Genomic DNA, 72,089 nt, shown 5'->3' with positions numbered 1-72,089 from the left:
GTGGCAGCAGCAGCAGGGGCAGGAGGCCTTGTGCGCCCGCCGGTTCAAGTTCTATCTGATCTGTTTGATGCACTAGCCGCGCTTATGGCAGAGGACAATCCGGCGGATCAGGAGGCCCATAATGCAGAAATTGCAAAGGTGAGAGAGCAGATCGTGCAAGCCAAAGCGGATCTGGCAGCAGAAAAAGACAGGATGGCCGCAGAGCGGGCCGCTTTGGACGCCCAGGCTTATAAGCTCATGCTTGACCAAAACGCATCACAGGAGGTCTTAAAGCGGAAGCACAGATCACGCCTGTCGTTAGGGTTTGATCCCCGGAATCTCTTTCACACTCCAGGAGCTGGACCCAGTAATCCGCCGCAGCACCTGGAGACAAACCGGATTGAGGCACCAGGACCAGGGGGGACGGTCCAACCTCGCCTCATGGAACCTCCTCAGCAGAACATTGTGATTCTTCCGCCGGTCCAGACGCCCCCAGGTCATTATTCTAATCCTATGGACAACCTTGTTGCAGCTGCCGCGCGATTAGAGGCTATCCCAGTTGAAGGGGACTCTCCGCAAGCGATAGAGACGCGCCGGGTTAAGGAGCTTCTCCGGACCACGCTGATTCAGCAGGAAGCATATTCATACAGCCGTGATCGGATTCACTCTACGCCCCGTCCAAGCCGGAGCTATAGCAGGCGCTTGGATGAACCGGCCATATCGAGCAATGCGCGAGGCCGTGAAGCGGCCCGTGGCAATAACCTGGCAGGTGGTGTTCGCGATGCTCAGGATGTGGTGGACCGGGCCCGGGCACGGAGGGAGGCCGAGTTAGCAGCACAGGATGATGCGGGTCAACTTACACCGGTTCGCCCTACCACCTTCGCCGGACCAGGAGTCGCATCCGCTTTGGGAGTGCCTTGTTTAATCCCCGCTTTACGCAATGTGCGCCTGCCCAAAGATTTCAAGGGTCCACGCAAGGTGCCGAATTACACCGCTGATTTATCCCCTGAAGCATGGATAGAGAGTTATGAGATGGCCATGGAGATGTTAGACGTGGATGAGACCGCATGTGCAAAATACTTCACCATGATGCTTGAAGGCACGGCTCGTACCTGGTTGAAGAGCCTACCGCCCAATTCTGTTGGCTCATGGGCCCAGTTGCGGGCCCGGTTTATCCAGAATTTCAAGGATACGTGTAAGCAGCCCAAGTCCATAGTAGACCTGGCGGCTTGTGTCCAGGGGGAAGGAGAATCAACGACCCATTGGGTGCGCCGCGTTTCGGAAATTTTGCACTCGTCCGACAGGATTAATGCTGACTCTGCGATCTTAACCCTGGAAGGCAACTGCCGGTTTGAGCCTTTAAAATTGAAATTGGGACGCATGAAGCGGTTCTGTAATGACATGGGAACCCTCATGGCCGCTCTAGTGAAGTATACTGATTCGGACAGTACCAAGGATCCCGAGACTGATGATGATGAAGCAGGGAAGGGAAGAAAGAATAGCAACTCCAAACAGCAGCAGTACAAACCGGCGGGTCATGGAAACGGAGGCAAGCGCAAGGCGGATGGCAGCATGGACTTTGTGGCCAACACTAATGCACAGGACAGGGGGCAGGGGCGCAGAGGTAAAGCGGCAAATCGTAATGGGGCTCCCAATCCTAACGCAAGCCGCTTGAGTTATTTGCTGAATCAGCCTTGCCCGAAGCACGGGACGAAGGAGGCGCCGGCTAACCATCTTTGGAAGGATTGTTATATCATGCAGGAGTTTAAAAACTCTAATGCCTTCCGGTATGATCACGGGTCAGGTGGCGGTTCAGGATCCGGTTTTCATGGGCCAGATCACGATGGAGCTTCCGGTTCAGGTCGCAATCAGGACGGTCACAATCACCAGAATAATCAGAACGGCCAGCAGCAGCAGCAGCAGCAGTCGGGTTATCAGAGCCAGCCAAAACAGTTGAACAATGGGCAATATCATGTTTCCACAACTAGCTTGGATAAACGCGACCGAAAACTCCACAAGCGAGCGGTGAATTCTGTTGAACCGGCCTTACCACGTTACTTGCGCTGGTCGGAGCAGCCTATCGTGTGGAGCAGAGAGGATCACCCGCCCCGGGTTGATAATCCGGGCCAGCTAGCATTAGTGGTAGACCCTCAGGTGGGGGTTATAAATTCACCAAGGTACTCATGGATGGAGGAAGAAGTATTAACATACTGTACTATGAGACATTCTGCCGCATGGGTTTAACAGACAAAGATCTCAGACCGTCTAATACGGTGTTCCATGGTGTGGTGCCTGGCAAATCTGCATATCCTGTTGGTAAGATAGCCCTGGACGTGGCTTTTGGGGACGAGCACGACTCTCGGTCGGAAAAACTAACATTTGAGGTGGTGAAGATCCGGAGCCCATATCATGCCTTGTTTGGCCGGCCGGCTTACGCCAAGTTCATGGCGCGGCCTTGTTATATCTACTTGCAGCTCAAGATGCTGGGTTACAAGGGGACAATAACGGTTCATGGGAGTCGTAGGGTCGCTTTGGAATGTGAGGAAGGTGATGCGGCTTATGCAGAGTCGGTCTGTGCCACGGAGGAGTTGAAGTACTATAAGGACAATGTTAATCCGGCGGATATGACTCCTTTGAAGAAGCCGACTACAGAGCATGATTCAGATCTGAAGTTCAAATTGGCAGCTGAGACCAAGCTTGTTGACTTCGTGCCCGGCGATTCATCTAAGCAGTTCACTGTCAGTGCCAATTTGGATCCCAAATAGGAAAGCGCGCTCATCGAGTTCATCCGTGAGAATCGGGACATCTTCGCATGGAAACCATCCGACATGCCAGGTGTACCGAGGGAACTCGCTGAGCACACTCTTAATGTGGATCCTAGGTATAAACCGGTGAAACAATTCCTCCGCCGGTTTAACGAAGAAAGGCGAAAGGCCATTGGAGAGGAAGTGGCCAGGCTTTTGGCAGCTGGCTTTATCATTGAGGTGTTCCATCCAGAGTGGCTTGCTAATCCGGTGCTGGTTCTTAAGAAAAATGGCACTTGGCGTATGTGTGTGGATTACACAGATCTTAACAGGGCCTGTCCAGCGGATCCTTTTGCCCTCCCCCGCATTGACCAGATCATTGATGCCACGGCGGGTTGTGAGCGTTTGAGTTTTTTGGATGCATACTCTGGATATCATCAGATCAAAATGGCAGTTAAGGACCAGGAGAAAACAGCGTTTATTACTCCCTTTGGAGCCTTCTGCTATGTATCTATGCCCTTCGGACTCAAGAGTGCCCAAGCCACCTATCAACGGTGTGTACAGAATTGCCTGCATAAACAGATCGGCCGCAATGTGCACGCCTATGTGGATGATATTGTAGTAAAGTCAAGGCAGAAGGAGACGCTGGTGGATGACTTGAAGGAAACCTTTGACAACTTGCGGGTTTACAAGATGATGCTTAATCCGGCCAAGTGTGTCTTTGGTGTTCCGACAGGCAAGTTATTGGGTTTCCTGGTGTCTAATAGAGGAATTGAGGCTAATCCGAAGAAGATTACAGCTATCACCTCCCTGGCTAAACCGAAGTGCATCAATGATGTTCAACGTTTGGCGGGCCGAATCGCCGCACTAAGCCGGTTTATCAGCCGCCTCGGAGAGAAGGCCATTCCTTTGTACCAAATGCTGAGGAAGACAGACCATTTCATTTGGAGTCCGGCTGCTGATGAAGCATTTGAGGACTTGAAGCAGCAGTTAGCCAATCCGCCTGTTCTTGCAGCTCCGGTCGACAAGGAGCCACTATTATTATACGTAGCAGCCAATGCTCGGGCAGTTAGCGTGGCTATTGTGGTGGAACGCAAGGATGCAGGCAAGGAATATCCGGTTCAGCGGCCGGTTTATTATATCAGCGAGGTGCTTATTGAATCCAAGCAAAGGTATCCGCATTGGCAGAAGCTGGTCTATGGTGTTTTCATGGCCAGTCGGAAGTTGAAGCAGTATTTTCAAGGGCACCCCATCACAGTGGTCAGTTCAGCTCCCTTGGGTGATATCATACAGAACCGGGAGGCGACTGGCCGGATTGCCAAGTGGGCTATAGAGCTTGGGCCACACGGACTGAAGTATGTGCCTCGGACGGCGGTGAAGTCTCAAGCACTTGTTGATTTCATCAATGACTGGACGGAGCTACAAGCACCAGAGGAGAAGCCGGATCACACATATTGGACTATTCATTTTGATGGATCCAGGCAACTGGAAGGCTCGGGGGCTGGAGTCGTGTTAACTTCCCCACGAGGCGATAAGTTTTGTTATGTTCTCCGCTTAATGTTCCCTTGCACTAATAATGCAGCTGAGTATGAAGCCTTGCTCCATGGTCTCCGGATGGCTAAAGAGATGAACTTAAGCCGGCTTAAGTGCTTCAGTGACTCGGATCTCGTGGTTCAACAGGTGTCTGGCACTTGGGATTCTAGGGACCCGCTCATGACTGCATATCATCGGGAAGTGGATAATATTGCGGGTTGCTTCCAGGGTTATCAAGTGGATCATGTGGACCGTCGGAAGAATGAAGTGGCGGACGCTTTAAGCCGTTTGGGCTCTCAGCGCAAACCGGTCCCGCCTAATATCTTTCTGGACGTGCTACACAACCCGTCAGTCAAGCTCCCAGGTGAAGCGGATTTGGCTATTCCTGATCCGGAGGCTCAATTGGTGGCAGCATTGCATGCTATTCCGGATTGGACAGTTCCTTATCTTATGTACATGAACCGGGGGGAGTTACCAGAGGATGAGATTCTAGCCAGGCAAATAGTCCGGCGATCCAAGTCTATGACGATTGTCAATGGTGAATTGCATCGTCGCAGTGTATCAGGGCCGTTTCAACGTTGTGTTTCTCCTGAGGAAGGCTGTGAAATCTTAAGAGAAATCCATGAAGGGGATTGTGGACACCACGCTGGTTCAAAGTCTCTGGTGGCAAAGGCGTTTCGTCACGGGTTCTACTGGTTGACAGCGCATGCTGACGCGGAGGACTTGGTTAAACGGTGTGATGGATGTCAGAAATTTTCAAGGCGTGCTCATGTGCCGGCTCAAGAATTGAGGATGGCCGTTTGTAACTTGGGGGATGGATATGGTCGGACCTTTTAAAAGATCCAAGGATAAGAAAACCCACCTTTTGGTGGCAGTTGACAAATTTACCAAGTGGGTTGAAGCGGAGCCTGTCAGCAAGTGTGATGCAGCAACAGCGGTGCAGTTCATCAAAAAGGTGATTTTCCGGTTTGGCTTTCCACACAGTATCATTACTGACAATGGTACCAATTTATCTAAGGGCGCTATGAAGGAGTTCTGTGAACGAGATCATATCCGGCTTGACGTGTCGTCAGTGGCACACCCCCAGTCCAATGGACAGGCAGAACGAGCTAATCAAGAGATCTTGCGAGGCATCAAACCCCGGCTTATGGTCCCATTGCAAAGAACACCAGGATGTTGGGTTGAAGAGCTACCATCTGTGCTATGGAGTATCAATACTACGCCAAACCGATCCACAGGATACACGCCATTTTTCATGGTCTACGGAGCAGAGGCAGTTCTCCCTAGTGATATCCGGCATGATTCGCCTCGGGTGGCAGCTTATGTCGAAGCGGACAATGAGACAGCACGGCAAGACACTTTGGACCTATTGGACGAGGAGCGTGATATAGCAGCTGCCCGTTTGGCGATTTACCAACAAGATCTTCGTCGCTATCACAGTCGCCGGGTTAGAACCAGAACTTTTCAAGAAGGAGATTTGGTGCTTCGGCTCATCCAAGACCAAACAGATATACACAAGTTATCCCCACCTTGGGAGGGACCTTTCGTGGTCAGCAAGAATCTGTACAACGGGTCGTACTATCTGATTGATATTCGAGAGCATAAAGACTCACGTACATCAGAGGAGGAGACTAACAGGCCGTGGAATATAGCTCATCTTCGGCCTTACTACACTTGAGCCATCAGCTCTATCTATGTACATATCATGACAGTGTATATATTATCTTTGATATAATAAAACCGGAGCCTCAGCTAAAGCGGGATCTCTGTCTTTCTTATCATGCGTGGTTACATGGAGTGGCTCTGTTTTTAAAGCGGACTCCGGTTTACCCCTTGACATTTGCTTTTTATACATCACTGGGGGCCTTGGTCGTGTCCGAACCAACGCGACACCTTTTGATAGGCGACAGCCACCAGATCACTTGGGGACATGGTCAAGTCTGAACCAGTCACGCCTCTTGGTCGGCCTAAGGCCACAAAATCACTTGGGGGCTTGGTCGAACCCGAACCATTGCCACGCCTCTTGATCTGGCATATATGCCACGAATCATTTGGGGACCTGGCTGACTTGAATCATTGTCACTCCTATTGGGGGCTTGGTCCTGTCCGACCATGGTAATACCATCTGATCAGCTCAGTATAGCATATTTTTGCAAACAGTTTTTATCATTGCCTTGGTTTCCATGGTATTTTCATGGCTTGTTTGTTCTTATTTTTTTTTCTTTTCCGGTTTAGCCTATGGATTTGATTCCCCTTTAATCCGGAGAAGTATGCCCGGTTTATTTTTATTTTTTCCTGTTAACATCATGGAGTGACAAGGGGGTTTATATTGACCCAGTATGGTCTATACGGGAGCTGTTTTGTCCCCCCCTATTGACGGTAATGGTTTATAAAACCTCCGCTTCAAAGCTTGGCTAAACCAGCTTCATGCCAAGACATGGCAGGAAATATGAATGGAGGTTTTTTCGAACAAAAGCTTCAGTACTTATGCACGAAGGCATATTGAAGATAGAAGTATTAACTATCCTGTTACAAGGCATCACGGTGCCCGAATAAAGATCATTTGTTATTTTGGAAAGATTCCAAGGACAGCTATACAAACCGGCTCCCGGTTTAGGCCTGCTCCTCATCATCATCCGCTTCAGCTTCTTCGTCCCTACCCATTGGCTGGAAATCAACAGTGGTCCAGTCGATTCCCATTAAAGCTTGGAAAACAGCCTCTTCATGTATCAGGGAAGACGGTTCAATATCAGGAGCGTAAGTGTGCTTACGGATTGGAGGGATCAGATTCTCCGCTTCAAGAGTTGGGGCAGGCACTCGCTTGTTCTGGTCATTGTATTGTGCTTGATAATGCGTCAAGTCTGCCTCTTCAGCTAGCTGACAAGCCAGAGGGCGCACTGCACGGTTTATTGCCCTTAAATCCTCTTCGTTGAATTCAGAGCCATCTTCCTTCAGGCTGGGATAGCCTTGAGATGCTTCCACAGGGTCGAAATCTGGCACCCATGCCTTTGCCCGGATCAAGGCGTTAATAGCTCCGGTTCGAGCAGCAGATTTCTTCAGCTCCTCCATCCGGGCCGGAAGCATCGACAACATGTTAAGAGTGTCCTGGATTAAAGAAGGTGCCGGGTTGTTATGAGAGGCTGTGGTGATGATCCGCTGGGCTCCGGTATATAATTGTTCCACTAAGGTGTAGGCAGCCTTCAGTTTCTTCCGCACATCGTTTCCCAAGTGCCCGATGCGTGTGCCTACAACAATATAGGGACGGTTTCAAACCGGATTTACGCTGCAGCAGGTTCAAATTATCACAAAAGTTAAAAGGAGCTTACCAAAGATCGCAGCGGTCATGGAGTGTATTTGCCGCTTTACGGACGTCAGTTCATCCGCCACCGGTTTAAGGGCAGCTTCAGCATTTTCCGCTCTTTTGGTTAAAGCGGCCTTCTCAGTGGCCCAATCAGCCCGCTCTTTCTTGAAGCCTTCCTTCAGCTGTTCAGCGGTGCTCAAGGCGCTGGTTAATTCTTCCTTTGCCTTGTCTGTTTCAGCTTGTTGAGTTTTCAAGGCCTCCTGCAAATCAGCAATCCGGTCCTCCTTGATTCTCACCTCAGCCTGCATACAGACAGCATTTAGCTTTAAACAAGCGGTCCAAGAAATTGAAGTATCAACCACATAACAAAGTTATACGCCTGATACTTGGGGGCTAATGAACCTTCAGTTTTCAAAAGTTACTAGATTGCAAAGTCCCAAGCTCAATACAGGTATTCAACTTGGCACTTGGGGGCTAATGGCTATTTGCTCAAATTATGTTCTAAGGGTAGTTTTCTGTTGGAGCCCCGGTCTAATTCTGCTAAGTTAAACCGGCCCTTGGGGGCTATATTAATGGATTTCAAAAGTGTTGAGGATCATATTCAAGTCCCGGTTTGACGAAGGCTACAAACCGACCCTTGGGGGCTAGGAGGATTGATGCAAAGGCAGTCAGTAAAGAAGTAAGTTACCTCAAATTTATCCCTCATCATTTTTACCAGACCAGCTTCACAGTCACGGCTAGTATAAAGCCGGTTTAGATAGCCGGAATGAAGATCTTGGGCACTCAGAGCAGCATATGTCTCCAGTTCAACATCCCATTTTTCTTTATTCAGAGCGGAAAAATCCTCTTTTATGGTATGCTTGGTTAAGGTGACAGGATTCCCGGGTTCAAAGCGGCCTACACCGGTAATCACAACATCATCATCTTTGGACTCGCCGGTTTGTGTTAGTGTGATCGGTTTGTCAGCAGGACTGTGGGATTTCTCAATCCGGACGGAGCTGACAGGCGGGTCAGCAGAGACTGAAGTATTAATAGGCCTCTCTTCGGGAATAGCATCGTCTTGTAAAGGAGGATCATTGGGAATATCCTCAGGAGCAAATGCTTCAAGATCTGGCGTTTTGTCATGTTCTGGGGCTACATCTTCTTCAGCCGCTTTATCCAGGCGGGCTTTCTTGCTCGGTTTAGGTTTGGCCCTGAAAGAAAATCAAAGAGTCAAGGAAAAGCATAAGCCATTACATAGTGTACTGGAAGCATATGTTCAGCTTAGCTTACCCAAGAACCGTTTTTAACGGTGGCAGCTGAGTGGCCGACGATTCACCAGAAGATGAATGAGAAGTAACCTGATAATCGGAGTCGGATGGGTTAAGAGGTTGACGGAAGAAACCCGCTTTAGGATGTAAATCAACAAAAAGGTCAGAGACCTCGGAGCGGCGTTTTCGAACCGGACTGTTTGGTAAACCGGTGGAGGTAACTACCTGGCCACTATGCCGGGTTGTGCGGCGAGCTTCATGTTGCTGAGTCTTCATAAGAAATTTAGGATCCAAATAAGCAAGAGGATGAGAAAATTTAACTTTCCGGTTTGCCTGTCGAAATTTTGGCAAAGGCAAGATTTCTGAATCGGAAGAGAGAATAGTTACCTCAACGAATTCCGCATTGCTGGCTTCAGCGTCGTCCTGACAAGCATCATCATCAATAAGGCGTGTAAAAAATAAGCCAAGCGAGTCAAGTTCTACCTCAAGGTCCGGGTTACCCACATCGTCATCAATAGCTGGATCAGATGAAGCGGTGGTTTTTCTCTTGTGAGCTGGCTTCTTGATAACCTTGGTCTTGGGCCGGATTGGCCGCCCTGCTTTCTCCGTTTTGTCTTGAGAAAGCTTCTTGCTCCAAAACGGATTATCGCCCTGGATCAGCAGTAATTAAATGTCAAACAGATAAAGCAGTAACCGGTTCAACAATAGAGCAATTAAAATCTTACCGCTGGCGGTTTGTTGGTGGTGCAGTAAGGAGGCAGACCGGTTTGAGCACAGAGGTGCTCCGGTTCATTCAGCATCTTTTTTACAGATTCTGTGACTTCATCATCGGGGAGTTGGATTTTAGTGTGTCGGAGTGGGTCATCGACACTATCAGTATACTTGCACATCAAACTGGAGCGCCGGCTCAGAGGCAGTATGCTCCATGATATCCAACAGCGTGCAAGATCTATTCCCGTTAAGCCGTTGGCCATAAAAGCTCGGAGCTTGGACAGTTGCGGAGCGTATTTAATTCTTTCCTTGGCGCTTAGTCTTTGTGGAAAAGGGTGCGTGTTGCTGAGCCGTTCCGGACGGAAGCCAGGCAAGGGATTTTCATTGTCAGGGGAGGTATCCTTGCAATAAAACCAAGTTGCATTCCACTCCTTGGGGTGAGTATGGAGTTTGACGTGGGGATAAGTGATCTCCTTCCTCTTCTGAATGGCCATACCGCCCAATTCAGTGTTGGGGCCATCGGTGAATTCAGTGCGACGGTTTAAATGGAAGAGGTCTCTAAACAACTCAACTGAAGGCTCCTCTTGAAAGTATACCTCAGAGAGCACTTGAAAGTGGCATAGATTGGTAACAGAGTTGGGGCCAATATCCTGTGGACGGACCTGAAAATTGGCTACACATCCCGGTAAAATTTAGAGCCGGGCGGTTTGAAGCCCCGGGCCAAGTGATCTGCGAAGACCACAACCTCTCCTTCCTGGGGGGTGGGAGGACATTCATTTCCAGGAACCCTCCAGTGGATCGTATCTTTACTGTCTAAAGCGCCGATCAAGACTAGATCGTCCAACTGTGATTCCGTGACGCGAGAAGGAACCCAATTGCACTCATACACTTGTTTGGCCATGGCGAGATCTACAAGAAATAGGTGATCCGGTTCAAGAACACGCTGGGTAGAAGAAGGTGTTGATCTAAACTACGATAAACCGGAGGCAGTACCTATAAACCGGTCTTCCACAATGCGGCATCATGTGGATTCTGGCGGTTCAACCAGGGGACTAATGGTATATACCGGTTTAGTAACTTTTTTCTATGATAAGTTAAACCGCCTGACCTAAGCATCGGAAGAAATTGAAGCTATGGATAACTAGGTATGCAGAAACAAGTTTCACATGATCTTATCACAGCCGCGGATCTACCGCGAGCTCACAAAAACAGAAAATATTCCGAAGAGTAAGGCAGAAACAGAAGTGAACCATTGAGCGGGTATGTGCGAGAGATATATGGACTTAGATGAGAAACTACAGGTGGATGCTTAAAGACTACTACTAAACGCAGCAGGGATTCACAGATTCATTCAAGGTCAGAAAACAGGTATGAGCATGCGACGAACACAGCATGAACATGGAACCCTAAGAACAGATCTAGGTCAAGAAGAGGAGAAAGCTTACCGGGAACGGAGAAGATGCGGAAAGATGCCGCAATGCTCTGGTACGTTCAGGTTGATGCAGCGGCCCAAGACGAGGCAGAGGTCGACGGCGGTGGCGGAGCTCCAAGGCTGGCGACGCGAGGAAGACGAAGAAGAAGGGATGAAGGGAAAGGGAAAGAAATGACCCTTCGGTCTTATTTATAAGGCAACAGAGCTAGGTCAAGCGCGCGGATCCAGGAGCTATTGTTAAAAGAGGGCGTTATAAATGATAAAATTTCATGATGACGTCATGCCGGCTTACAGCAACCAGAAATGATGACGACACGGCGGTTTACCAATTACCCGAAGATGTCCAAGACACCAGATTTTGTGAGGGATTGACATGAACCAGTTCAAATCAATCTGGGGCCTAATGTTGGGGATATTACCACTAGGCGTGAACCGGCCTGCTTGGGTCGGGATAACTTCATTAGTGGTATGAACAGATGAAGGCCCAAGGCCTGTAGCCGGTTTAGAACCTGTAGCCGTAAACCGGCCTGATGTGTAACTTGTATTGTAATTTAGGAACAGAGAGATACCAACCGGGATACGAGTATGGACCGGTTGGGACTCTATGGACCGACGGGCGTCACCCGTGTATATAAGGGGACGACCCGGCGGCGGTTCAGAGGGAGAACGACAACTCGAGTCTAGGCGAAGCTTGTTTGCTCCCTAACCATCGAAACCACATCAATTCCATCGCAACTAGACGTAGGCTTTTACCTTCATTGAAGGGGCCGAACTAGTATAAAACCCTTGTGTCTTTGTGTCCGCTTTAACCCCTTCAAGTAAACTCGTAGCGATGGCTCCACGACTAAGTCCTTTCGCTAGGACATCTGCCGTGACAAATCCACGACAACCGGGACAGCAGAGACTCGACGTGGTAATAGCGGCGAGGCATGCTTATGCATTGGGCATGGAGACGGGCCAGGGCTCTGGTGGTCATACATGTGGTGAGACAACTACGAATTTGACTTGGGATGACTACAAGAAATGGTGAAATTCCTTCAAGTTTCAGACAGACGGTCAAGAAAAGAGCGGTGATGTTGAGTTCAGTGGAACTTAATTTCGCTTGAGCTTTGACTATGGTCAAGAAAATAAGGGACTACAAGTTGCAGGTGGACTCATATGGAGTCTTTGGAGTAACAACGGTGCTCATGGGAAAATGTCAAGTCCAATGTACATGAAAGTTTGACACATAGACGAATTCAAGATGGTGAAGAATATTCGCCAAGGTGGAGTTTGTTAGAGTTGTTTCAAATATTGTGTACAAGGTAGGTTACAATTGGACTCTGAGTAGTATTGTGTTTAGATAGGATATGGAGTCGTGTCCTAGTAAGACACTTGTATCCTAGGCCTCTCATATATAGCGGGGGTAGACGCACGATGTAACCTATGCCAACATAATGGCCCAGGAACGCAGGGGAAGCCGGCGGCATGTGCCGACGTCCAGGGCGACCGGGTGCGGTATTGTAGCGGTGTCATGGGGAGGAGCGCCCATAGTTAGGCTCCGGGGATGTAGCCATATCGGTGAACCTCGTTAACAAATCTCGGTGCCGTGCTTGTGTGATTGCTTGGTCCTCGGTAGATCAACGGTATGCCTCGAATTTATTCTAACATAGGGAGAGAGAGAGAGACTTCATGTGCTGCTGCTGTGTAGTGTTCTATGCTATCCTCTGTGTTCTACATGGGGCAACTTTGTACAGGGGTGATTCATAAAATGGCATTGATATTTGGAGCAATTTTGCTTGTTTTGCTTTGTACTCATGCCGCTATGCTTTGTGTGTTGCTGCCTGTTGTACAGAGAGAAGAGATTAATTGGTAGCTACTCCCTCCTTCCCATAATAGCATGAGACGAAGGGAGTAGAATTTAATTGTTGTTTGTGCAGTTTTCAAGGACTAAAATTGATGGGCATGAGGTGTTTTTTTTTACCGTTGCAGCGCATAAGCATATTTCATATGTTATTCTAATGTAACCAGTCTGCTATTCCCTTCCTACCCGCAAAAAAAAGTCTACTACTCCCATCAGCGCGCAATGGTCAAAGTTTAAAGAACAAAAAAGAACACCGTAAAAAATTACTAGTAGGAGTACGTACGTACTACATTTAGTTGCAGAGGATGCATGAAGCACTCCAACTAATCAAAAGAAGAAGAATCATAAGAAGAAGAAAAGGTGTCCGGTCCGCCTCTAAACATTACGAACTATGGCGTCGTAGTTTTAGTTGATGCAACAGGATATGGGACGCAAAACAAGTGCAACGAACACCGTTGGAGGTGATCCGATCCGCCTCTAGCGAGCTTAGCTAGTAGAGGTTGATGGAGGAGACGGCGATGTAAAGCTCATCGTCCTCCATGGCCAGCGCGCCTTGCATTGCCGGCCACCACTCCGGCATGTTGCTGCTGCTGCTGCTGGCAGCGGCGTCCACGGCACCCACGACAACGTTGGCTTCGCTCATCATCGAGGACACCTCCGCCGCCGTGAACTCCGGCTGATCTGCGACTGCATCATCGTCGACGTTGCGGGCGAAGCGGCCCTTCACCCTCGGCCGGCTGTCCGCGAGCGTCTTCCGGCAAGCGTACTGAAGAAGATGCATGGTCAAAACACGTGAAGATGCAAAATCGAGCAAGTATGGTGCGAGCGAGGAAGGAGACGTACTGTGATCTTCTTTTGGAAGTTGCGCTGGTTGCGCTTGCTCCTGTACTTCTCGATGCGCTCCCGCCGCTCGTCCGTGCTGTACCTCCCAGCCGCTGCTGCTGCCGGCGGCGGCGCCCCGAGGTCTCCCGTGCTCAGCACATGGCGGAACGGCGGCGCCTGACCCTGCTGCTGCTGGGAGTAGTTGTAGTAGCAGTGCTGCTCTGCTTGCAACAGATCACCGTAGCTCGACGCCGACGGTTGGGAGGGGAGGAAGCCATTGCTTCCCTGACAAGTATAGGAAGAAGAAGAAAAAGAGGAGTGATGATGATACATCACCTAGTGCGCACGCGTGTGTATGTGTGTGCGTAGGAGCGAGTGATGAATGATTGACGTGTGTGTCAGCGGCCATGTATTTATACGCGCCGGCCAAGCAAGTCAACTCTCGCCTCAAATCGGATTCACGATGACACGAGACATCAACTCGAGATTTCCCATGACGGCAGGGAAGCCGTCCATGGTAAAAGCTAGCATTACATTGCTGATGGCACTAACAAGGTCATCTGAGCCACATGCTCAATCAAACAGTAGCCAGAGAAACTGCAGAATGCCAACCCAAAGTCCATTCTACATGACTCCAACCATAAAGGGAAGTCATAGCACAAATCTATCTCGCTGGTGCCATCTTCCTAGCTAGTACTTGCAGACGCACTGTTAAAACTCTACCATCATTCGCAGCACGACCAAACCTCGCAAATGAGTGTCATCCACCATTGCCACAAACTACAACAGAAAAACAAGCTGGCAAGCATATATGATTTCTCCGTGTTATGAACAGGGCACGGAGGATGAGAATCTCAATCGATCATGAATGCACAGCACAAATGGAAAATATTTATGTAGTGATAATAGTAAAATAAGCTGGCAACCACAGCTGCATAGGAATGGGTGTTAAGACAATTCAAGGAGACATGAGCAAGTTGGGAAATCTCCCACTTTTCCACCGGAATCCTTAAACCATGCCCCAGCACTCCAGGAGATGTGCCTTTTCTCAGCACCTCTACAGGCACTATGCTCAACTTGCAACTGACTACACATCAACAACAGGTCCTACCACTTTGTTCCATGAAGCAGGGTCAGGAGTATCGGTAAGTATGTATTTTGGCTGATTCCAAGCTAATCATTTCTTAGTTGCGACAATGGGGAGCATGAACACAAGGGCAAAGAGATGAAACTAATCATCACATTTAAATTAAAAAGGGGAAAACAAAGATGCACAGGAACTTCCCACGAATGGTGATTAGAAGCTAAAAATGCAAGTCCGAAAGACAGCACCTGATGTGACTTCGTCCACTACTATGATTACCTTCAAAAGTGACGTCTCATAAGATTTCGGTTGGGAAGAATGATATCACCTTTGAACATTGCAGCCTATTAGATAGAGCCCCACAAGAATCTGTGTTGGTTCAAGCCTCTATTGGACACAAAATATGCTGCTATGGACCCAGGACCCTGTTTTCAGTTGGCAAAATTTGTCGTAAGGTCACTCGAACGTCCTCAACCAATCATACGGCTCCATTTCTCCTAAAGAAAGAGGTTCTAATGAAAATGAATTTTTACCGTACGTAGCCCACTCAGGAATTGTGTATCATGTTGACATAGCCTGACAACGCGAGCTTGCCAACCTTCAAGTGGGCTTAGCCAACCGACAAGATAAAGTCAAAGGGCACCAGGCCATAGCATTGCATATAGATTCATCTGCCTTCGACGTACGCAGCAAAATGTTACGATTGTGTGCTCCCAACAGTTGCCATGATTTCCTTGCAACCTGCAAAGATTTCAACAAGAGTAGCATCACAACCACAATCATTGACATCTCAGTGCATCGAGAGAAACATCAAGAGGATCACAGGCGGGGCAAGCCTTCACCGAGGCAGTGATGCAGTGCCTGTCAATGGACAAGATAATGAGAATAAGTGGGACGATTAGGATAATGCACAGTGCACATAGATTTTACTTTTCATCAAGTAGGTCGCCTACAAAAAAATAGTCACACCACTACAGCATGAGTGGAGATGCAATAATTGTTTAGTTGATGTGCATAATGAATTTACAGAAATGTACAGCAGATTAGATAGATATGGAATTATACCAAGAATTACTACCTCCGTTCCGAATTATAAGATGTTTTGGATATTTCAATATGGACTACATACGGACTGAAATGAGTGAACAAACACACTTAAAACGCGTCTATATACATTCGATTCAGAAAAAAGTTAGAACGTCTTATAATTTGGAACAGAGGAAGTAGCATTTAAGTGTAAAAAAGGTTTGCAATATGTGTAAATTCGATCCTATGGGACATCTAAGGTACATGATTATTCATCTGTACATGAAGTCAGGTACATTCATCAAGTCACTTCAAATGTCATTAGATTTGCCAGAATGAGACCACATTGATGAAGACTGATAAGACTTCTCTATCTAGTGGCGTGCATGATTTGGAGAAATGATTCTGGTCCTGCCCCCACACCTTCCTTGGGTGCATCTGTGGGCGTGAGGCCTTTTATTGTTGTCATGGTATCTGCAACCTTTTCCACATCAATTCCACTGGAATTACTACTCTAAATTCACACGTCTTTTTCCTTTTGTACTTTGATTTTGAAAAAACATGCTATTCAGTGTTGTCCACAAAATTACAACTATAAATACAGAGTAGAAAGGAGAGAAAAATATGAGATCATTACACATCCGAGTGAATCTATTTCCAAAAAGGCATTTAAGAAGATCGAAGCTGGTTGATCTTAGTATCTTAAATTCATCATCATACTTTGAGCAGCATGGAAGCACGTCTATCTGATATTTTGGACGTCATGCACTCAAGGCTATATATTCGCATCTGAGCCATTTGGACACTATATTTTTTCCATGTGTGATAGCAACATGAAAAAGAGTTGATATACCCTCCAGAAAAATTAAGAAAATTTTCTTAGTTTGCAAAAATCATAATCTGACTATAGGACAATAACCCAAAAGCCTATCGCCACACATCTTCCCTAGAAGTTGCCAACATAGGTTTTACTGCTCTGGTATCCTTATTAGGAGGAAAGCAAGACAACAAAGCCCAGATTCTGGAAATTAGCATATTGGAAGCCATTGGTGATTTACATGCAGGTACATCTATTTCTGTTTCAAAAAGGAAGAACCTGCTCCAATTGAGGCATAATGTGGAATGTTTTGAAGGAAAGGGCTTTTATTTATGCATACACCGAAGTTACTTTGCCGACAATAGGCCATTGCACATGTAGAGCATCATGTCATACAGTTCTATTTAGCAATAGTATCTCTATCAATATAATATACACGAAATCAAGTGACAGCTCTCATCTCATGAGGTTGACAGCACTGGTATATATCATCCTGAAATAACACCTGATACAGGACTCATCATAAACACAGGTTAGCATTATTCGGCACACTTCAAATCGAAAGATACGATAGAAAGATTTGATGAGACCCTTACTTTGCACCTTTCTTCTTGTAAGGCAAAGATTCAAAAAGCACAAAAAAGGAAGATAAGCTGGACTATGCAGAGTTTTTGTCTTTGCTTTTCTGCAAAACCAACAAGACATCAGACTTTGGAAGGTAGGCATAAAATATCATTTTCTGTTGTTATATTTATAATAAACCAAATTTCCATATTTTAAAAGTGTTCCCATTTTTCAGAAAATTACTTATCATAATCTTAATCCAAAGGCATAAAGGAGCATAATGTGTCCCTTCAATTGTCATTTTCTTCTAGAAAGAAGATAATACGGTACATATTGTATCATCTGGGTAATACTTTTTTGACATCGGCACAAGCATGAAAAGGAATTGATGGACCACTATATCGAGCTCAAGGGGTTCTGAAACAGAAAGTACAAATAAAAAAAGAATCGCAGAAAATAGTAATCTGCAAATGTAGTCATGTCGCAAATTCATAACTCGCCTGAGATATCTCAACCTTGCCACCAGCGCAAGAATAACTTCGAGCCGACATTATAATCTGTGCAACATTTTCATGCATAATGTGTTCTGTTTTTGTTTACTAACTTGTTGCAGTACAACGCCCTTTCGTAAATCACTACTCAACAGAAGTGTGAGATTTAATGGTGTGTCATCATCTCTGTAACCTACAGGCACCCATTATGTAGTATCTCGGCAAGATAAAGAATAACATTTTTGGTAAAAAGAAGCATCGTTACCTCAGAGTTTGGGTCTAACATTATCCCTCATAATCTGTGCAATATCGTGTTCTGTTTTGTGTTCGCTAACTTGTTGCTGCAGCAGTGCAGCATCCTTATAAATCACTACTCAACAGACAACAGGTGTGAGATTTAAATATTTAATGGGGTGTCATCATCTCTACAGAGCACTCCAACGATTCTGTAGTACCTCGGCAAGCCTCTGCACCAACTGGACTGTATCAGGCTTGTCTACACCCTTATCCTCGAGGCAAGGATCAGAAACAGAAGGAATTTCATGATCCAGCGACACCTGATCCGCCTTCACAAGAGGTGGAGCCAATGTCATATTTAGTACCCCCGCAAAAAAAATGTCATATTTAGTATAAGACTTAGCATTATCTAGGATGTCAGTAATCTTGATAGGATACTTGTCCTCAGTAGTCAGGACTAGTGTAAGAAATCTCCATACTCTGGGGATGGGAGGACGAGAAGAACATGCTAACTTAAGACCAGAAGATAAATGAGCATGATTCACCTCTCTTAACTTGTACAGACCCTTCTTTAGTTTCAGCTGGGATTTCTTTATCATCGGTGGACTGCTTTGTCTGACCAGCCGAGAGAGGCACAACAGAACCACAAGCCTTTTCATTTAACACTTTCGTGAGACTAAATATGGCTATGGGTAAGCCTGCTAGTTCATTTTTTGGAAGCAGGTCCTGGATTTGTCTCCAAAAGTTCCAGATCTGCTTCAAGATCCAGTCACCAGATCTACACCTTGTTTCATTCAGTTATAGACTTGGTAATAGTCTGTTGGTTCCAATTTGAACAAATGTTTCTTTCTCAGAGCCTTGGAAATCAGTGATCTGAGCAGATGGCACAATAGTGATCATGGATTCATCGTGGAAGCTGCGAGAAGAACAATGATATTCCTAGAACATCTGGTTGAATATGATGCTGGGACCTCTCCGGATAATAACTGTCATGCAGTTTACAGACATGGCAGCTTTGGCTCCCTCTTTAGAAAGGCGAAGCAAATATACACATAAATGGATGGCATCATATGGGACCCTCCAGTTTCATTACCATTGCCAGCAGCACTTGCAATGGTCAGATTATTTTCTTCAGCACAATCCACCAATAGCTAAAATCAGAATAGAACTATATTAGCAAATAGACTAGTGAATACCAGTTCGACACAAGGGGGTTGAAGTCTGAAACTGTATGTTATGGTATCAAATGTCTCTGCGAATCAGTGGCGTTGTGGACACTCGGGGTCAGAGCAATTTGGTAGATAGATTAAACAGAACACAAGTGACAGGCTTATGTTTATTAGACACAAGAACAAGACTGCAATAGTGCATTCTGTAACTGGGTCATTTTGAATTGCATTGACTCGGGAGTGCTTAATAAGATACTTATTACCTGTATGCAATGTTGAGCAAGTTTGTGAGAGAAGTCGATAAACATGATATCAAGGTTTGTGGCGACATGGCAGAGGTGGTCGAGTGCAACCTTGATGAGAGGCACGCGGCGACGATGTGGTGGGTATGGCGGAGGGGGCGGCGCGAACGCGGCGGCGGCGGCGGCGGCTGTGGGGTCCTGGTAAAGGGTGATGCTACTGGCGGAAGGGTTCTGAGACGGGGGGTCCATTGCGGCGGTGGCGGATGAGGCGGGCGGGAGGGGAGGAGACAGGAGAGGGCCCGCAGAAAGACAGGGAATTCTTTCGTTTTTGAGAAGGGAAATTTTGTTTTTGCCACTCTAGTTTTTATCAATTTTGCTTGTGTCATTGTAAGATTTGACATCTTACTTTTATCACTCTTGGCTTTTGATAATACATCACAAATGTCATTCCATGGCAAAAACCATAATTTTTCATTTCAATTTTGCCACTCTTAGCTTTTAAGAGCATCTCCACCCGCGCCCCCAACACGGCCTCCCCAAGCGATTTTTTCGCGTCGGCGCCGAAAAACGGCCCAGTCGCGCCCTCAGGAGCCCGTTTTTCGCCGGCTTGGGCCGAAATCAGTGCCGGCGGACCCAGGCCGAACCCGACGCGCTGGGGGGCGCCCGGGGGCGCCGGGGCGAATGTTTTGGCGCGAAAAAGCCGCGGGCCCGCCGAGTCAGCGAGACGGCCGTTGCGTCGCCCTCATCGCCTCGGCTCCCGCGGGAATCAATGCCAAGGCTGCCGCGCTGCCGCGCCGGCCAGCCTCCATTGATGCCTCACGGGCGGCACAGTGAAGACGCCGCCGACGCGCGTCCCGCCCGCTCCCGCCACGCGTCCTCCCGCATGTCGCCGCCCCGCTTCGGCTATAAAAGGCGCCCACTGCCCGCCGGTGAGCGCCACCAGCCTTCCCCTCTCCCTCTCGCAAAAGCCTTCTCCCCGCCGGCGAGCTCCCCCCCTTCCCACTCCCCTTCTCTCGCGGCTGGAGTACTCGACGCAGTCCTCCTTCTCTCGCCGCTGCGGCAATTCCTGGATGTCGCGGCGAATGGAGCCGGGGTCATCCTCGTCGTCGGGATCCGGCTTGCCGGCCCTCCGCCCCGCCAAGCCCGAGCCCGAGGGACACTGCTCGAGCGTCGCGCTCGTAGCGGTGCCCTCATCATCAATGAGCCCTCACCACCTGCGACGGCACCGGCGAGGCCCTCCCTACACCTGGTCTGGCCGAAGCCCGAGCCGGGCTTGCTCCCCGTGAAGCCGGAGCACGTCGACATGGTGGCCCCCGACGACGAGTCCGCCCTCAAATGGGCGAAGGCGGACTACGTCCGCGAGCAGGTGGGCCGCCAGCACCGGCGTACCTGGAGACCCAGGCTCGTCGCCGCGCCGAGGAGGGCGGCGTTATCGTCATCGACAACGACGACGAGGGCGAGGCCGGGCCGTCAAGCGCCCCACCACGTGTCGGCGACCCCGACCAGGGCTGCAGCAGGGACGCCACAGGCGAGGCGCGCAACGACGGCGGCGACTACACTCGCTTCTACATGCTTCTCGGCATGTAGACGACGGCAGCGGCTAGGCTTTTGAGTTTGTTTTTTAGTTAGGCGTAGTTCTTGCATGTTTTTACGTTTTTATACAAATTTCGACGAAGTATGGCCGAGTTCCTGCAAAAGTCGCTGAGTTTGCAAAAGAAAAAAACGAACTTCGCCGAACCCGCGGCGACCGTGGGCCTGTGACTGGGAGCGAACCGAACCCCAGGAGCCAATCTAGCGTCGGTTCGCCCCCAAGTCGCTCTTTTTCCGCGCCCTGGGGGGCCGAACGGCTGGAGTGCTCTAAAAATGTATCACAATTGCCACTCTAAATTTTTGCTTTTGCTAGGGAATGGCAAAAGTGATATATTGTCAAAAGCTAAGAGTGCCAAAAATAAAATATTAAATTCTAAAGTGGCATAAGCAAAGTAGGCAAAAACTAGAGTGGCAAAAACATAATTTTCCCTTTTGGTAACTAATAAGACGAGTTAAAATAAAGTAGCGGATGCGCTATCCCGCCGCCGGCCCGTGTATTTGCGGGCAGGATAGCTTTCTACGAGCCAGTATGGGTACGGCAAATTTGCATCGGTTCGTAAAAATTATACGGGCGGCCTGTAAGCCGCTCCTTCGGCCGCTGTATGTACGGGGAGGGGGCGTTTTAGGGTTCCCATCTCGGATCCATTATGCCGCCTTTGACGCAATCCTCTTCCCCTCTGTGGCAATCCTCTTTCCCTCCAGTGAGCTCATTCAGATGTTTCCTCCTTCGAGCGTAGATCATGTCGGAAGAAGGTTGCAGGCAGGGGGCACTGCAGTGCGGAGCCGGCATGATGCGGAGGCCGGCGGCTCCAGCCGTCCGTCATGAAGGCGCGGCGCTCAGCCAAGGTTTTAAATAGCGGCCGCTACACCCGCTATTGCGGTAGCGCACACCTAGTGCTATCTTTTGTTGCGTTGCATTGTGATATAGTAGCCTTGTCAGGATTCATCCGCTGTTATGGATGTTAGAGTGATATTGTGTGCTATATAATGCTATTGTGAGGCGGTCATGGCGCTCTGGCCATAAAATATATATAGCCATAAAATATATGGTATTCAGACCACCAGGCACCAACGCTTGCATATGTGTGAGTCATGCATACTGTTGAAGCTCCTATACGCAGCCTCTTTCTCCTTGGTTCTGCTGCTAGCCTGAATTACTGTATTTCCTCTATTAAAAAATATAAGTGTTTAGATCAGTGATCTAAACACTCTTATATTTCTTTAAAAAGGGAGTACACGCTGAAAACTAACTGAAACCTTGAATATCCAATTTTGAATCAGGGCTCATCTGCACGGGTGAATATTAAATTCAAGACAAATACTAGAAAAAAATCAAAAATATTTGGGGTTTTTATTTGCATGGAAGATGTTTGAGTGTGTGAGATGTGTGCAAAATTTTGTAGCATTTTGAGATCTGAGTAGCTCTCATCACAAAAGACAAAATCAGGTCCAAACAATGAACAAACAGTAAACTTTTCACGGGCCTCAAGTTTGTCTTTTTTTGCTGAGAGCTACTTAGACATCTAAATGCTCTGAAATTTGGCAACAACATCACGCACTCATTCATCATTCTCCACAAAAAAGTTTAGAACTTTTTGAATTTATTTCGTATTTTTAACTATTTGGTTGTTCACTTTGGGGCTCAGCCTTGGAGCCAAAACGTCTCGTCCTAAAACTGTTGCTACACGTGAAGTCTTATCTCCACAAGTTAATTAGTTTGCCTTCTTTGATTCATAGGAATTTTACAGGAATTCTAAAGGATAGAAGCTTTGTAGAAAAAATTTCTTTGGAGCCTTTTGGTTTATAGGAATGGATTCATATTCCTATGTAGAATAGGAATCGATCCTTCAAATTTCAAAGGAAAAAAACATTAGCCTAGACTCAGTGGAAAAAATTCTTATCCTATGCACCAAATGACATCACTTTCCATATATAGAAATTGAGATGAATGTCATCTCACTTCCTATGATTTTCTTATTCCTATATTATTATTCCTATCATATGAACCAAAGGAGGTCTAAACATGGTGCCACCGCTTGGAGTTCTTTAAATAAAACACATAGGAACAAGGTCTCATCACACGTGCCCTCTCCAAGCATCCAAAGTAAGAGACACATCAAGATCCGCAACCAATAAAGGAAAAGATAAATAGCAGAGGTCTTCCCAAGTTTCTAAGAGAGATGAAGCCTTGAGAGATAGTCCTCTCTAAACCCTAGGAGCGATGGGGGTCTTGATGATCTGATGAGCGACCTTTATGCATTCAATCCACCATCGCTTAAATTGAATAATTCAGAATTTTCGGGAGAATAACTCTGATATCGCCACTAATAACTAATGAGTGCAAGTTATTGTGAAATCCATTGTTTATTGTGTTTATGTAGTAAATGGGCTCAAATATGGATGAATATCATCACACAGACACAGGAGGAAGCAAGAAGTGTGGAGAAAGAGAGGAGAGGCGTGACAATGCATCAAAGCGCAAGACGACACAAGGTACAAGTGTGCCCGCTCGTACCCGCACTCGTACTACCTGTCGCGGGCTCCAATACATCTACCTGATCAACATCTATAAAGGGGTCGACACCAGAATCACATAGAGAGAGCACCATTCATGAAACAGACAACCAAAACCCATCTTCCAACCTACCCACCATTTCCGATCTCATCTCCGTAGCCACCACCACCTTCATCACCGCAACCATTCTCTCCAAGTTAATCATACTTGTAATTGGTGTATCGCATCCAGGAAGTATTGTAACACATATTATCAATCAATCATTTGTCTTTGTGTCATCTTCAATGAGTTTGTCTTGTGATCCGAATGCCATATGTGAGTAATTCGGTAAGGCAATGGGTTGAGGCAAGGTTTTGCAACCCTATGTATTTGTGCACGGGATTGCTGGTATGACTTTGTGTATTTTTGACGTTATTTATATGTGTTTGATTGCAAAGGAGATGTCTCTTGTCTTCTTCTCGTTCTAAGGGCCCGTGGGTACTCAGGATCGCGTAGATCGATCCAGGAGAAGTAAGGAGCGACGAGGCCATGGAATGCTATCCCGAAGAGTAATGGGAGAGGGTTAGTATGGTACGGAAAACAATTCCTTGGGGATAAATGAGGTGTAGTCATTAAATGGCAACAGATCTTATCTGAATATTTATTATTAATAACCGTGGTAACGTCGTGTGACAGTAAGGGTCATCGGTTAGACATCTGACTCTTGATGTAGGTCGAACACCAGTCAAGATGTACCATGGGCACATCCCCCACTTCATAGCGTAGCAAGCACATCATATCGGTTGTCTTCCAGAGCTATGTTTATTACCAAGGTAAGATCCCAAGCACAAATATAAGGCTGAGAGTAAGACCTAATACCCATTCTTATTTTCATATAAGTGTTTGCACCCAAAAGGGCTGTTAAAGGTCCGGTTTAAAACTGGAATTTTTAATTCGATAACAATAACTTGTTTCATCCTCTGTCGTAATGCACATCCTCTCGTGGTTCGATAACCCAGAGTCACTCCTTGGGGAAACAGTACATGAACCTTCCATAATCAAATAGAGAATCGTTCTCCTCGTGAGGTCATGAACCTCCAGGAGACGATAAGACAAACATAACTCTCTCAAGGTCTAAGTAATTGTTTTGCCGACCCTAAAACTAAAACTAATGAAGGGGGACAATTTTTTTTAAGAAACGGGGGACACATATATAGTCTAGGTGCAAAGGGGGTATGGGCCAGATGGGCTACATGGGTTTGATGGTGGCGAGTAGTGTACTACATGCCCGCCACTTGTCACAGTCATAGAGTTTTGGTGGGTTTTCTCACATGAAGATGGGAGGTTGAATTTGTGTTTTTTCGTATACTTGTATTTTCAAAATGATTTATCTCTTAAACTGTGTGTTCAAATCATGAGCCTTTTTCATTGTTGTTTTTCTTGCGTTGAATCTTCAAAATTAGATCCTATGTTGAGAGGTTTCACTGAATTTTTTAAAGCAAATTTGTGCATCCAGCATGACATAAACTATGCTCCCAAGTGTTTTGCATCAATAGACGCGCTACGCACATGGGCTCCGCCCGACTAGGCTTGCCCAATGCAGCCACGAGCACCAAGTAGGAATGAACTATACCGAGTCAGCTATTGTAGAGATCAGGTTATGCGAACCAGACACTTTAGCGACCGATTCATTATAGCGAACTGTTTTTTGATCTTTTTTTTCAAACATTTTATGAAAACACAAACATTTTTTGAAATTTCTTATTATTTTTGGTAAATGCAAACACATTTTGAAGTTCCATTTTTTCGGAAATTGGGAACTTTTTTCTAAAACATGAACAAATTTTGAAAATTCCCAAACATGTAAACATGTTTTTTTATCCTAAACATTTGTTTGAAAACATGAACATAGTTTGAAAATACAAATATTTTAAAAATTTGTAACTATTCTTTGCAAACACACACATTTTTTGAAATTTGGAACTTACCTAAAATTCAAACAAGTTTGAGTTTTTTTCAACATTTTTGGAAAACAAGAAGATTTTTTGAAATTGTGAATATTTTTTATAAAATCACAATCATTTTCTGAAATCATGATATTTTGGAAAAATTAAAATTAAAATAAAATAAACATAAAAAACCAGTAAAGAAAACACATAGAAAAATAATTTGTTATGGAACCTTCTCAAAGGTTCCCAAAACCGGTAGAAAATCATACACTATGCTACGTTAAGTAGTCCGGTCCACCAGAGCGCTCGTCTCCCTCACCTTTGAGAAGGGGAGCTCCTAGTCTGCGCTGTTAGCACTGATTAAGGATGTTGGCGCTCGCAGGGACGCGTAGCAGGCCGGCCCATTTGTTCTGTTTTCTTTCTGGTAGAAACTGCAAAAAAGAGGCGCAGTGGGAGAAAACAGAATCGAACACGGGACCACGCCCTTCATCATTTACTTCCTTTTATTTATTTTGACCAGATCGCGATGCCCCCGGTGTGGGAAGCTTCCCAAACAGTTTTTTCTTCCTTTTTCTCTTTTTCTGTAACGGTTTTCTTCACCATTTTACTTTCCTTTTTGTTCTAAATGCGTGTAGTTTCCCAAAAAAAGACACTTTTCTAAAAAAAATCACAAACATTTTTCAAATTTTAAAACAAATCATTGGTGTTTTCTAAAAAGTTTGTCAAATCTGAAAAAAAGTTCATGGAATTTGAGAAAACTTTATCATAATTGGAAAAAGTTCATCGAATCTGAGAAAAGTTCATCGAATTTTAGAAAAGTTCATCATAATTATAAAAAGTTCATCATAATTATAAAAAATTCATCGGATTTGAAAAAAGTTCATCAATTTTGAAAAAGGTTCAACGGATTTGAAAAAAACTTCATAATTGTTTTTAAAATATTTCATCAAATTTGAGAAAAGTTCATGGAATTTGAAAAAGTTCAACAAATATGAAAATAATCATCAATTTTTTAAAAAAAATCAACACTTTTGTAAAAAGTTCATCAATTTTGAAATAGGTTCATCGAAATTGAAAACAAAAGTTCATCAATTTAGAAAAAAAGATAATGAATTTTTATAAAATAATCATCAAATTTGAAAATAGTTCACATTATTTGAAAAATGTTCATCGAAATTGAAAAATGTTAATAGATTTAGAAAAATTCATCGAATTTCAGAAAAGTTCACGGAGTTTGAAAAAAATTCATTGAATTTGAAGAAAAAATTTAACAAATTTGAAACAAGAATCATCAAACGACGAAGAAGAAGAAGAAGAAAAGAAAATAGAAACAAATAGAAAAAATAGGAAAAAGGAAAAGGAAGAAAGAAAAAAGAAAACGGAAATAAGTAAAGAGGGAAAAGATGTATGTTGACAGATTAGGTAACGTGGTGTGATGCCTAACGCAGCGTGCCTCGATGTGGAGATCGCTTGTTCGATCCCTCGTGGTGTTTCTTTTTTTGCTTTGTAAAAAGCAGAGATGGGCCGGCCCAGCAGGGGGCGCTGCAGGCGCCCGTTTGCAAAATACACATTAACGGGCGCCTGCAGCGCCAAATAGGATTTGCCTTTGAGAAGGACTAGCAGGAATGGTCCACAAATGTTCTGGCCAAGCCCGCTAACGCATTGCCGCGCGACTGGTAACTGGGCCGGCCCTTAAACGCGTAGATGTGCAGCGATTTATTTTTATATAAATCGATGAAATCACTAATTAATGAGTACTTATTGCAAAGATCACTCCCATCTTCTCAGGTTGCGACAAGTGGCGCGCTGCATGTGCACCATTTGTCGCAACCTGTGAGTTTTTCCTTTTTTCGTAGATTCATTTATTCAAAATGTTTTATCTCTTAAACCATGCGTCCAAATCTCAAACCGTTTTCGTCATTAGATTCCTCGTGTCGAGATCTTCAAAACTAGATCCCATGTCGGTAAGTTTTGATGAACTTTTTTTTATGAAAAAACCAAACCGGGAGCACGTGTTTTTCCCTTTCCGAAAGAGGCACGCCTGTGCCTCTCGCGAAATCACAACCGTGCCTCTCGCGGACGGGAAAAAAGAAGAGAAAATGTGGTTTTTCGTTTCTGAGGAGGCACGGCCGTGCCTCTTGCGAAAGCGCCTCTAGCGGAAGTAAAACCGTGCCTCTCTCGGAAGGAAAAAAACAGGAAACACGTTTTGTTTCCGTTTCCAAGAGGCACGGTCGTGCCTCTCGCGAAAGCACAATCGTTCCTCTCGCGGAAGCAAAACCGTACCTCTCGCGAAAGAAAAAAATTCTAAAAAATGCGTTCTTTTCGTTTTTGAGAGGTACGGCCATGCCTCTCGTGAAAACACAATCGTGTCTCTCGCGGAAGCAAAACCGTGCCTCTCGCGAAAACATAATCGTGCCTCTCGCGGAAGCAAAACCATGCCTCTCGCGAAAACACAATCGTGCCTCTTGCGGAAGCAAAATCGTGCCTCTTGCGAAAGGAAAAAACAAACAAAAAACATGTTTTTTTCGTTTCCGAAAGGCACGGCCGTGACTCTCGCTAAAGCAAAACCATGACTCTCACGAAAAAAAACAGATTTTTTCGCGCAAAAAGTATTTTTTTTTTGTCCAAAAGATAAGGAAGACCGATGAAAAACCGAAACGTAAAAAAAACAAAAAAGAACGTTCAAAAAGCCAAAAATGCGTGCGGAAAAAGAAACAAAATTCGGAGGGAGCGACTAGATCGCGACACGTGGAGGGCCGCTGAGAGCGCGCCAAATAGCGCTGATTGTTGTGAGGCTCCCGAAGGAACGCTCGTCAACTAGTATAGAAAATAAAAAATCAAACCTCTCTCTTTTCTAAAAATAAAAAATAAAAAAATCGAACCTCTCTCCCTCAAAAAAAAGAAGAAGCGATCGGATGGGGAGCAGGGGAGGGCACGCCGCGCCACCTTGTGCGTGCGCCGCCGGTGGGGAGGTTGGGTCTCGCGGGCGGCTCTCGATTGTTCGCAGGGCCGATGACACATGAACCGGAACAGAATAAGACAAGCCATGCTAGGTAGTATCCGGAGTATATATGTAGGATCGATCAAGATTCCTCCATAATCGAGAAAATTGAATATTTGCCACTTTCAATACGTGGCTTCTCAAAATTGCCACTTTCAAGATGGGCTTCGCAAAATTGTCACTTTGCTCATTGGCTCCTTGATTACCATACCACTTCCCTCCTTTTTGTGATTTTCCTTTTTCCTTTTCCATTCATAAGCAGGGGAAAAGACCAAACTGCCCCTGATTATATACACGTAAGTAGTATCCACGTTCTAATTAATACTAATTGATACGAGACCAGCGCACCGGCCGCCAAGAATATCGTTTGTGTTGCCCCTGATTCTTCTCGACGGCAGAGTGCCGCAGATGGCTTAGACCTCGCGTGCCGCCGATCTTCTCGACATCCCGTGCCGCCGATCTCGTCAACGCCGTGTGCCGCTGTTCTCGTCGCCGCGTTCATGGATTCTGGGCGGTATCGTATTGAGCCTTACTCTGTTCTGTTCAAAAATCTGTAGCGATTGATCTCTCCTTGCATGGCTCGTTAACAAAGCACTGCATCATGTGAGTATGGAATCTGCGGAAACTACAATCGTGATTCCTAAACTGCTCCCTGCTAGGTGAAACGATAGCCTACATCCACAGTTTACATCTAATTCTGATAGCCTATATCTAAATCAAGAAAGGGTGGGAAAGGTCGTTGTTATCTGGCATCTAATTCTGGGAGCAGTACTAGATATAGTAAGAATGCAAAAAAGAAAGTGATGTGTATTCAGTAAAGTAGAAAGAGCAGAGTCGTCACAACCACTAGTTCAACAGAGCCGAACCTTGAAAGACTTATTTCTTCCTGAAATCATAATGAGAGGTAAAAGTTATCCTAATTGTAAAGGCAGTAGAATTTTGAAATAGTAGAATTTTCGAATCATCATGCATCAATGAATAAGGGAAATAGTAAACAATCTGGAGGAATTTATGTTCAGCTACATATATGCTTTGTAAAAATATGATCGTGACTTTTGACATGTTTATAACCGCTAACCCAAACTTGTGTTCATGTTTTCTTAATTGTTTCAAGTAGGCATGACCCAGAGGTCGCGTTGGGGAGCAGTACTGAGGATCCATCGTTACAGGTTGAGGCAACGTCAATTTCAGAAGTCGATTGGGATAACTTGCAAATAGTGGAGACACATGATGAAGAAGGTAGAATTGAACTACTGAGTGAGGATCAGTTATGTGAAATTTTGGGCTTGCAGGATGAAGAAGAGAAAAAAGGTAAGAGTGAACCAAAGGGTCGTAAAATGGTTGAGCAGGGCAGTGACAATGATGGTGCTGCCATTCCTGTTAGTGATGTCATACCAAATGAGGTAGTGATTACATATGATAAGGACCACCCAAAAATGGACCTTGGCACAATGTACCCATCAATGAAGGAATTTAGGTTAGCAGTGAGGCAATTTTTCATCAATGAGGAGTTTGATATAGGCACAGAGAAGTCGGATAAAAAGAGATTTAGAGGGTTCTGCAAGTCAAGTGAGGATTGTCCTTGGAGGATTGTTGGCAGCCTACAGGATGATAAATGTACTGTAAAGGTGAAATATGGCTAACTATATAACCTCCATTCATTATTTAATTTTTATATCTCTGTGTATGTCTATTTACTATACTAGAGGATGACCCGCGCATTGCTGCGGAACCATTGTGACGACTATGTTGTCAGATAAAAATTCAGAAGAACAAAATAAGATACTCTCATTGTATCATATACTCTAGCAAGTGTTCACAAAAGATTAGATGATGTCGGACATATCATCAAAAAATATTGCTGCTAAGAATACAATACATATGTAAGAATGAACTAAAAAAATACATATGCAAGAATGAACTCCACGGCCAAGGACTGGAATGCCACAATACCTATCAGACCTGTATATGAACCACTGAATGTTGCTCTCTGAAAATCCCTGAAGGTTACATTTTCAATGGCAAAAGTGAAGCACTGAAAGCTAGTAAAGGACTAAATCTGTGAAGGAGGACAAAATTGAGAGCCGTAGACTATGACCACCAACGCCAAGCCAGGAATTTCAATCTCCTTTAACAATTAACAATACATAAAACACCCAACTCTCACAAATGATTTTTTCATCCATCACTGAAGTGAATTCCCTTCGATCTCACATAAAAGCTAAGCTCCACCATAACTCAGGAAGTCAGAAAATAGGGTGCATCTACACAATAAATAATCACCTGAATGACATCATCAGGATCCATTAAAGAACTGAAATTGCGTTAATGCATAACAGTGCGCAGAAGGAAACCACTGGATACTCACCCGGATGTGGGCATGATTACATGCGCTAGCTGCAGTAAATTGCTGCTCCGAATCAGGTGAGCAAAGATGGCGGCAGGGCTTATCTCGTGTGGAATGATCGAGATACCACCAGATAACTCTGTAGCAAGCGGATGGGGCTGATTTCTATGTGCATAACTCTGGTACCTCCACCCTGTATAGAATAGAAGAATAAGGGAAAAAGTAGTTGACTCACATATACTGTATATGCCAACCTAAAGTCATCCAAGCCTTTCTTTAATCTTAAGTAGTGATCATGACTGGCATATGTAAAAAGAGTAGTAAGTTGTGGTCCTGACTCCTGAGTATTAGATGATTTGTTCGAGCCAATAGATTGCATGGAATGGTAGGAATGATATGCCATTGCTGTCCTATACGTACTGAAACAAATATAGGCACATATCATGTGTTAATCCAATTCAAACAATAAATTTCAGAGATGGGAAACTTGTTTTAACGCGAGCAAGAAGAGACCTATGCAGGATGAAACACAAATAGCCCTCAATACCTGCAGCAGATTTTGGAGCAGCCTGCGGCAAATCTGACAAAAAATAGATAAAACGTTAGATTGATGAAGTAGGGAAGGCCGAAGAACGATCTGAACTCACCACGCGTCGGGAAGTTGCGGTGGATGATGGCAGTCGAGCCTGGTATTTAAAGGCGAGCCAACAGTTCAATTGTCGTCATCAATTTTTTTTCTGGATTTGTGCCATTGTGCGTTGCCGCCGTTCGTTTCTTTTACCTCTGCAAGTAGCAGTGCTTGATTTACATGACCATACATAACAAACGACAAAGCAGGCCTTTACCTTCTTGTAGCTTCTGCTGTTGCAGTGGGATGAAAAACACGGGCATGCCATTGAGCGATCTTCTTCCACCCCTCGTGGTACAGGAACAACTCGTTACTGTCATTGGGAGCAGGAATGGGACGTAGGTCGGCTACATGTCGGTCCATGTGGTACCCGTTAGGAGCCAGCCGCACCAGCTTTTTGAGGGGCGCCAGCCCGCGAGCGTGATCCAGGCGGAGAAGAAGAGCACGCCCCCCAGCCTGCAGTTTCGCCAAATCCACCCAAGGGAGACGACAGGGGATCATTCGAATAAAATGCCACCGATCGTCACCACGAACTTAGTGCAGAGAACGCAATCGCCCCAGCCTGCAGTTGTTGCCGATCCACCCATGGGTGGTGTGTGTTCTGTGTGTGTGTGTGTGTGTTTGGGGGGGGGGGGGGGGGGACGAACTTGGCATGGAGCCGAAGAGAACGCGAGATTTGAGCAGAGACAGGGAGGAGGCGAGGTGGGAGATGAGGATAAGATGGTGCGTCTCGGCTCTTTCTTTTTTTGAGTGCGTCTCGGCTCTTAGTAGTACACTATCTCATCAGTTTTAGAAGACGAAGAGGGACGGATGTGCACTATAGAGCCTATCAGAATATGAATTGATCCCACTCAGATTATACCTAACGATTCTGGATTTTTTTGCTGAGGTGGAGGCTGCATGTGTTGAGAGAACGCTGATGTGGCATCGCGATGATGTGGACAGTGTGCATGTTGAGAGAATTGGTAATACTGGGGATCAACTTCTTAAGAATGTAAGATAACTTTCCTTCATTTTTAAATTCTATATGTGCAGGTCACAGTTTTAGTTGATCAACATGATTGTGTTTCAAGCAGCAGAGTGAAGACCATAACGCCATCGCAAGACTGGGTAGCTAACAAGGCTGTGAGTATCCTTAGGAGTTCACCTAATATGGGTGCTAAAGAATTACAGAAAAAGTTGCAAGAACAATCCAAAGTCACGATTCTATATGACACGGTCTGGAGGGGGAAAGAAAAAGCTCTTGCAGAGGTTTATGGTAAATGGGAAGAGAGTTTTGAGATGTTATATAAATGGAAGGCTGAGGTACCTGAAGAGGTCACCTGGAAGTGTTGTGGAGATTGAAGTACTGGAAATAGATGGTAATGTGTATTTTCATCGGTTTTTTTGTGCACTTAAAACATGCATTGATGGCTTTTTGGAAGGATGTAGGCCACATCTGAGTATAGATTCTACTGCATTGAATGGAAGGTGGAATGGCCATTTAGCCTCAGCTACGGCAGTTGATGGTCACAATTGGATGTATCCACTTGCTTTTGGGTTCATTGCATCTGAGACAGAAGACAATTGGACATGGTTTATGAATCAACTTAAGATGGCCATAGGAGATCCTCCACTGCTTGCAGTGTGCACAGATGCTTGCAAAGGCTTGGAGAATGCGGTGAAGAATGTGTTTCCCAATGCTGAACAAAGGGAATGTTTTTACCATCTTATGAAGAATTATTCAAAAAGGTTCCATGGCTTTGGAAGGATGTACCCTGCAGCAAGGGCTTATAGGGAAGATGTGTTCACTGAACATATGGCAGCAATCATTAAACAATCAGATGAGGTATGGAAATGGTTGAGTCAGTACCACACTCTGAAGTGGATGAGGTGTGTTTTCAATCCAGATATCAAGTGTGACTATATCACTAATAATGTAGCAGAGGTTTTTAACAACTGGATCTGAGACATTAAGGATTTACCTGTTGCTGAACTAGCTGATAAGATTAGAGAGATGATCATGCTTTTGTGGAGGAAGAGGAGAAGGATTGGAGAAAGGCTACCACCTGGACGTATACTACCGGCAATTATGGTTCAGTTGAGAGCAAATACTATAGGTTTGGGGCACTTAAAAGTAGTGGAATCTGCTAATTGGAGTGCAGAGGTGTGGGATAATAGCAAGAACTGTGAAAGGCATGTCGTGAAGCTAAATCAACAGACGTGTACTTGTCTTGAATGGCAGCATACTGGTAAGCCATGTCGACATGTCTTGGCCTTTGTGACATCCCAAAAGAGAGTAAACCTTGAACAATTTGTGCATGAGTACTACTCGGTGGACAGATTCAAGGCTGCTTATGGGAGAGAGATTGAGCCAATGACAGATAAATCACAATGGCCACGTGTGGAGCTACCATTTGTGGTGGGGGCACCACTTGCGAAAAGAAATAAAGGAAGACAAAGGAAATTGAGGATCAAAGGATGTCTTGAAGGTGGCCACAAGAAAAAAGGTGCCAATGATGCTCCCAAGGATGATAGCACTGCTCCCACCAATTCTAAGGGAAAGAAAATGATTAGAGGGCCAGTGACTTGCAAGAAATGTGGCGAAAAGGGTCATAGGCAAGCTAGTTACAAGTGTCCACTCAATGGAAGCAAAAAAAGGCAAGTGTTTTTCTTTCAGTCAAAGCTTAAATTATCACATCATGCCAAAAATAATTTTTTTTTTGTTGAATTGCAGGAAGAGGAAGCCTAGAAAGAACAGTACAAAAGCTAGGCCAGCTGAACCTAGCACCCCACAAAGACCTACTAGAGAACAAATATTGCAGGACAGTCCAAGCATGGTCACTAGAAGGTAAGCTGCAAATGTTCAGCAATGTCCAAATGGGGAACAAAAATACTTTATCTAAATGTGATAATATATATGTGTGCAGCCTCCTTGCTATCTTGTTGGGAGAGGGTAGTTCTTCACAAACCACTAGAACTACCCCAGAGAGGATGCCAACAGCAGCTCCACCAAAGAAGATGACCCCAAGTAGAATGCCAACAGCAGCTCCACCGAAGAAGATGACTCCAAAGAGGAAGCTACCAGTTGGATGAATGATCTGTTTGAGATGGCATTATGTCAGATGTGAACAAGTACTTTCAATATGCTTGTTATGAAGAAGTGAACTCACTAGTAGTTCTACTCAGTGTGTTGCTTATGTGAAATATTAACTCACAATTTCAATGAGCTTGGAACTCAAAATTTAAGTGAGTCGTGAGATGCAACAAATTATGCCCAGTTTATGTCTCATTATTATTCTTCTCATGTCGACGTACTGTGTGGATATATAGCAGATTATGCTTAGTTTTTGTCGTTTAAAGTATGGTTGTTCCATAATTGTGGTCTGGTCAATACACTCATATTGTAGAAATTTGTGGTCTGCTGTGTGGATATAAATATCCAACATTTAGCTAGAGTACATCCTTCAAACAAAATGAGAGAATGTCAGGTACAGTCATATAACCAGCAGCACATTTGGGAACGTCTTGCATTCTGACTCAAATTCAGGACAGTTGAGAACATCTTGCATTCCGATGAAAATTTAGGTAGGAAAATGGATACCGAAGCAACCCAGGGAACTGAAAAATAGTACTATATCATACATCTGGTGATATAGCGTCATAGTTTTAAATGCCATAAAACAATCTTGTATGAATCCTAACAGAACAATCTCGTAAGATCTAATTTCAGCAATCATCCCATCTTCTCTTATTGCTTGCTCTCTCAACTTCAACACTGAAGAAGACAACATATGGGGAGCAGCAGCTGCCCTCTGCTCTGCTCTTATGCGAATTCTCTGCCGCAGGACCGTGGCGGCGATGCTCGCCGACGCGCTGGGCTGCGGCTTCGTCGAGGCGGACGACCACCACTCCCACACCAACAAAGGCACTACCTGCAGTGCCATGTCTGAAGCTTCTTCACCTGAGAGCAAACTCTGAACTTCTGTGTCCCTTCCCTGCCCATGTCGAACAAAACAGAGAAGATGAGCAGGGGCGTCCCGCTCACGGACGAGGACCGCCTCCCGTGGCCGGAGTCGCTGCGCGACGCCATCAGAGAGCGGCTGGACCGCAGCGAGGACGTCGCCGTCAGCTGCTCGGCGCTGCGGCTCAAGTATCAGCCGAGCGGCGAGACCGGGACGAGCGGCGAGACCGGGACGAGCGGCGCGAGTGCCGTGCAGGCGGCCGGACTGAGCGGCTATGGCGCACGGGCATAAGAGCGACCGGCGATAGCGGTCGGGCCGAGCGAGCGACGACGGCGACCGGGCAGGCGGCGTCAGCAGGTGCTTGTGTGGTTCGTTCTCTCCTCTGCTCGAACGAGAATACCAGATGCAGATAATCAGATCTCAGTACGTAGTATATTGTATACATAGAATCAGGGGGCAGTTTGGTCTTTTCCCATGCTTATAAATAAAAAAGAAAAAGGAAAATCACTAAAAGGAGGGAAGTGATATGGTAATCAAGGAGCCAAAGAACAAAGTGGCAATTTTGCGAATCCCCATCCACTTGAAACTAGTCCACGGTTCTTTCTCCCAATGATATAATAAATATCATCATCATCATCATTATATCATTAATAACTTATCATCATAATACATCATTGTCATATAACACCTCCTCATGATAATTGTTTTCATCAATGAGACATCACATACAAGTTGGTCACTAGACAAAATCACAACTACTCATCATCATCAACTCTCATAAACATATTGTACCTCATAGGAGAAAGTGGCAATTTTGAGAAGCCACGTATTGAAAGTGGCAAATATTCAATTTTCTCTCCATAATCACGGAAAACAAACCAGGTTCTTAATCTGCTGGTGCCTATACGTCTCCTCGCCGCCGGCCGGCCTGCATGCGTACATACATATTCTTCTCCCATCTTCTGGAGAATCTGTACCTTGCTACCAACGCATCAAGTAACATGTTCGGGTTCGTCTTTCTGAACCTGCACTGAATAATTCAATATGCTGGATTTTTGTCTGAATCAACAACACAAAGTCAAACAAATGGGGACACATTTGTGTGTATCTGGATGTTCACTGTTCAAAGAACAGACTTCCCTGCTAATTCTTGCACATATTTTGTTTTCTCCTTTTGCGAAACGCGACAGTAGGGCGTGATAACAACTGAGCAACGACCAACAGTTTTGGACTGTGCGCTGCACATCACAGCTCCAGCTCCAGGTCTTATCTTATATACATCGCATTTAATTCAAGTCAGAGCAAATGGGCCGATCATGATGTATATATGCCACACGTTCATTGACATGGACTCGTCAGTTGATCAGCAACATGTGTTTAAAACGCAATTCTCTGGCATTTTTCCTGACCAAACAATGACAGATAGAACGAAAACAACCGATTATCTTGTGCCACACACGGGGTACAACTAGTTTTCTTCCCATTATTTAACCACAAAAAAACTCAGACCTAATCTAGGATGGCCTAACTGAGGTAGGTAGTTCAAACTAAACTTAGCCTTGTTGGTTAAAATTGATCACTCCTAGACCATACATGCCGCAACTTCATGCATGGATATAAAGAACACCATCCATGAACAAAATGAGAACTGTCCACAGATCTGGACGTATATATAACGACCGCTCTTTTTTTTAAATCACTTCTTAATGTCTGAGTTTTGCACATATACATTAGCCATGAAGTCATCGTTTTCTATCAAGAGCAATGGCCAATGGTGATATCAAATATCAAGAGGTTAGTTGGTTTCATACAGAAACGAAGCCGCTAAATACATTATATATTCGTTCCTACCTTATGCTGAATCTTTTGTTTTGAAGGTGCATCCGGCATTGAGTTCTTTATTTATGTTTGATGTGATACTTTAATTTTGTATTAGCATGTTACTGAATGATCTGTTGGAAAAATTGGTTGCAGGAATATATTTCAAATGCACGAGGATTGAACCTCTTTACATGCCAATGGAGCCCTTCAAACTACGAACCAAAAGCTCTCATCTTCTTATGTCATGGTAAATTCATTTAGTTGAAATATATTGCATTCAAATTTAAAATACCATGATATTTACCAAAAGAACAGAACTCTGCAGTATTTTGCGTCATATAGTTTAACTGTACACGTGATGTTCTTGCTATATTTGTAGGATATGCCATGGAATGCAGCATTTCAATGAGAGGTAAATAGCATGACCATTTGGCCTTTATGTGCTTGTACTTAGCTAAAATATCAAACAAAATGGCCTCTGTGCTGATTCATAAATAATGGTACACAATTTTTTTTCAAATGTGATCATATACCCATGCATCAATCCCATTTTCATTTAGATTAATGCTAAAGAAGAACAACCAGATAAGTATTATAGAGTAGGGACAATAAATTAACGTCTTTTGTTCTCAGGCACCGGCACACGGCTGGCAAAGGCTGGATTTGCGGTGCACGGAGTGGACTATGAAGGCCATGGAAAGTCTTCAGGACTTCAAGGCTATATTAGCAATCTAAATGATGTCGTGGTCGAGATCAAGGCAGCAGGTGCCGAAGATACACAGGGCAGCACGGAGCTCGCTAGTGCAGCTCATGTGGTGGTCAGTGTGGAAGGAGCGGAACTCGCGGATTTTTGACCACAAGAGCTCGACGGAAGAACAGGTGCTGGATCGAATCAAGAATGATCTCATTGATTGGACGTTGGCAGGCAAGCATAAGGTGGCCCTAATGATCCACAGACCTAGGGAACCAGATTAATTTTTGTGCTGTTGGTAGGCTAGTAATGGGGTTCAGACTGTAATTCGGTGGCTGGATACTAGCTTTGTATCCTGGGTAACTTGCTAGTTGCTATACCCCTGTAAAACTCTTTTCTAATTTCAATGAAATGCTGCATCATGCAGTCTTTTCGTCAAAAAAAATGATGTCGTGGCTGATTGCTTTACATACTTTGCAAGTGTTTGTGGTATGTTTTGTATATTACTAGTCTCATATATTCTATTACTTGCGTCATATAACTTGTAAAATCCACTCCAAATCTCCATAGTTATGTATTGTCTTCATTAGTAGTCATTCTGTTCATAAATAATCAGTAAGCATATGTTTATATAATGACCGGCATTTTTCATGATTATTGGCAGATATAGGTGATTTGTAGATGTCTAGAAAACTTTAAATCTTTTAAAAATGATAGTTAAAATCTTAAATGAAGTCATGTTCCCCTCATTATAGAGAAAGAGGAGCACATGAGAAAACGGAAGTTCTTGCTCGGTGAGTCCATGGGAGGAGCTATCGCATTGATGCTTCACAGGAAGGAACCTACCTTTTGGGATGGGGCCATTTTAGTCGCCCCCATGTGCAAGGTTAAGTGCCCAAGATTAGCTAATCTTGTCTTTGCTGCTAGTGTCATTTTGTTATTGTCCAGAATTTTTTGAGATCTACAATCTGCGCCCCCATGTGTTACCATGAATTGTTATATGTGGGTAAGTTCAACAATGCATGGTGGGACTTAATTATTGATGTGGTAACATGATGCAGATCGTAGAAGAAATGAAGCCTAGTCCCATGGTGATTACAATCTTAAGCAAGCTCAGCAATGTAATCCCTACATGGAGGATTATTCCTAATGAAGACATCATTGATAGGGCAATTAAAAGACAAGAATGGCGTGAAGAGGTAGAATGCTCAAGATCTAAATCATGCTACATTACTTTTTCTATCACTGAATCGTCTGCATCATTATAAAACAAATTATACATGTAATCAGGTCAGAAACAATCCTTATTGCTATAAAGGAAGGCCTAGACTAAAGACTGGTTACGAAATTTTTATGGCAAGCTTGGATATTGAAAGCAACCTTGAAAAGGTACGAGTAAGCTGCAGTATATTTATACATTGAACTGGTAATCCTTAAGTGTTTCCATAAATTGCTTGTAGTTCATCTAAATTGCTCACATTTTACAACAAGGTAACCCTGCCATTCATTATAGTCCACGGTGGTGCTGATGCTGTGACTGACCCAGCAGTAAGCGAGGCACTATATACACTAGCTGAGAGTAAAGACAAGATGTTGAAGCTCTACCCAGGGATGTGTCATGTTTTGACTTCCGGTGAACCAGAGAACAACATTGACATTGTGTTTTCAGATATCATTCAGTGGCTTGATGCGAGGGCATTGGTTCAAAAAGAATCATAACTAATATTACAGAGCCTAAAAATGTTAATATACTCCATGCCAAGGCAGTGGGTATAAGGTGACCCAGGGTGTGTGTATGTATATATTTGCTACAATGAGTCAAGATCTAGAATGTACTTACTTACATTAAATTGTAAAACTAATAGCTTAGTGCAAGTTCTTTTAGGGCAGAGCATGGTAGTTTTTTTGGAAGCATTGGATAGCAAGCTTCAATTTTTCTTGTTGTATCTTTTTTAGCAAATTTCGTGTTTAAATTCATGTTGTACATGTAAATAACAATTCATGTTCTACATGTAAATAACAATTCACAAAAGTTTACTCATATTGGGGGCTGTCTCTTCAACAGATTGTTCACGGTAAGAGATTCATGTGTTTCACTATGGAGAAGTACGCAAACATCATAAGTTTGTCATGTGAGGCCGCACTAGTAGAAAAACAGGCATTAAAGTCCCCCCCCCCTCGTGGCGAAGCGTCGGCGGGACCAACCCGGTCCCTGGCCCCCTCTTTCAAGTTTTTTTGCCAAATAGACTATCACCATATCTTTTCTATGTCATACACTCATCTGGCCCCTCTAAACTTTGCTTTACGCTCTGCCACTGCTCCCACCTAAGCAGTTGTGACCAGAGGAACAAAGTCGTATGTAATGTTGAACAATAGAGGTAGTTCCACATGAGTATCTGATTGCAGTTCAGAAACCATACGCAATACTTATTTATTGCACGCGGTTATGAAACGACACCACCTTTGAGAATACACGGTGGCAGTTGCAATTTTGAAACCGCCTCCAATACTTGAGAATACACGGTGGTGGTCGCAATTTGGAAACTGCCTCCAATACTTTGGTAACCAATCTGGCAGACTCTGATTTTGCTGGGAAATTGTCCATTCACTTGAGTGGGTAGTGTTGTCGCTCTTGACCATGCCGAGTGGGATGGCGGTTGTTGCTTGTCATCGATCTAAGGTGGAGGGTTGTCGCTGGTAATCGTTTTGAGGGGGAGGCTACTATTGTCGCTATCATTGATTTAAGATAGAGGGTTGTTGCCGGACACCATTTAGATGGGATGGATGCCACCGATCATCGATTTGGGGTGGATGGCTGTTGTCAGGCACCATTATGAGGGATGGCTGCTGCCAGTCATCGATTTGAAGTGGTGGGTTGTCGTCAGGCGCCATTTTTAGGGGGGGGGGCTTCTGTTATCCCTTTGTAATTGAATCGAAGGCACACACTCCCTCTGTTTTGATGTACTTTGCATGTTCCTTAAGTGAAGTTGATGTTATGCATGTGTAGATGAATTCAATGGTATTGATATTTGATATTGTATATGCTAATAAATATGACTACAACGTTGGGCAAAGTTTACAAAGAATTGTTGTAAAACAAAGTTAATGAAGAGTAAAATAAAAATATGTGCTACTATGTTAATTATATAATTATGATGCACATATACTTTCTTGTAATAGTAGGTTATTAATGTGGTGCTTTTGTTATGTTGCAGGCATGGATCGAGCTTGGATATACACCGAGAACCGTTTGAGAAATGAGTTCAAGGATGGGTTGTTAGGTTTTTTGGAAACAGCCGATCAAGATAGATTGAGAAGGGAAGGGAAAGGGACATTTTACCTATGTTTCGTGTCTGAAAATTGCAAAAATATTAAAAGCACTACAGAGATCCAGACACATTTGATCAAGAGGGGATTCATGTTGGGATATGCATGTTGGAGTAAACATGGTGAACATATAAATGCACATGGTGGTGACAGAGGGGAAAATGTGTTGAACATTACACATGATATTGACGTGATTAGTGGAATTGATGAGCTGATGCAGGACTCCCATCATACAGAAGATGTGTAACGACCAACTTGATAAGGTTTAGGCCTCCATGCTTAACACACCAGCCCCAGGACAGTTACCAGGATACACGGTATCGATAATACCAAACAGAAATGCATTATTCTAGTACATCGCAAGGATCCAAAATAATATTGTCCAACTCTAGCCCAAGGCTAGTCCAAATAAGTAGCATTACAACGGGAACACAAATTTAGGACAGTATAACCGATCCTAAAGCGAGCTCTCTCACGCCCTCAGTCATTTTGACCGTTGGATTACAGATTCAGATTGTTTATGGCCGTCAGATCATGTTTCAGCGCCAGTTTACTGCGACTGGGCCGCCTGTCCTAATGGCAGCTATTCTGGAAATTTTTTTGGAGGCCTGTCGTTGACTGGGCTTCAATGGCCCATTATATCATCTGTAGCCGAGGAGGCGACGCTAGCGGAACTGGTGGTCGAGGGGGTCGAGCGGATGCCAGCCGTCGTGAGGGATCTAGCGCTCAAGGGAGTTGATAAGACGGGTGCGACCGTGCGAGGCCACCGGCGGTCCAGGGGATCCAGCCAAGGCGAGGCGCCGGAGGGGATCCGGTGCTAGAGCGGCTGCATCCAGGTCAGTTCGCTCATCCTCCCCCTTCTCTATCAGGCCCTGAGAATCCCTAACCGAGCTGGCGGCAGCGGAAACGAGCCGGCGATGCCTCCGCTGAGGTTGCGGCGATGAAAACCGTGCTAGGTTTCCAGGTAGTCCTGGGCGGGGCGAGCGTGCGGCAAGGGCCACTGGTCTTTGGGACACATCTCCACATGCATAGCTCTGGCGGCAACGGCGCCGGTGACGGATGACGTCTCATCCTGCTCCTAGCCGACGACGGTGGATCAACGCCTATTTTAATTCAATCTTCCACACTTTTTCTTAGTACAGGGAACTCTTTGTGGGCAACCTGTTCTTCTCCATGGTGCTCCAGCAACTGCACAAGGAGGTCGGGCCTCTATTGGTGCTCTGCAGAATTCAGATTGGAGGTGATGGAGGGCACTGTACAAGAGAGGACATGTGTATGGGCAACAACAGTACATCAGGTCCCCCTATATTTCTTTCCGTTTCCGTTTCATGTACGAATCCTTCTTCCACCAAAAAAATTCTTTGTCCTGACATCCTTCCAATCTAATTTGTACATACAGCTAATGTTGTTGGCGGTGGTCAACTGATTTGAGCATATTTGTAGACTGGCAGGCGCGCGCCTGTACTGCCTGAGTCACCACTGGAGAGAGGATCTGAGAGGAGACGGGCAGATGCTCCAGACGATTCTGTACATTGAGCAGCTTCCTCTTCATCTATACCCAATATCTCTATTTCGAAATGTTCACATACTTGGTTCTCTCCCATGTGACATGTGACTAAAACTAAAATTAATATGTGCAACTGACAATGGGGCATCTCACGAGAATGGAAATTAATAGTCGTCATAGTAGCATGGATGCCATAGGGTTATTTTTCATCCCCATTCAAGTATTAGTTATTCCAAGCTTCTTAGCTCTATAATTTGGTAATCCTACTAACATCACTTAATTGAAATATTTTTGGTTTTTCTTATGCTCCGCTTGCAGGTAACAATGTACCTGAAAAGTCAAATATGCAACCTTTCACTCAAAGCCCTTAAAAATAAACTGGCAAGAATTTGGTATATATATTTTGTAATTAAATTTCTGTCTTATACTGCAACTTATATTATCAACATTTTTTCATGAGTTAAATTTCCTTTACTTGAAAACGAGCCACCTTTTCTAACACAGTAAAGCTATGTTTAGAAGTTTTCACTAATTAACTTTTGAAGGGATCTGAAACTAGGTTACCCACTATCACAAATAATGAATGCATCTGTACAATATTCAGTTGGGTACCTTCTTTTAGTTTGACTTTCATAATTTTGACAATTTTTTTAATTGAACTATGGATTGTTATTGTTGTTCCATGTATTTGTTATGCACTATTGTCCCACCTTATGTTACTTGCCAATATTGCAAAACATATGTTTTGGTGGAGCTATCTCAGTGACCTTGGTATGATTTTACCTTGTATAGTACAATTTGGATAGAAATATCATATGTAATCAGTAAGTTTGAATTTAAGTTTTCTGTTTATATTTCATTTGTTTCCTCAAAGGTTGAATTCACAAGATAATCCTATTTTCCAAGAGACCTTTTCATCGCCTCCAGACATGTGTTTCTCTGTAAGTACTAAACTGGTTTGGAAATTTTTATTTGTGGTCTGTCTAGGATGTCAAATCATTTTCTGTATGATAGTATTATCTGATCATGGGAAAATGACACACTTTTTCATTACCAGATATGTTATCTTACCATTAACTGTACTAAATCTGATGGTCTTAATTGGTGATTAGATTACTCCATGGCCTGCTAGCTTTTGGGGAGAAAATTATAACTGATCAGATTTAAAAAAATTCTAACCATTTCCATGGGAACAAGGGATTACGTATGTCGTTGCTTTACCTGGTACCATTTGTTTGTAGCCACAGCCCACAACTAGAAAAAAAAGTATCTTCATATTTTATGAGGTTTCTTGACTGTTGCAAATATTGGCATTCAGTCAATGTTCTAGGCTACTTGCATACAAGGTCTTTCTTCTTCTAAAAGTTGTTTTTTGCTAGGAAACAGCCTACTGTCACATATAATATTTTGACATGCCCTCACTAACCTAATTCGTTACCTTTTGATACCGCAACAAATTTGAAAAGATGTAAAGTAAGTGTGATTGACAACTCCTACGAGCTTTCTAATTCGACTCGTGTCTACCTCAGTATAAAGTTGTATGTCAGCGCTCTTTCCAATTTATTCCCATTTTCAAGAGAATGGGTAAAGTAGCTCCCTTGTGTACAATGTATTTCTTTGGCCGTACTGTTATCGCTTGTATGTCGTCAGTTTATTATGGACCAACTATTAAAAATATTGTATTTTTTAGTGAATGCATATGTCGAGTATACATATTGTACTACCATTATTTTTTATATAATTATACTTAAGAAGTTTAAAAATATATTTATATTACCCTTTTATCAAAATGAATGAGTGTGCGAACAGATTCTATGATTCAACTTACATCTGCAGATATATGGTTCAGCGTGTTATTTTACGTTGTTTATCCTAGAAGTACTACTCTACCGTGTTTTGTGGAATCATATATACTATTAAAATTTTTACCATTCTATTGATAAAATGGACGGGCGCAGCAACGCGCGCCATCAATGATCTAGTAAACTCTAAAGAACCCCACCTACGCCATAAGCGAACCAGGTCGAGGGGAGATTTGTGACCCTAAGTAAACATCACCCCTCTTACTAGTCCCCTGCAACATAATGCTTTGCGGCCACAATGGTCAATACATTGATTATACTGGTAAGTATTACAATGAAGATTATAATAGACCTACGTCGCCTACGTGCAATTTGGGGTAAGCGGAGGTTTGTGTTTTGTTTTGCACAAAGCAAAGTAGTTTTATCCTAACTTGTGATAGGTGGATCTACTCTAATATATTGTGTACACTGGCTCAACAGTAACTCTAGCCCATTGGATCAATCCGAATGGAAGTCCTTTACCATTGCTTGCTTCCAACAGAGATCATATTCCCTTGTTCAACACAACAAATTGTAGTTAGGAAAATTATGGTGATGAGATCTTCCCAACAGTTCCTGGCCAAGTTTCTCAAAGTTGTCCATAACCAAGTACGCGGCTAATCATGATAAAATTTTACACTCTCGAGAGATTTGTTTACTTTGCCTGCATGACCTACTTGATACCACTTGCTAAACTCGAGGTGTTAAGTACCTAGGAATACCAAGATGAAGCCTTTGGGAAGTAGTTTCCTGAGCCCACCTTGTATGACCCACACAACATATCACACCTACATCTGCTGTTCATACGAGGTCAGGTCCTTGCAACTTATTTAGTTAAGCCAGAGCCCATAATGACACAAAAATAGACATGAAAACAATCCCTTGGAACCCGTACAATCTCTTTGAACATGGATGGTGGACCCCGCAAACTTACACTCGCTTATCCAATCAACCAATCCATGATGGGGAACGTCACAACCAGATCTATCCATGGAGATGCATAGCTACGAGAGGGGGAGAGCATATACATACCCTTGTAGATCGCTAGGCGGAAGCGTTTATCACGTGGTTGATGTAGTCCTACTCTTTGCGATCCGATCACAATCCAACCGATCTAGTGCCGAACGAACGACACCTCCGATTTTAGCACATGTGTGGCTCGATGACATCTCCTCCTTCTAAATCCAGCAAGCGGGAGAGGATAAGTAGATGGGATCACAACCAACACGACGGCATCGTGGTGGTGGTGGAGTGTTGGAAATATGCCCTAGAGGCAATAATAAAAGCATTATTATTATATTTCCTTGTTCATGATAATTGTCTTTTATTCATGCTATAATTGTATTATCCGGAAATCGTAATACACGTGTGAATACATAGACCACAATACGTCCCTAGTAAGCCTCTAGTTGACTAGCTCGTTGATCAACAGATAGTCATGGTTTCCTGACTATGGACATTTGGATGTCGTTGATAACGGGATCACATCATTAGGAGAATGATGTGATGGACAAGACCCAATCCTAAGCATAGCACAAGATCGTGTAGTTCGTTTTGCTAGAGCTTTTCGAATGTCAAGTATCTCTTCCTTAGACCATGAGATCGTGTAACTACCGGATACCGTAGGAGTGCTTTGGGTGTACCAAACGTCACAACGTAACTGGGTGACTATAAAGGTGCACTACAGGTATCTCCGAAAGTGTCTGTTGGGTTGACACGGATCGAGACTGGGATTTGTCACTCCATATGACGGAGAGGTATCTCTGGGCCCACTCGGTAATGCATCATCATAATGAGCTCAAAGTGACCAAGTGTTTGGTCACGGGATCATGCATTACGGTACGAGTAAAGTGACTTGCCGGTAACGAGACTGAACGAGGTATTGGGATACCGACGATCGAGTCTCGGGCATGTAACGTACCGATTGACAAAGGGAATTGCATACGGGGTTGATTGAATCCTCGACATCGTGGTTCATCCGATGACATCATCGAGGAGCATGTGGAGCCAACATGAGTATCCAGATCCCGCTGTTGGTTATTGACCGGAGAGCCGTCTCGATCATGTCTACGTGTCTCCCGAACCTGTAGGGTCTACACACTTAAGGTTCGGTGACGCTAGGGTTATAAGGAAGACTTGTATGTGATTACCGAATGTTGTTCGGAGTCCCGGATGAGATCCCGGACGTCACGAGGAGTTCCGGAAGGGTGCGGAGGTAAAGATTTATATATGGGAAGTTGTCATGCGGACACCGGAAAGTTTCGGGGGCATATCGGTATTGTACCGGGGCCACCGGAGGGGTTTCGGGGGTCCACCGGGAGGGGCCACCCCTCTTGGTCGGCCACATGGGCCGCATGGGGCAGGGAACCAGCCCCTGGAGGGCTGGGCGCCCCCCCTTTGGCCCATGCGCCTAGGGTTGGGGGGGGGGGGAACCCTAAAGGGGGCGCACCCCCTTTGCTTGGGGGGCAAGCCCCCTCCCTGGCCGCCCCCCCCTCTAGATCTCATCTAGAGGGGGCTGGCCCCCTTCCCCCTTCCCTATAAATAGAGGGGTGAGGGGAGGGCTGAATACCTGATCCAAGGCGCAGCCCCTCCCCTCCCCTACACCTCTCCTCCTCCGTTGAGCGCTTGGCGAAGCCCTGTCGGAGTACCGCCTCTCCACCATCATCACGCCGTCGTGCTGCTGCTGGAGCCTTCTTCCTCAACCTCTCCTTCCCCCTTGCTGGATCAAGAAGGAGGAGACGTCGTCCGTACCGTACGTGTGTTAAACGCGGAGGTGCTGTCCGTTCAGCACTTGGTCATCGGTGATTTGAATCATGGCGAGTACGACTCCATCATCACCATTCCCTTGAACGCTTCCGCACGCGATCTACAAGTGGTATGTAGATGCAATCCCTCTCCCATGACTCGTTGCTTAGATGAACTCATAGATGGATCTTGGTGAAACCGTAGGAAAAATTTTAATTTTCTGCAACGTTCCCCAACAGTGGCATCATGAGCTAGGTCTATGCGTAGTTCTCTATTGCACGAGTAGAACACAATTTTGTTGTGGGCGTAGATCTTGTCAACTTGCTTGCCGCTACTAGTATTTTCTTGCTTCAGCGGTATTGTGGGATGAAGCGGCCCGGACCGACCTTACACGTACGCTTACGTGAGACAGGTTCCACCGACTGACATGCACTAGTTGCATAAGGTGGCTAGCGGGTGTCTGTCTCTCCTACTTTAGTTGGAGCGGATTAGATGAAAAGGGTCCTTATGAAGGGTAAATAGAAGTTGACAAAATCACGTTGTGGTTATTCGTAGGTAAGAAAACGTTCTTGCTAGAACCCAATTGCAGCCACGTAAAAGATGCAACAACAATTAGAGGACGTCTAACTTGTTTTTGCAGCAATTGTCATGTGATGTGACATGGCCAGAAGTTGTGATGAATGATGAATGATATATTGTGATGTATGAGATCATGTTCTTGTAATAGGAATCACGACTTGCATGTCGATGAGTATGACAAACGGCAGGAGCCATAGGAGTTGTCTTTATTTTTTGTATGACCTGCGTGTCATTGAAGAACGCCATGTAAATTACTTTACTTTATTGCTAAACGCGTTAGCCATAGAAGTAGAAGTAGTCGTTGGCGTGACAACTTCATGAAGACACGATGATGGAGATCATGATGATGGAGATCATGGTGTCATGCCGGTGACGAAGATGATCATGGAGCCCCGAAGATGGAGATCAGAGGAGCTATATGATATTGGCCATATCATGTCACTATTATATAATTGCATGTGATGTTTATTATGTTTATGCATCTTGTTTACTTAGAACGACGGTAGTAAATAAGATGATCCCTTATAATAATTTCAAGAAAGTGTTCCCCCTAACTGTGCACCGTTGCTAAAGTTCGTCGTTTCGAAGCACCACGTGATGATCAGGTGTGATAGATCCTTACGTTCACATACAACGGGTGTAAGACAGATTTACACATGCAGAACACTTAGGGTTAACTTGACGAGCCTAGCATGTACAAACATGGCCTCGGAACACAGAGACCGAAAGGTCGAACACGAGTCGTATGGAAGATACGATCAACATGGAGATGTTCACCGATGATGACTAGTCCGTCTCACGTGATGATCGGACACAGCCTAGTCGACTCGGATCGTGTAACACTTAGATGACTAGAGGGCTGTCTAATCTGAGTGGGAGTTCATTAAATAATTTGATTAGATGAACTTAATTATCATGAACTTAGTCTAAAACTTTTGCAAAATATGTCTTGTAGATCAAATGGCCAACGCTCATGTCAACATGAACTTCAACGCATTCCTAGAGAAAACCAAGCTGAAAGATGATTGCAGCAACTATTCGGACTGGGTCCGGAACCTGAGGATCATCCTCATAGCAGCCAAGAAAGATTATGTCCTAGATGCACCACTAGGTGAAGCACCCATCCCAGAGAACCAAGACGTTATGAACACTTGGCAATCACGCGCTGATGATTACTCCCTCGTTCAGTGCGGCATGCTTTACAGCTTAGAACCGGGGCTCCAAAAGCGTTTTGAGAAGCACGGAGCATATGAGATGTTTGAGGAGCTGAAAATGGTTTTCCAAGCTCATGCCCGGGTCGAGAGATATGAAGTCTCCGACAAGTTCTATAGTTGTAAGATGGAGGAAAACAGTTCTGTCAGTGAGCACATACTCAAAATGTCTGGGTTGCACAACCACCTGTCCCAGTTGGAGATCAATCTCCCGGAAGAGGCGGTCATTGACAGAATCCTTCAGTCGCTCCCACCGAGCTACAAGAGCTTTGTGTTGAACTACAATATGCAGGGGATGGTGAAGACCATTCCTGAAGTATTCTCAATGCTGAAGTCAGCAGAGGTTGAAATCAAGAAAGAACATCAAGTGTTGATGGTTAATAAGACCACTAAGTTCAAGAAGGGAAAGGGTGAGAAGAGCTTCAAGAAGGACGGCAAAGATGTTGCCGCGCCCAGTAAGCCAGTTGCCGGGAAGAAGTCAAAGAATGGACCCAAGCCTGAGACTGAGTGCTTTTATTGTAAGGGGAAGGGTCACTGGAAGCGGAACTGCCCCAAATACTTAGCAGACAAGAAGGCCGGCAACACTAAAGGTATATTTGATATACATGTAATTGATGTGTACCTTACCAGTACTCGTAGTAACTCCTGGGTATTTGATACCGGTGCCGTTGCTCACATTTGTAACTCACAGCAGGAGCTGCGGAATAAGCGGAGACTGGCGAAGGACGAGGTGACGATGCGCGTCGGGAATGGTTCCAAGGTCGATGTGATCTCCATCGGCACGCTACCTCTACATTTACCTACAGGATTAGTTTTAAACCTCAATAATTGTTATTTAGTGCCAAGTTTGAGCATGAACATTGTATCTGGATCTCGTTTGATACGAGATGGCTACTCATTTAAATCTAAGAATAATGGTTATTCTATTTATATGAGAGATATGTTTTATGGTCATGCCCCGGTGGTCAATGGTTTATTCTTAATGAATCTCGAACGTAATGTTACACATATTCATAGCGTGAATACCAAAAGATGTAAAGTTGATAACGATAGTCCCACATACTTGTGGCACTGCCGCCTTGGTCACATTGGTGTCAAGCGCATGAAGAAGCTCCATGCTGATGGACTTTTAGAGTCTCTCGATTATGAATCATTTGACACATGCGAACCATGCCTCATGGGCAAAATGACCAAGACTCTGTTCTACGGAACAATGGAGCGAGCAACCAACTTGTTGGAAATCATACATACTGATGTGTGTGGTCCAATGAGCGTTGAGGCTCGCGGAGGATATTGTTATGTTCTCACTCTCACTGATGACTTTAGTAGATATGGGTATGTCTACTTGATGAAACACAAGTCTGAGACCTTTGAAAAGTTCAAGGAATTTCAGAGTGAAGTAGAGAATCAACGTGACCGAAAGATAAAGTTCTTACGATCGGATCGTGGAGGAGAATATTTAAGTCACGAATTTGGTACACACTTAAGAAAATGTGGAATCGTTTCACAGCTCACGCCGCCTGGAACACCTCAGCGTAACGGTGTGTCCGAACGTCGTAATCGCACTCTATTGGATATGGTGCGATCTATGATGTCTCTTACCGATTTACCGCTATCATTTTGGGGATACGCTCTAGAGACAACTACATTCACTTTAAATAGGGCACCGTCTAAATCCGTTGAGACGACACCGTATGAATTATGGTTTGGGAAGAAACCTAAGCTGTCGTTTCTAAAAGTTTGGGGATGCGATGCTTATGTCAAGAAACTTCAACCTGAAAAGCTCGAACCCAAGTCGGAAAAATGCGTCTTCATAGGATACCCTAAGGAAACCATTGGGTATACCTTCTACTTAAGATCCGAGGGCAAGATCTTTGTTGCCAAGAACGGATCCTTTCTGGAAAAAGAGTTTCTCTCGAAAGGAGTAAGTGGGAGGAAAGTAGAACTCGATGAAGTACTACCTCTTGAACCGGAAAGTAGTGCAGCGCAGGAAAACGTTCCTGTGATGCCTACACGGACCGGAGAGGAAATTAATGATGATGATCAAGGTACTTCTGATCAAGTTACTACTAAACTTCGTAGGTCCACAAGGACACGTTCCACACCAGAGTGGTATGGCAACCCTGTCCTGGAAATCATGTTGTTAGACAACGGTGAACCTTCGAACTATGAAGAAGCGATGGCGGGCCCAAATTCCAACAAATGGCTAGAAGCCATGAAATCCGAGATAGAATCCATGTATGAAAACAAAGTATGGACTTTGACTGACTTGCCCGATGATCGGCGAGCGATAGAAAACAAATGGATCTTTAAGAAGAAGACGGACGCGGATGGTAATGTCACCATCTATAAATCTCGACTTGTCGCTACGGGTTATCGGCAAGTTCAAGGGATTGACTATGATGAGACTTTCTCTCCCGTAGCGAAGCTTAAGTCCGTCCGAATCATGTTAGCAATTGCCGCATACTATGATTATGAGATATGGCAGATGGACGTCAAAACGGCATTCCTTAACGGGCATCTTAAGGAAGAACTGTATATGATGCAGCCGGAGGGTTTTGTCGATCCTAAGAATGCTAACAAAGTATGCAAGCTCCAGCGATCCATTTATGGGCTGGTGCAAGCATCTCGGAGTTGGAACATTCACTTTGATGAGATGATCAAAGCGTTTGGGTTTATGCAGACTTATGGAGAAGCCTGCGTTTACAAGAAAGTGAGTGGGAGCTCTGTAGCATTTCTCATATTATATGTAGATGACATACTTTTGATGGGAAATGATATAGAATTCTTGGACAACATAAAGGCCTACTTGAATAAGTGTTTTTCAATGAAGGACCTTGGAGAAGCTGCTTACATATTAGGCATCAAGATCTATAGGGATAGATCGAGACGCCTCATATGTCTTTCACAAAGCACATACCTTGATAAGATTTTGAAGAAGTTCAAAATGGAACAGTCCAAGAAAGGGTTCTTGGCTGTACTACAAGGTGTGAGATTGAGCTCGGCTCAATGCCCGACCACGGCAAAAGATAAAGAAGAGATGAGCGTCATCCCCTATGCCTCAGCCATAGGATCTATTATGTATGCGATGCTGTGTACCAGACCTGATGTAAACCTTGCCATAAGTTTGGTAGGAAGGTACCAAAGTAATCCCGGCAAGGAACACTGGACAGCGGTCAAGAATATCCTGAAGTACCTGAAAAGGACAAAGGACATGTTTCTCGTTTATGGAGGTGACAAAGAGCTCATCGTAAAGGGTTACGTCGACGCTAGCTTTGACACAGATCTGGATGACTCTAAGTCACAAAACGGATACGTGTATATGTTGAATGGTGGAGCAGTAAGCTGGTGCAGCTGCAAGCAGAGCGTCATGGCGGGATCTACATGTGAAGCAGAGTACATGGTAGCCTCGGAGGCAGCGCATGAAGCAATTTGGGTGAAGGAGTTCATCACCGACCTAGGAGTCATACCCAATGCGTCGGGGCCGATCAAACTCTTCTGTGACAACACTGGAGCTATTTCCCTTGCCAAGGAGCCCAGGTTTCACAAGAAGACCAGGCACATCAAGCGTCGCTTCAACTCCATCCGTGAAAATGTTCAAGATGGAGACATAGATATTTGCAAATTACATACGGATCTGAATGTCGCAGATCCGTTGACTAAACCTCTCTCGCGAGCAAAACATGATCAACACCAGAACTCTATGGGTGTTCGATTCATCACAATGTAACTAGATTATTGACTCTACTGCAAGTGGGAGGCTGTTGGAAATATGCCCTAGAGGCAATAATAAAAGCATTATTATTATATTTCCTTGTTCATGATAATTGTCTTTTATTCATGCTATAATTGTATTATCCGGAAATCGTAATACACGTGTGAATACATAGACCACAATACGTCCCTAGTAAGCCTCTAGTTGACTAGCTCGTTGATCAACAGATAGTCATGGTTTCCTGACTATGGACATGTGGATGTCGTTGATAACGGGATCACATCATTAGGAGAATGATGTGATGGACAAGACCCAATCCTAAGCATAGCACAAGATCGTGTAGTTCGTTTTGCTAGAGCTTTTCGAATGTCAAGTATCTCTTCCTTAGACCATGAGATCGTGTAACTCCCGGATACCGTAGGAGTGCTTTGGGTGTACCAAACGTCACAACGTAACTGGGTGACTATAAAGGTGCACTACAGGTATCTCCGAAAGTGTCTGTTGGGTTGACATGGATCGAGACTGGGATTTGTCACTCCGTATGACGGAGAGGTATCTCTGGGCCCACTCGGTAATGCATCATCATAATGAGCTCAAAGTGACCAAGTGTTTGGTCACGGGATCATGCATTACGGTATGAGTAAAGTGACTTGCCGGTAACGAGACTGAACGAGGTATTTGGATACCGACGATCGAGTCTCGGGCATGTAACGTACCGATTGACAAAGGGAATTGCATACGGGGTTGATTGAATCCTCGACATCGTGGTTCATCCGATGACATCATCGAGGAGCATGTGGGAGCCAACATGGGTATCCAGATCCCGCTGTTGGTTATTGACTGGAGAGCCATCTCGGTCATGTCTACGTGTCTCCCGAACCCGTAGGGTCTACACACTTAAGGTTCGGTGACGCTAGGGTTATAAGGAAGACTTGTATGTGATAACCGAATGTTGTTCGGAGTCCCGGATGAGATCCCGGACGTCACGAGGAGTTCTGGAAGGGTCTGGAGGTAAAGATTTATATATGGGAAGTTGTCATGCGGACACCGGAAAGTTTCGGGGGCATATCGGTATTGTACCGGGGCCACCGGAGGGGTTCCGGGGGTCCACCGGGAGGGGACACCCCTCTTGGTGGGACACATGGGCCGCATGGGGCAGGGAACCAGCCCCTGGAGGGCTGGGCGCCCCCCTTGGGCCCATGCGCCTAGGGTTGGGGGGGGGGGAACCCTAAAGGGGGCGCACCCCCTTTGCTTGGGGGGCAAGCCCCCTCCCTGGCCGCCCCCCCCCTCTAGATCTCATCTAGAGGGGGCCGGCCCCCTTCCCCCTTCCCCTATAAATAGAGGGGTGAGGGGAGGGCTGAATACCTAATCCAAGGCGCAGCCCCTCCCCTCCCCCACACCTCTCCTCCTCCGTTGAGCGCTTGGCGAAGCCCTGTCGGAGTACTGCCTCACCACCATCATCACGCCGTCGTGCTGCTGCTGGAGCCTTCTTCCTCAACCTCTCCTTCCCCCTTGCTGGATCAAGGAGGAGACGTCGTCCGTATCGTACGTGTGTTGAATGCGGAGGTGCTGTCCGTTCAGCACTTGGTCATCTGTGATTTGAATCACGGCGAGTACGACTCCATCATCACCGTTCCCTTGAACGCTTCCGCACGCGATCTACAAGTGGTATGTGGATGCAATCCCTCTCCCATGACTCGTTGCTTAAATGAACTCATAGATGGATCTTGGTGAGACCGTAGGAAATTTTTTAATTTTCTGCAACGTTCCCCAACATGGAGCACCTACAGCGCTTCGCTAAGCGTCGCCGAGACGAGGCAGTGGAACTACGGAGTAACGGGAGAGAGAGGGGTGCCAAGGGCATGGTTTGTCCTCTTGGGGTGCCCCCTACCCTCTATATAGGTGGAGGGGCGTGGGAAACAGCCCCTCCAAGCCCTAGGGCGCAACTAAGGGGCAGAGGACTTGGACTCCAAGTCCAATCCTATTCCTACTAGGACTCGTTCCTTTTTTTGGCTTCCCTAGCCACATGGGCTTTTGAGGACTTGGTGTGCCTAGCCCAATAAGGCCAGGGTACCTCCCCGCAGACCATGCTAGCCCTTGGGTCGTGGTGGACCCACTTGCGGACTTCTGGACCCCTCCGGAACCTTCCCGGTACAATACCCAAAAAAGTGCACCTTTTTCCGGAACCCAAAATATGACTTCCCATGTATAAATATTTACCTCTCAACCATTCCGAGACTCCTCATGACGTCCGAGATCTCATCCGGGATTCCGAACAACATTAGGTTACCACTCAAAAAATATCCCAATATTAATCTAGCGTCAATGAACGTTAAGCGTGCGACCCTGTGGGTTTGGGAATTATGTAGCCATGACCGAGACATCTCTCCAGTCAATAACCAATAGTGGGACCTAGATGCCCATATTGATTCCTACATATTCCATGAAGATATTTTATCGGTTGAACCTTTATGACAACATATGTAATTCCCTTTGTCTGTCGGTATGTTACTTGCCCGAGATTCGATTGTCGGTATCTCTATACCTAGTTCATTCTCATTACCGGCAAGTCTCTTTACTCATTTCGTAATACATTAGCTTGCAACTAACTCCTTAGTTACTTTTCTTGCAAGCTTCTTGTGATGTGTATTACCAAGAGGGCCCAGAGATACCTCTCCGCTATGGAGTGACAAATCCCAATCTCGATTCACACCAACTCAACAGACACCTTCGGAGATACCTGTAGAGCATCTTTATGATCACCCAGTTACGTTGTGATGTTTGATAGCACACATGGTATTCCTTCGGTATCCGGGAGTTGCATGATCTCATGGTTAAAGAAACATGTATTTGGCATTAAGAAAGCAGTAGCGATAAACTGAACGATCATATGCTAAGCTAACAGATGGGTCTTGTCCATCACATCATTCCCCTAATGATGTGATCCTATTATCAAATGACAACTCATGTCTATGGTTAGGAAACCTTAACCATCTTTTGATCAACGAGCTAGTCTAGTAGAGGCTCACTAGGGACACGGTATTTGTTTATGTATCCACACATGTATTTAAGTTTCTGGTTAATACAATTCTAGCATGAATTATAAACCTTTATCATGATTAAGGAAATATAATAATAACCATTTTATTATTGCCTCTAGGGCATATTTCCACCAGTCTCCCACTTGCATTAGAGTCAATAATCTAGTTCACATCGCCATGTGATTAACACCCATAGTTCACATTGCCATGTGACTAACACCCAAAGAGATTATTAGAGTCAATAATCTAGTTCATATAGCCATGTGATTAACACCCAAAGAGTACTAAGGTGTGACCATGTTTTTCTTGTGAGAGAGGTTTAGTTAACGTGTCTGCCACATTCAACATTCAGATCTGTATGTATTTTGCAAATTTCTATGTCTACAATGCTCTACATGGAGCTACTCTAGCTAATTGCTCCCACTTTCAATACGTATCCAGATTGAGATTCAGAGTAATCCGAATCAGTGTTAAATCTTGCATCGACGTAACCCTTTATGATGAACTCTTTATCACCTCCATAACCGAGAAACATTTCCATAGTCCTCTTAGGTAACTAAGGATAATTTTGACCGATGTCCAGTGATCCACTCCTGGATCACTATTGTACCCCCTTGCCAAAATCATCGCAAGACACGCAAGAGGTCTGGTACACAGCATGGAATACTTTATAGAACCTATGGCTGAGGCATAGGGAATGACTTTCATTCTCTCTCTATCTTTTGTCTTGGTCGGACAAAGAGTCTGACTCAATTTCACACCTTGCAACACAGGAAAGAACCCTTTCTTTGACTCATCCATTTTGAACTTCTTCATAACTTTGTTAAGGTATGTGCTTTGTGGAAGTCCTATTAAGTGTCTCGATCTATCCCTATAGATCTTGATGCCCAATATATAAGTAGCTTCACCGAGGTCTTTCATTGAAAAATTCTTATGCAAGTACCCTTTTATGCTATCCAGAAATTCTATATCATTTACAATCAACAATATGTCATGCACATATAATATCAGAAATGCTACAGAGCTCCCACTCAGTTTCTTGTAAATACATGCTTCACCATAATTTTGTATAAAACCATATGCTTTGATCACCTCATCAAAGCGTATATTCCAACTCTGAGATGTTAGCACCAGTCCATAGATGGATCGCTGGAGCTTGCACACTTTGTTAGCACCCTTAGGATCGACAAAACCTTCTGGTTGCATCATATACAACTCATCTTTAATAAATCCATTAAGGAATGTAGTTTTGATGTCCATTTGCCAGATTTCATAATCATAAAATGTGGCAATTGCTAACATGATTCGGACAGACTTAAGCATCGCTTCGGGTGAGAAAGTATCATCCTAGTCAACCCCTTGAACTTGTCGAAAACCTTTCGCGACAAGTCGAGCTTTGTGGACAGTGATATTACCATCAGCGCCCGTCTTCCTCTTGAAGATCCATTTATTTTCAATGGCCTGCCGATCATCGGGCAAGTCCACCAAAGTCCACACTTTGTTCTCATACATGGATCCTATCTCAGACTTCATGGCCTCAAGCCATTTATCGGAATCTGGGCTCATCATAGCTTCTTCATAGTACGTAGGTTCGTCGTGGTCTAATAACATGACTTCCAGGATAGGATTATCATACCACTCTGGTGTGGAACGTGTTCTGGTCGACCTACGAAGTTCAGTAGTAACTTGAACTAATATTTCATGATCATCATCATTAGCTTCCTCTCTAGTTGGTGTAGGCATCACATAAACATTTTCCCCTGGTGTGCTACTTTCTAATTCGAGAGAAGGTACACCTACCTCATCAAGTTCTACTTTCCTCCCAGTCACTTCTTTCGAGATAAAGTCCTTCTCTATAAAGGACCCATTCTTGGCAACAAAAATCTTGCCTTCGGGTATGCGGTAGAAGGTATACTCAATGGTCTCTTTAGGGTATCCTATGAAGACACACTTCTCCGCTTTGGGTTAGAGCTTATCAGGCTGAAGTTGTTTAACATAAGCATCGCATCCCCATACTTTAAGAAATGGCAACTTAGGTTTCTTGCCAAACCATAATTCATACGGTGTCGTTTCAACGGATTTAGATGGTGCCCTATTTAACGTGAATGTGGTTGTCTCTAACGCATAACCCCAAAATGATAAAGGCAAACTGGTAAGAGATATCAGAAAATGCACCATATATAATAAAGTATGGTTACGACGTTCGGACACACCATTACGCTGTGGTGTTTCAGGTGGCGTGAGTTGTGAAACAATTCCACATTGTTTTAAATGAAGGCCAAACTCGTAACTCAAGTATTCACCTCCACGATCAGATCCTAGAAACTTTATTTTCTTTTTACGATGATTCTCTACTTCACTATGAAATTCTTTGAACTTTTCAAATGTTTCAGATTTGTGTTTCATCAAGTAGATATACCCATATCTACTCAAATCATCTGTAAAGGTTAGAAAATAATGATACCCACCGCGTGCCTCAACACTCATCAGACCGCATACATCGGTATGTATTATTTCCAGTAAGTCATTATCTCGCTCCATTGTTCCGGAGAACGGAGTTTTAGTCATCTTTCCCATGAGGCATGGTTTGCAAGTATCAAACGATTCATAATCAAGTGATTCCAAACATCCATCCGCATGGAGTTTCTTCATGCGCTTTACACCAATATGACCTAAACGGCAGTGCCACAAGTATGTTGCACTATCATTATCAACTTTGCATCTTTTGGTATCAATATTATGAATATATGTATCACTATGATCGAGATTCTATAAACCATTCACATTGGGTGTATGACCATAGAAGGTTTGATTCATGTAAACAGAACAACAATTATTCTCTGACTTAAATGAATAATTGTATTGCAATAAACATGATCTAATCTTGTTCATACTCAACGCAAACATCAAATAAATTTATTCAGGCTCAACACTAATCCCGAAGGTAGAGGGAGTGTGCGATGGTGGTCATATCAATATTGGAAACACTTCCAACTCACATTGTCACCTCGCCCTTAACCAGTCTCCGTTTATTCTGCAACTCCTGTTTTTAGTTACTAATATTAGCAACTAAACCGGTATCAAATACCCAGGGGCTACTACGAGGCTAGTAAGGTACACATCAATAACATGTATATCAAATATACCTTTGTTTACTTTGCCATCCTTCTTATCCGCCAAGTATTTAGGGCAGTTCCACTTCTAGTGACCATTTCCTTCGTAGTAGAAGCACTCACTTTCAAGCTTGGGTCCAGCTTTGGGCTTCTTCATGGGAGCGGCAACTTGGTTGCCATTATTCTTGAAGTTCCATTTCTTTCGCTTGCCCTCTTTCTTGAAACTAGTGGTCTTGTTAACCATCAACACTTGATGCTCCTTTTATTTCTACCTCCACCGATTTCAGCATCCTGAAGAGCTTTGGGAATCGTTTTCTTCATCCCTTGCATATTTATGGTTCATCATGAAGCTCTAGTAGCTTGGTGATAGTGACTGGAGAAATCTGTCAACCACTATCTTATCTAGAAGATTAACTCCCACTTGATTCAACCAATTGTAGTACCCACATATTTTGAGCACGTGCTCACTAGCTGAGCTATTCTCCTCCATCTTTTAGGCAAAGTACTTGTCAGAGGTCTCATACCTCTCAACATGGGCATGAGCCTGAAATACCAATTTCATCTCTTGGAACATCTTATATGTTCCATGGCGTTCAAAACATCTTTGGAGCCCCAATTCTAAGCTGTAAAGCATGGCGCACAAAACTATCAAGTAGTCATCAAATCAAGCTTGCCAAACATTCATAACATCTGCATCAGCTCCTACAGCTAGTCTATCACCTAGCGTGCATTAAGGATATAATTCTTATGTCAGGACCGGATTTTCGGGATATTAATTTCCAGAAAATGGCCCTTGTGCTCACCAGCGCCATGATTACTGTTAGCTAATGAGGCACCAACTTGATACAGAAACTCCAAGCAAAATACAAAATATACAGTACAAGACCATTCTGTCCTATGAGTACAACAAATGGTTTCTAGTGGTTGATGGCGGAAGCGGTTTGTGGATCATCAGCGTTTATGGGACTCCATTTCCCACAGGAACAGGTGACCTGGATAACTCCTATCTTTGCGAGGCTGCTATCACCGTTGCTTTGGTTCCGAGGCTGTCATCGCAACGCTCCTCTCCATGCAAGAAATCTGGCCAAGACAATAGCCAGGGACAAGCCAGTGAGTACTTTGAATGTACTCGCAAACATTATGAACACGGGTATAATATAAATGATAATCATGCACTGAAATATTCTATGATCACAATGTCAGCCATAAAATAAAATCCCTGATGCATGCAAGCAGGTTATTTATATGCAACATGAATATGCAATAATGGAGTAGAAATAAAATGCACCGATCGGGTGTCTGGAGCGACGCCTCGAAAGGATCATGATATGAAGCATGCCTCAGTCGGGCATCTAAGCGACACCACATAAAGGGCTTATAAGGTAAATAAATAGCAAACATGCCACAGTCGGGCGTCTGTGCGACACCACATAAAGGGCTTATAAAGTAAATAAATAACAAGTATGCCACAGTCGGGCGTCTCAGCGACACCACATAAAGGGCTTATAAGAAAAACAATCATAGTGAATATCCAGGAGGTAGAACCGTCCCAGGGATACTCAATACTTCAAATAATATAAAGAGTTAGTCCATAATAATAATCATCATGATCATCATAGGGCACAAGTCATGATCCATGTTCTGGTTTAGCAGTTTCTCCTCCGAAGACCGACACTAAGACCGACACTTGACCCATCCCAGACTGTAGTCCTTAACCATGGACACGGCTATTCGAATAGATATTATCTCTACAGAGGGTGTATTCTTTACCCACGAGTAACAGATTCCTTTAGTCCATCGGGACTAATTCCGTCTACGGTCTTTTAATTGCAAACACACCTCACACCAGCTTAACTTACCGGTGTCTGGAATCACCCATGACACCTGTCAAGAAAAACTCTAAGTAGGGAGGCTACAACCTCGAATAGCATGGGATCAAATTTATATTGCACGCTCTAAGGGGTGCCCCCCTCTCGGTCCCAACCGGAAACACCCATGCCCCCGGACCAAGTGGCATGCCTACCGGATGCATTCGGTATCTTCCACCATGGCCTCTCTGTATGGTGTGTGCTAGGAAGAGGTTGAAAACTTACTGAACCGTACCCTACATGCGGCAGGGACAAGTGGTAGTACGAAACAAGTATGGGGGTTACTGGAACAAGACTCAATCTATAGTCGACTCAGGAGGTTTAAAAATCCCCTGCGTGATATGTATAACAAAAATATTTTAACCAACAGAATCACCACTCATTATACCTTACTGTGCCATACCGGACATGACCGTCCCGACGAAGACTGGAGACAAGCTCACGCCTACCCAAGGCAGAGGCTTTCCCGGATTTCTTTCCGGCATGCATGCAAAGCATACAAGGACGATTACCATCACAAGTATATCCACTTCCAACAGCAAGGAAATCTCCAATATCCATTCATGCAAATAACCGTATCTCCACATAAAATAACGAGTTCTCCGTATAAAGGTGGTGTTATAATCGTGTCGACCAACACACAAAAATATTATGCCAGGGTGCAGAATGCTTGCCTTCAAGAGTATGCAAGTGGGGTGTGCCTTTTGAAAGTTGACTTCTTCTTCAAAAACCTAATTTTGAAATTATTCAAATTAACACATAGTTTCAAAACAGTACAAAAAAGTTGTTTGAATTTTTTTCAAATAAATCTGAAAACAAACTAGACAATATTTGAGAGAGGTAGGAAAAAGAATCAACTCATTTGGAGTTTTATTTAGAAAGATATAGCCAGTCAAATTTCTGGTTTTAAATAAAACAGAAAAAGAAAAGAAAACGTTTTGAATAGATACACGTCGAACACGTACTTTGCATTTACGTCTTCACTTATCCAGTGTGGACCGGCCCGTGGTCACTGACAGTGGGTCCAGGGGGCCCACTGGTCAGGTTTGACCGGTCTCCCCCGCCTTCCCTCTCCTTTGGCCGAACGGAGGCGGAGCTCCGGCGATCTTCGCCGGCAAACGATGGCTCTTCGGGGGCATCCGAGGGCAGGGATGGATCCGCCAGTCCAGGGCGGTCCTCCCGGTGGACGTTAGGTAGGTGGGGATGAAGGGAGTCGCCGGCGGCGTGCTTCACAGCGGAGATGGCTTCAGGCACGATTGGGGATTTGGGCTATGGTGGCTTCCGATCATGGCTGAGGGTTTGGGCGGCTCCGCACGATCCAGGGGAGTAGGGTGGTGGCGTCGGCTGGGCAGGGGGGCCCTGGTTGCGACGAACGGGACTGGGACGTGGCGGCGGCGGAACCGGCCGGAGTCGGGGAAGACGGCTTCCCCCCGACGATTGCTGGCTATGGGGGTGCTATGGGGGTGGCCTGAGGTTGCCTGAGTGGCTGGACAAGCTCGGGGGCCCCTACTTATAGTGCGGCTAGGTCGGTTCGCGGCGGCCGTGGATAGGATCGTCGGCGACCGCCGTTCTGTAGTGGACAGGGCGATGTGGCGGCAACGGGCGCTAGCTGACGAGCTAGTGGATGAGCTCGGGCTGTTCCACGAGCGAGCTGGCGCGTTGGCGTGGCTCGGTCGGCGCCAACCAGGGCAGAGGTTGTCGGGGCAGCGGTGACGGCTTACGGTGGCGACGCTATAGGGCGCCAGGAGGGGGCCAGGCGGCCCTGTAGCAAGGGAGGAGTCGGGTGCGTCGGCTGTGAGAGGGGAGGGGCCAGAACGGGCGCGGGGGAGGTGGCAGCGGGACGCGGCGACTCGTGCGCACGCACGTGCAATACGCGCGCTCTGGCCGCGCCCAGAGCATGCACGCCAACTGCTCGGCAAAATGCCAGCGTGTTCTAGAGGGTTTGGATGAGGCTGGGGACTAACAGGCCTAGTTTAGGGTTTGCAAGAAGATTAGTGGACATGGTGGTGCGGTCAGGGGGTCAAGTCCCCAGTGCAAACTACAAACCATGCCAAAACTGGCTATGCATACCAAGTGCTCGACAGAATGCCAAGGGCATCAAGGCAACTCTTGGGGTGCCCAAACTCTCCAGACTAGTGTCTCTTTAGGTGTAGGTGATGGTGGCAAGGTCATTTGGGCAAAACCAGAAACTTGCTAGTGCAAGTTTTGCAAATCTTCTGTTCTGGACAGAAGGTAAATGGCATCATTGCATGGACCAAACATACTCCAATGGGTTCACTCTCCTGGTCTTAAGGGTTTTGCAGGGTGGTCCATAAGCAGGAAAAGGAATCATGGGTAAAGGAGCAAGTAAAAATATGGTTGCAGTACAAATCATCAAGTTGGACCAGAATGAAAATGAGGTTGATTCACTAAATTTTTTCAAAGGACATAACTGGGTTTTTGCATAAAGATGAATAATATACTCCTACTAACCTCCCCTAATTTTGGTGGAAGTTTTAAATAAGTATTTAAATAGGTTGCAGTGCAAAAGTGAAATTTGACCAGATTTAAAAACTTGTGGTAAAACTCAAAATCTCCAAATGACCAAAGGATATTTTTTGCATAAAAATGATTTGGTGACATCATATGTCATCCACAAATTTTGGTGGGATTTTTAAATGAGTTTATCAAGAGGTTGCAGTGCAAATGGGACCCTAAAACTTATGAAAAACCAATTTAGAGAAATAAAGCTCAGGGAAAAATAATTATATAAATAATCCCATTGATAAAATAATTGTTTTATTTGAGAGGGTAAACAAGTCCAATAATAATTGAATAGTTTTTTACTTGGGGTGAAAACTCCACAACCTAGAAGAAAAGAGAGGTTCTGAGACCAAAAATAAATCCAGAAAAATAAAAAATTAATCTCCTGGCAAATTTTTTAATAAACAAAACATGGTTAAATTTTTCGGGTGTTACATCTTCTATGCAGCAATGAGGATAATCCTCAGATCACGGACCCAGTCCGCAGTATTGCTACCATCATCTTTCAACTTAGTTTTCTCTAGGGACGTATCAAAAAACGGGGAAGCTACATCACGAGCTATTGAACTACAACATAATTTGCAAAGACATTTTGACTATGTTCTTGACAAATCTTAGTTCAATTAATCAAATTACTAATGAACTCCCACTTAAATCAGCATCCCTCATGTTGTCTAAGTGATACATGATCCAAATCAACTAACCCATGTTCGATCATCACGTGAGATGGGGTAGTCATCAATGGTGAACATCTCTATGTTGATCATATCTACTATATGACTCACGCTCGACCTTTCGGTCTCCAGTGTTCCGAGACCATATCTGTACATGCTAGGCTCGTCAAGTTTAACCCAAGTATCCCGCGCGTGTAAATCTGGCTTACACCCATTGTATGTGAATGTAGAGTCTATCACACCCGATCATCACGAGGTGCTTCGAAACGATGAACTTTAGCGATGGCGCATACTTGGGGAGAACACTTCTATCTTAAATTCAGTGAAGAGATAATCTTATAATGCTACTGTCGTTCTAAGATAAATAAGATGCATAAAGGATAAACATCGCATGCAACCAAAATATGTGAGATGATATGGCCATCATCATCTTGTGCTTTTGATCTCCATCTCCAAAGCATCATCATGATCTCCATTGTCACCGGCTCGACACCTTTATCTCCATTGTTGCGTCGGGGTCGTCTCGCCAATTATTGCTTCTACAACTATTGCTAACGCACAGCGATAAAGTAAAGCAGTTACATGGCGCTTGCATTTCATACAACAATTAAGAGACAACCCTAAGGCTCCTGCCAGTTGTCGATATTACAAAGCATGATAATCTCATGAAACAATGTATATCACATCACGTCTTGACCATATCACATCACATCATACCCTGCGAAAACAAGTTAGACGTCCTGTACTTTGTTGTTGCAAGTTTTACGTGGCTGCTACAAGCAACTAGCAAGAATCGTTCTTACGTATGCAAAACTACAACAGTGACTTATCAAGTTTGGTGTTCTAACCTTTTTCAAGGACCAACCATAGTCAAGTTCGATTCAACTAAAGTAGGAGAAACAAACACCCATCAGCCACGTTTATGCAAAACAAGTTGCATGTCAGTCGGTGGAACCGGTCCCATGTACATGGACAAGTAAGAATGGTCCAGGCCGCTTCATCTCACAATGCTGCCGAATCAAAATAAGGCGTTGGTGGTAAGCAGTATGACCATCACCGCCAACAACTCCTTTGTGTCCTACTCGTGCATATCATCTACGCATAGACCTGGCTCATGATGCCACTAATGGGGAACCTTACATGGAAAACAAAAAAAAATTATACGCACACACAAGATCTATGCATGGAGATGCATAGCTACGAGATGGGGAGAGAATCTACATACCCTTGTAGATCGCTAAGCGGAAGCGTTTATCATGTAGTTGATGTAGTCGTACTCTTCGTGATCCGATCACGATCCAACTGATCTAATGCCGAACGGAATTCATCTCCGAGTTTAGCACACGTGCGGCTCAATGACGTCTCCTCCTTCTTGATCCAGAAAGCGGGAGAGGAGAAGTAGATGGGATCACAACCAACACGATGACGTGGTGGTGATTGTGGTGGTGGAGCACCGACAACGCTTCACTAAGCGTCGCCGAGACGAGGCGGTGGAACTACGGAGTAATGAGAGAGAGAGGGGTGCCAAGGGCTTGGTGTGTCCTCTCGGGGCGCCCCTCCCCTCTTTATATAGGTTGAGGGGTGTGGGAAATAGAACCTCCAAGCCCTAGGGTGCAGCTAAGGGGGAGATGACTTGGACTCCAAGTCCAATCCTATTCCTACTAGGACTCCTTCCCTTTTTGACTTCCCTGGACACATGGGCTTTTGAGGACTTGGTGCGCCTAGACAAATAAGGCCAGGGTGCCTCCATGCAGCCCATGGTAGCCCTTGGGTCGTGGTGTACCCACTTGTGGATTTCTAGACCCCTCCGAAACCTTCTGGAAGCTTCCCGATACAATACCAAAAAAACTGCACCTTTTTCCGGAACCCAAAATAAGACTTCCCATATATAAATCTTTACCTCTTGACCATTCCGAGACTCGTGATGTACGGGTTCTCAACCGGGACTCCAAACAACATTTGGTTACCACTCATGAAATATCCCAATACTACTCTAGCATCAACGAACGTTAAGCTTGCGACTCTGCGGGTTCGGGAATTATGTAGTCATGACCGAGACACCTCTCCGGTCAATAACCAATAGTGGGACCTAGATGCCCATATTGATTCCTACATATTCCATGAAGATCTCTTATCGGTTGAACCTTTATGTCAACATATGTAATTCCCTCTGTCTGTCGGTATGTTACTTGCCCAAGATTCGATCGTCGGTATCTCTATACCTAGTTCAATCTCGTTACTGGCAAGTCTCTTTACTCGTTCTGTAATATATCATCTTAGAACTAACTCTTTAGTTACTTTTCTTGCAAGCTTCTTGTGATGTGTATTACCGAGAGGGCCCAGAGATACCTCTCCATCATACGGAGTGACAAATCCCGATCTCAGTTCACGCCAACTCAACATACACCTTCAGAGATACCTGTAGAGCATTTTTATGATCACCTAGTTACGTTGTGTTGTTTGATAGCACACAAGGTATTCCTAAGGTATCCGAGAGTTGCATTATCTCATGGTCGAAGAAACATGTATTTGGCATTAAGAAAGCAATAGCAATAAATTGAGCAATCATATGATAAGCTAACATATGGGTCTTGTCCATCACATCACTCCCCTAATTATGTGATCCCGTTATCAAATGACAACTCATGTCTATGGTTAGGAAACCTTAACCATCTTTTGATCAACGAGCTAGTCTAGTAGAGGCTCACTAGGGACACAGTATTTTTTTATGTATCCACACATCTATTTAAGTTTCCGGTTAATAGAATTCTAGCATGAATAATAAACATTTATCATGATTAAGGAAATATAATAATAACCATTTTATTATTGCCTCTAGGGCATATCTCCATCAATCCGCCCAGATGACTCTACTTAACCTTTCATTAAATGTCCATTGGTCAAATATCCACTTTCGTAACTGATTTGCCCCTCCCCGTGTATAATCATAGCATGGCTAAGCAATGTAACTACATATTGGCGAGACGGAACAGGGTAAGGAACATATGGCTTTCCTACTAGGTTTCATATCATATCATATTAGTATTATAGCGCTAAACTCACACTCTATGATGGCATATTACATTCATCATAAAAATAGTGTGATATGATCAAAATGTTCCACATGCCTTGGTTGTTGCTGTCAAAGGAACACTCCTCACAATGGCATGCATTGCACTCCTCGCAATCTATACATTAAAAGGATATACTATGAATAACAACATAAGAACCAATGACTCATGCAAAGGAAAAAAATTATTGAATGGCAATAAGAACCATATAAGAACTTATAGTGATATAGTATTAGCTAAGGGTCAATGCATGATTTACTATGCAAAAGGAATAATTGCATTTGGGTGTGTGGTCTTGTGTAATAAGGTCAAACAAGTTCATATTCAAACTTGAGTGGCCTTAATTGAATTCAGTAGGTTTGAATGGGTTGAGCTCATGATTTGAATCAATATCAAAATAATTCATGTTGGATTTCAATGGGTTTGGAAGTTATGATTTGTTGTAAGTTTGAATTCCAATTTGAAATAATTCAAATGTTAATGGTTAGGGTTCGCCTCAAATAATTTAAATAGGTTGCGATAATTATTTTAATCAATTTGCAAAAAGATTTGGACTCATGGTTTGAATTCTAGGTTAAAATAAGTTTTGAATTCAAATTGAAGCCAATTAGAATTTGTAAACTCCAAATTTGGGTGGTGAGGTCCTACTAGTCATTTGTGAACCTATCCTAGAACACAAAGCAAAAAAGAATTGAAGAATTAGAATTCATATTCCAAAAAGTTATAGTCAATTAAAATAACAATCCTAATTTGTTCCAAAACCTATGATGCAGTAGAAGAAAATGGCCATCGGGGTAGCATTTTCCGAAAGTCTGTTGTGTGAGTGAAAACTGAGCCAAAATGGCTGCCATGGTAGTAGTTTCTGTTGTGCAACTAAAGTTTGGCCAAATTCAATTTCAAATTATTAGAGTTTGAAAATTAAAAGCCTTATTGGAAAGTTAACAACGTAAGGATCAATTTTCAAGAAGTTTCAGTCCAACTGGACTTATGGTTTGCATTTTAGGCCCAACAAAGGTTAAAATTCAAATTTGAGTTGTGCAAAATTAAAATTACTTGGTTTTGTTCCATAGAGCATTACATGGGGGGTCAATATGCAAAAAGTATCACCTCATTTGGGCTTATTGATAAGAAGTAATGATGGTTCTAAGGTTTAGTGGCTTTCTGCAAAAGTGCCTAGTTAACAAAGTTTTAATTTTTAATCAAAAACATTTCAGATAAGGCGATCAATCTAGGTCATTGTATTAAGTGACTACGGACTCTAGTTAAATGGTATCGATTTGTGTAATTAAAACATAGCCAATACAGTTCCTCAAGGTTTCTAGTTGGATTTGGAAGAGTCGCCATGGATTCCTTGGAGGGGTTTCCTCGCATCCATGACAAGCTGGCGAATCTCTTAGTTGTGGATCACATTTTTTAGGGTAGAAGATTTCATTCCAGTCACATCCTTATTCAGTTTCCTCCGTTGTTGTCACCTTATTTACTAACATTGTTTTTTATGGGAAAATCAAAAAGTGTCGGATCAAGACTTGTATGCACTTGTTGATGATGGTCTGACCTTCTTTTTTCTTGCCTTGCTGGGATGTGTCTACTGATGAGCTCATCAATCCAACCATGGTGTCATGACCAGATTGGGTTAGTTAATGTTTTCTCCTTAGTGGCATTAGAAATGATAGTTTGGGTAATTGGCTTTAGTGAATTGCTTTGGTAGTTGAAACACATCCTAACAATCGGCCCTGGGCAATACACCACCGAAGGTGGTGCCTGAATGTGAACTATTTGTGAACTAATGAGACTGGCAACCCACTATGTTGTGAGATTGACGCCCTACTCAAGGACCATGATGAATTCCTCCAAAACATCCATGAATACCTACTTCTAGCATAATAGTGGGACACACTCTATCACAACTATATGATAAACCATGCGTTGCAGCGGGATTTGGTTGCAATATGCTTTCATCATATTTGATTATTTCGGACATGAATATTTGGATGAATAATATGAGAACTAAAACTAAAAACACATATGATTCATCGTATTTAATTAATTCAGGTGTCTTCACCTTTCTGGATGTTGAGGTGTGTCTTTTCCATGCATGTTTTCATGATGAGGTGGCTTGTGTGCATGTTGACAGAAATATGTTAGTTGGCTAAATATATAGTTATAAAACATAAAGCATGCCAAGCAACATTATTTTGGGTCCTAAGTGGAGATTTGGTATGCCTTCGTCTTCAACACCTCCAGCGATTAGCATCCACCCAAGCTCACCTTCGATGTGTTTCATGTGAATAATCTTAAAGCATTCAATGCTAAAACACTCTAAGCCTTACCGACGTCGGTAGTGTTACACGAAGGATGTGTCATGTGGGCCACCGCCAAGATACTTTCATGTCTGTTGTGACATGCACCAAGTGTTAGCATAATGAATTAGTTGTGCCACCACCGGAACCACATGGGAAGATTTGGATGACTTCACTATGTCTTATCCAAAATATAAGCTCGAGGACAAGTTGCACACATAAAAGGGGAACAACGTCATGCCAGGCCGCCACTATGGTGTCACACCCCCGTATAAGCCAGTGAACACTTCCGCCAATGGCTTAGCCTCCTTATCTCCTTAGTTTCTTCATCGTCACATTAGCGATTAACTTTTTCCAAAAAATAGGTCAGGAAAGTATCTTTAAGTTGGCGAGGTTATATCCGACGTGTGGATCTAGCATTGAGTCGCCTATGCAAAGGTATACCATATATGCTATTTTCTGTGAAGCAACCAGTAAACTAGAAAAGGGAAGCTTACTACTTCATCCTCCCTCCTAATTAATTACATGCCACATAGATAATTTGTTTTGATGCGGTGACCTAAGAAACATCGCGAGGGTGGAGCATCGGGAGCAACCTTATAATAGAACAACTTCATTGCTGTATGATTTTGGTTGAGTTATAGTTGTTTGTGCAAATTCCTATGAAACTCATGTAATCCAAACAAAATGCAGGTTCATGTTGCAAAACAAATTACTCACTAAACCAACATATCTGATTAAGCTCCATCAATGTTAACCAAAATCTACTACTAGTTGAAATATAGTTGTAGCCAGGCGGGGTGAATGGTAGAGTTTGATTTTCCTCTTGTCTGTATGCACTTAAATCGTCGGGTGTGACTATAAATAGAAGGTAGAAGATGCCCTACAATATTTTGAGTCCCAACTGGAGATTGGGTATGCCTTCATGTTCATAACCTCTAGCGTCCCTTCATCACTGATTCTGCCCTTGCAAGATTGCTTGCTAGTACGAGTCCTACATGATTACCGTGCATGTAGGATCCCATCATATTACCTCTAGCATCCACCCAAGCTCACCTTCGACATATTTTAGGTGAACAATCTTAAATCATTCAACACTAAACCATGCTAAGTCTTACCTATGTCGGTATTGTTAACACGAAGGATGTGTCATGTGGTCCACCACCAAGGTCCATCAGTCGCGCCTATTGTGACGCGCGGCAAGTGCTATGACTTCACTATGGGAGGATTTGCATGACTTAACTATGTATTATCCAAAATATAAGCTTGAGGAGCTGCACACGTAAAAGGGGGATGATGTTATGCCATGCCACCACTATGGTGTCTGATGACCCACAAGTGTAGGGGATCTATCGTAGTCCTTTCGGTAAGTAAGAGTGTCGAACCCAACGAGGAGCAGAAGGAAATGACAAGCGGTTTTCAGTAAGGTATTCTCTGCAAGCACTGAAATTATCGGTAACAGATAGTTTTGTGATAAGGTAATTTGTAACGGGTAACAAGCAATGAAAGTAAATAAGGTGCAACAAGGTGGCCCAATCCTTTTTGTAGCAAAGGCCAAGCCTGGACAAGTTCTTATATAGAGAAAAGCGCTCCCGAGGACACATTTACTTTGATAATTTGATATGTGGGTGGACCGATGCTTGGGTACTAACCTTTCTTGGACAAGCATCCCACTTATGATTAACCCCTATTGCAAGCATCCACAACTACAAATGAAGTATTAAGGTAAACCTAACCATAGCGTGAAACATATGGATCCAAATCAGCCCCTTAACAAACAGCGCATAAACTAGGGTTTAAGCTTCTGTCACTCTAGCAACCCATGATCTACTTATTACTTCCCAATGCCTTCCTCTAGGCCCAAACAATGGTGAAGTGTCATGTAGTCGATGTTCACATAACACCACTAGAGGAGAGACAACATACATCTCATCAAAATATCGAACGAATACCAAATTCACAAGACTACTAATAGCAAGACTTCTCCCATGTCCTCAGGAACAAACGTAACTACTCACAAAACATATTCATGTTCATAATCAGAGGGGTATTAATATGCATTAAGGATCTGAACATATGATCTTCCATCGAATAAACCAACTAGCATCAACTACAAGGAGTAATCAACACTACTAGCAACCCACATGTACCAATGTGACGTTTTGGTACAAAGATTGGATACAAGAGATGAACTAGGGTTTGAGAGGAGATGGTGCTGGTGAAAATTTTGATGGAGATTGACCCCCTCCCAATGAGAGGATCGTTGGTGATGACGATGGTGATGATTTCCCCCTCCCGGATGGAGGTTTCCCCAGCGGAACCACTCCGCCGGAGCCCTAGATTGGTTGTGCCAAGGTTCCGCCTCGTGGAGGCGGAGTTTAGTCCCGAAAGCTTGCTTAGGATTTTTTCCAGGGTAAAAGCCTTCATATAGCAGAAGATGGTCACTGGGGGGCTGCCAGGGGGCCCACGAGGTAGGGGGCGTGCCTAGGGGGGTATGGCGCGCCCCCCACCCTCGTGGACAATGGGTGGCCCCCTCTGGAACTTCTTCCACTCAATATTTTTTATTAATTCCAAAAATGACTTTCGTGGAGTTTCAGGACTTTTGGAGTTGTGCAGAATAGGTCTCTAATATTTTCTCCTTTTCCAGCCCAGAATCCCAGCTGTCGGCATTCTCCCTCTTCATGTAAACCTTGTAAAATAAGAGAGAATAGGCATAAGTATTGTGACATAACGTGTAATAACAGCCCATAATGCAATAAATATAAATATAAAAGCATGATGCAAAATGGACGTATCAACTCCTCCAAGCTTAGACCTCGCTTGTCCTCAAGCGAAAGCCGATATCGAAAAATATGTCCACATGT

General features: G+C 44.3%; 3 protein-coding genes and 2 long non-coding RNA genes across 6 annotated transcripts; 3 read left to right on the top strand and 2 right to left on the bottom strand.

Annotated features, from left to right (window-relative positions):
- Positions 1-13,025: 13,025 nt before the first annotated feature.
- LOC123111458 (zinc finger protein CONSTANS-LIKE 12) lies at positions 13,026-19,490 on the bottom strand. Of its 2 annotated transcripts, XM_044532262.1 has the most exons (5): positions 19,267-19,490; positions 18,380-18,985; positions 15,233-18,163; positions 13,637-15,124; positions 13,026-13,559 (listed from the first exon to the last, which is right to left on the bottom strand). In XM_044532262.1, exons 4-5 carry the CDS (start codon positions 13,946-13,948, stop codon positions 13,284-13,286), a joined length of 588 nt encoding a protein of 195 aa, XP_044388197.1. In that variant the 5' UTR covers positions 13,949-15,124; positions 15,233-18,163; positions 18,380-18,985; positions 19,267-19,490; the 3' UTR covers positions 13,026-13,283. The 2 variants fall into 2 exon arrangements, with proteins under 2 accessions (XP_044388197.1, XP_044388196.1); XM_044532261.1 differs by having other exon boundaries at positions 15,233-18,985.
- Positions 19,491-28,577: 9,087 nt separating this feature from the next.
- On the top strand, positions 28,578-33,893 carry LOC123114753 (uncharacterized). The gene is made up of 3 exons (XM_044536176.1): positions 28,578-28,793; positions 29,397-29,907; positions 32,290-33,893. Exons 1-3 carry the CDS (start codon positions 28,780-28,782, stop codon positions 32,596-32,598), a joined length of 834 nt encoding a protein of 277 aa, XP_044392111.1. The 5' UTR covers positions 28,578-28,779; the 3' UTR covers positions 32,599-33,893.
- LOC123111457 (uncharacterized) lies at positions 30,112-31,990 on the bottom strand. Its single transcript, XR_006454447.1, has 4 exons — positions 31,274-31,990; positions 31,174-31,206; positions 30,648-30,819; positions 30,112-30,562 (listed from the first exon to the last, which is right to left on the bottom strand). It is a non-coding gene; the product is annotated as an uncharacterized lncRNA (long non-coding RNA).
- Positions 33,894-36,706: 2,813 nt separating the features above from the next.
- LOC123114752 (caffeoylshikimate esterase) lies at positions 36,707-39,429 on the top strand. The gene is made up of 9 exons (XM_044536175.1): positions 36,707-36,992; positions 37,173-37,266; positions 37,399-37,431; positions 37,653-37,752; positions 38,153-38,199; positions 38,466-38,596; positions 38,772-38,909; positions 39,001-39,099; positions 39,202-39,429. Exons 1-9 carry the CDS (start codon positions 36,963-36,965, stop codon positions 39,427-39,429), a joined length of 900 nt encoding a protein of 299 aa, XP_044392110.1. The 5' UTR covers positions 36,707-36,962.
- Positions 39,430-41,712: 2,283 nt separating this feature from the next.
- Positions 41,713-44,125, top strand: LOC123111456 (uncharacterized). The gene is made up of 3 exons (XR_006454446.1): positions 41,713-41,873; positions 42,180-42,334; positions 42,437-44,125. It is a non-coding gene; the product is annotated as an uncharacterized lncRNA (long non-coding RNA).
- Positions 44,126-72,089: the final 27,964 nt, after the last annotated feature.

Source organism: Triticum aestivum, chromosome 5B (genome assembly GCF_018294505.1).
Source record: "Triticum aestivum cultivar Chinese Spring chromosome 5B, IWGSC CS RefSeq v2.1, whole genome shotgun sequence".
Classification (NCBI taxonomy): domain Eukaryota; kingdom Viridiplantae; phylum Streptophyta; class Magnoliopsida; order Poales; family Poaceae; genus Triticum; species Triticum aestivum.
This window is presented reverse-complemented; position numbering and strand designations above follow the sequence as displayed.

What these genes read in the sequence shown, in the direction of transcription:
- LOC123111458 (XM_044532261.1), bottom strand. Translation starts at nt 13,948, where the DNA reads ATGTATCATCATCACTCCTCTTTTTCTTCTTCTTCCTATACTTGTCAG. An exon ending in ACTTCCAAAAGAAGATCACA is followed by an intron (nt 13,560 to 13,636) that starts GTACGTCTCCTT and finishes CATCTTCTTCAG; the next exon opens with TACGCTTGCCGGAAGACGCT.
- LOC123114753 (XM_044536176.1), top strand. An exon ending in ATGATAAATGTACTGTAAAG is followed by an intron (nt 29,908 to 32,289) that starts GTGAAATATGGC and finishes CTATATGTGCAG; the next exon opens with GTCACAGTTTTAGTTGATCA.
- LOC123114752 (XM_044536175.1), top strand. Translation starts at nt 36,963, where the DNA reads ATGGCCAATGGTGATATCAAATATCAAGAG. An exon ending in ATACTTTGCAAGTGTTTGTG is followed by an intron (nt 38,200 to 38,465) that starts GTATGTTTTGTA and finishes CCCTCATTATAG; the next exon opens with AGAAAGAGGAGCACATGAGA. An exon ending in TAGTCGCCCCCATGTGCAAG is followed by an intron (nt 38,597 to 38,771) that starts GTTAAGTGCCCA and finishes AACATGATGCAG; the next exon opens with ATCGTAGAAGAAATGAAGCC.